The sequence below is a fragment of the Telmatherina bonti genome (assembly GCF_933228915.1).
Source record: "Telmatherina bonti genome assembly, chromosome: 14".
NCBI classification, from domain to species: domain Eukaryota; kingdom Metazoa; phylum Chordata; class Actinopteri; order Atheriniformes; family Telmatherinidae; genus Telmatherina; species Telmatherina bonti.
The window spans coordinates 9,863,746-9,935,834 of record NC_136612.1 but is presented as its reverse complement, the minus strand read 5'-3'; the positions used below and the strand labels follow the sequence as shown (position 1 = coordinate 9,935,834).

The window sequence follows — 72,089 nt, the reverse complement described above, 5'->3', positions numbered from 1 at the left end:
ACTTAATGACAACTTCATCAATACTAAGATCTCAGTTTTATTGACTGTCAATTAGAGTTCAGTTATCAGCTGTTTGTGAGCTACATCCAAAATAATCATCATCTGGCTGGATCACAAATATTTACACATATATACAGAATAGTATATCTTACTGTGTACAGTCTGTATTAAAAGTATTTTCTGAGAAATTTTTATGTTACCTGAACAGATGACACCAGCATCCTCATCATGTCCACAGAAGTGAATCCCAAATCCTCTGTGTGGACAGTTAAATAGTGATATTTCACTTCCTGAACAGGACACATAATCAAGCCAGATGGGACCAGTTCCTTCACCAAAAAAGGCTGATGAAGTGGCATTAAGAGCTTTTCCACAGGATAACTGTCTGCAGACCACCTCTGCTTCAGTTAGACCCCAGCTGTCATCACAGACCGTTCTCCATTCACCGTCGATGTAGATTTCAACTCTTCCAGAACAGCTGGTCGACCCAGACCCGACTAATCTGATTTCTGCTAGTCAGAGAACACATAGACTACTGTTGGTTAAGAGAAAAGTTAGAAAACAGCAAAAACATTGTAAAAACTATCCATGAGACAAAATTATTGATACATTAAATGTTTTACACAGCAGGGTCTAAATGAAGTCCAAACTGATAGGTTGTAGAGCCATGTGACAGTAACAAAAGTGGAAATTTTTCTTTATTTTTTTATCTTTCTTGCGTCGCGTCCAAGCGGCAACCTCCGGCGGTTAAAAGTGAAGCCTATGTGGAAGTGCATACAACTGCCGTTCCCCATTCATCCACTAGGGGCTGAAAAACAGAGCAAAATCCATTTTAGGTTTACAGGTTCAGGTTTACCTTCATGACAACTGTGGGGGGAGTGATTATGTTTTTAACTCATCCATTTTAAAGTAATTTAATCTCGAAGTTCTGCATATTTAGGGGCGTGTCCTTTTGATTCACAGGTACCAATCTCTGGCTTCAAGTCAGAAGAACGTAGAACAACCGCGGTTTTTAGCCGGTTAAAAATGTAACTTAGCTTTACCCCGCTTACCTCCGTTAGCTTGTTAGCTCCTGTTATCTCCGGGTTAGCTCGGTTAGCTCTTAGCTACAGGCAGCTCGGAGTTCGCTCGATGTCAATCATCCGCCATGACGCTCACAGCCCCCCTCTCAGCTCCGCCTCTTTGCCCATATTTGTATTTTCCGGGCGAGATGACGCACATGGCGCTGCCAACATGGCGACGGTAGGAACCGCCCACCGAGCTTCAATTCAGCTCATCAGAAACCTACGGGTGACGTCACGGAGGCTCCATCCATCTCTTTATATACAGTCTATGGTCGCATCACAAGCTGCCGTTTGCACATCTAGGTGTACGAGGGAGAATTTTCACATGCATGAATGTTGCCTGCTGCTTGGCAGAGGGGCAGTGCTTTTCTCTCCATTGGGCAAGTTCCACAGGAAATTAGCAGAAAAGCTATGTCAGCCCTTGTATGTTGAACCTTTTACACACCCACCTTAAAATTTCATCAGATAACTGCAGTAAGTCTCTGTTGCTTCAGTCCTCCTACTACGACCTACAAACTGAATCATATAACTCCAGTCCTCAGATCTTTGCACTGACTCTATTAAAGAATTGACTTTAAAATCCTGCAGTGAAGTTTATGAAGCACTGAATGGTTTCGGACCAAAATACGTTCAGATCATCAGATTCAAGTTTAGTTGCTGATTCCAGAATCAGAATGAAACATGGAGAAATAGTGTTAAGTTTTCATGCTCCTCACGTGTGGAACAAACTCCCAAGAAAACTGCAGGTCTACTGAAACTCTCAATCTCAATCAAGGTTAAAAACATTTGCTGAATTTTACCAAATTAACTGTTAATTCCTTATACTGTGACTTTTATTTCACACAACATTTCTGCTTTATTTTTGTTTAATTTTCTTTTTAAAGTTTGTTTTTATGTGTCCTACACCCTTCTGTAAGGCTTTTCATGATTTTATTGAAGGATCACATTTTTTAGTGTTGTAGTAAAATGAAAGTTATTCAGTTTGGGTCATTTGAAGTCAGATGGCAGAAAACGGTCTAAGATGAACTCCTGAAAGTGCTCAGAGACCAGATGAAACTGGCTCAGAGTGGAAATAGCAGGCTCTAAGACGAACACATTCCAGTGTCGTGAGATGTTTATGGGAAGGTCCCGGCGCGAAAAGTGTGTACTCTCAGTGTTACATTTGAATGTGTGTTGTCAGAAATTGGAAAAGAGGGTTTTTTTGAACTGTCAAAAAGGCAGAGGCAGGAGGAGTCGGGGCTTTTTAGCCCGGCTCTCTGCATTTCTGTCCCTCTGCTTTTGTAACCTTGTTGTATATATGTAAATAAAATTCCTCATATTATCAGATCGAACTCTCCGCGTCGTTCCAGAGTTTTCATGAGTGAATGTGACGGGATCCACCTGCTTATGAGGTTTGTTCATGGAACAGAGTCTGCCTCCGGACCTTTCCACTCTTCGCACCTTATGACAAAAAGGAAATATGAAATTCTTTGACAGTGTTTTCATTCTTTTTTAGTATTTCATCTTGAGCCTTTTTAATAATTAAAGAATCATTTGCAAAAGGGGTGTGGATTGAACCCAAATGCAGTACACTCTGAAGCAGGAACGGTTGGTAATGACCTTTTTTTACACTGCAGCAAACTGAGCTCCAACGAGCAGAGATCAGAAGTTGGAGACAGGCAGAGGGTCGAAGCCAGATAACCAGACCATGGTAGCTGAAGCACCAATGGGTGCAGACAGGAGAATAACCAAGGCCAGATTAGTTGTTATCAGCAGAGCAGTGAGACACCAGAGACACTGTCGAGCACAAGGTCGGGGACAGAAGGTAGGTCGGTTTACCAAGAGACAGGCAAGAGGAGCAGGACAGGAACAGATGGGGTCGGCACCAGGTAATCAAGCAGAAGAATGCTGGAAAGTCTCAAATGCTGCAGAGGAACAGTCTGGCAAGTATTGAGAGTGCTGAAGAAGGGATATGCAGGGCTGATTAGGATAAGCTGCTCATGTGTAAGAAAATGAGCGGAGTTGGGCTGATGAGGTGGGAGTGACTGGCAGGTAGAGGGAGCAGAGGGAGGGAGAGAGGAAAAAGACTGCAGCTAACAGTGTGTTCACACCAGACGTGTTTTGAGCGTCAAAAACAGTCAAAACGCTGAACCCTCGCCACTGGTCACTATACTGTCTCTTTTATGTCCAACGCCCAAAATGCGTTTGCCGTTTGTCAGAAGTGAGTGGCAAACGTGGCGTAAAAGAGGGGGGGGGAAGACCGGCTTTATTTGATAAATAAAGCTAGAGAACGTCGTCGTAGGGCGCCTGTCTGTCAGCGGTTAGTGCATTCTTCAATAACCTGCCGCACATCAAAAAAGAAAAATGAGCCATGACGTATATTTCTCTGACTGGTTGACGCCCCACGTCAAGTGGCAAAAGTTCGGATTTTCCATCTCTGGCATTTGAGGTAAAGCACGTTAACCTTATGAAACTTTTTAAATTTGTCACGCCGCCACAGCAAATGCTGAAAACGCGCCGCAGGAAAGCTTGACGACTCCTCAACACACCTTCACATAGACTTTACATTTAAATCTGACACTTTTGATGCTCAAAACACATCTTGTGTAAACACACCGTAAGCGATAGGAGGGGACAACCGGCAGAGATTGTGACAGTTTGTTTTACTGTTTCATTTTTATTGTCATTTTAGTTGTTTTCTCATTGGTTTGTTATCCGTAATTTCAGTGCAAAATCATGTTTGATTTGTGTGAGTGGATTTTGTTATTAATGTTTTGATTTTGTGTGGACCTAACTGATTACATTTCCCATTAAAAACATTAAATATTACTTTAGCTTAAATTTTTGTGAATTTTCTTTGTCCTCACCTGAGCAGATGACACCAGCGTCCTTGTTGTGTCCACAGTTGTGTTTCCCAAATCCTCCATGCTGACAGTTAAATAGAGAACTTTCATTCCCTGAACAGGACACATCATCAAGCCAGATTTGACCAGTTCCTTCACCAAAAGCGACTGATGAGGTAGCATGAACTGCCGTCCCACATGATAACTGTCTGCAGACCACATTAGCGTCATTAATGTCCCAATCATCATCACAGACCGTTCCCCAGGTACCGTTGTGGTAGACTTCAACTCTTCCAGAACATCTGGTCGATCCAGACCCGACTAACCTGCTTTTATCTGGTTACAGAACACAGAGACTACTGTTGGTTACAATGAAAGTTAGATCACAGAACATAAACTGTAGAAACTATCCATGAGACAAAATTATTGATACATAGAACATTTTACACAGTAGATCACCAACTTAATAACAACTTCATCAATATTAAGATCTCAGTCTTTGTACAATCTCAAATCAATGTACTTTCTCTAAAGTATTTCCTCACCTGAACAGACGACACCAGCATCTTAATTGTGTCCACAGTTGTGTTTCCCAAATCCTCTGTGTGGACAGTTTAATAGAGAGCTTTCATTTCCTGAACAGGACACATCATCAAGCCAGATGGGACCAGTTCCTTCACCAAAAAAGGCTGATGAAGTGGCATTAAGTGCCTTTCCACAGGATAACTGTCTGCAGACCACATGAGCCTCATGTAGATCCCAATCATCATCACAGACCGTTCCCCATTCACTGTTGTGGTAGATTTCAACTCAGACCTGACTAATCTGATTTCATCTAGTTGCAAAACACAGAGACTACTGTTGGTTATGATCAAATTTAGATTTTTTAACGCATTCTTTTTATAGACTTGTGAACACTAGATGGGATATGTGTTAATTACCAATCCTTCATATGTTACATGGTTTTTTTTTTTTTATGTATGGCAGTAAGGTCAAATAAAAATAAAAAAATATCACCAAAAAAAAAAAAAAAATTCCCTATACATATAGGAAAATGACAACAGCAAAAAATAAGCAGAAGTTATATATCTGGCAGATTGACCCCTTAAAGATGGGATTGGTAATGTGGGGAATCTAGCAAGATTTGAAAGTGGCACCCAATCTTGGATAGGGCTGCATGATTATGACCAAAATAAAAATCATGATTATTTTGATCAATATTGTAATCACGATTATTAATCACGATCATTCATTGTGTCTGGAAAAACATGTATTTTTTTTGCAACATTTGTAAACAACCTACCTGGCCACTCTACACATGTTCACACACACACACATGCACACACACAAACAACAAAATGAAACATCAACAACAAAAGAAGGCCAGCTATACTGCCAAGAATGCTTTTAAACTCCAGAGAAGTACAAGTGACTCTAATGACTGCTGTTGTTTGCCACTTTGTAATGCTTGGTATAACAGCAAACTGGGCTTCCACTTCTTTCTAAAGACACCAGACATTGGGCCAGATCTACTAAGATCCAAATTTGTGACTAGAAATTTCCCTGTGTAATGTAGAATTTTGCATGTGGGGTTGAACCACAGCCGGAGGGTGAGTTACTAAGAATGATTGCTTAAATGAGCGGTAGATGAAAACTTTTTGAGACTGCCTATTTAAATTTGGGCTTTGTACATGATGTGGTTTACGGCATTGTGAGTTTGGAGATAAAGCATGACCTCCAGCAAAGAAATCTGACTGCCACACAAATAAACAGTGTATGGGAGCATATTTATAAAAGGGTTATTGTTATATGTAAAACAATGCCAATAAGGGACGAAGTAAAAAGATGGTATAAAACATTTAAAAGTAAGCAAAGAATAATTGGCATATAATAAAACAGGTGGGACTATAGGGTGTATGTACTTTACCTTAAAAAAAAAGAAAAAACATAAATGAATATGACAGAGTCTTGTTTGTAATATAGGCCTGACTTAGTTTTACTAAAGATTTAATAAAATGACCTACCCAAAAGCCAGCCGTGTAAACACTTGCCAGCTCGCAACTTGGAGAACAGAAGACTGTTTTTTCAAAAATAAAATAATCATGCACTGACCTAAGATATTTTGCACATGGGCCACAATCATTTGGTCTTGGTACTTAAAAAAAAAAAAAACTTGTTTGGTTTGAGGCTGCAAAGTGCATTGGAACTTAACAACTGTGACCATCCTTGAGCTGTTCAAATAAACTTGCCAAAAACATTCCTGATTTCAAGCAATGTCGGTAAAAAATGCTCCTGGAAAACATCTTCTAATCTACAGTTTAATAGGTCATGTTAGGGGATGTCCTGTGGTATTTGTGTATTGTTATAGCCTATATTCCTACAACCAGTTTGGAAAGATGGGGACACTGGGATCTCCCTGTGTACTTTTACTACAGGAAATTCTGAGGAGTTATCCTGGTTTGTATAACCTGTAGAATGATAATAAAAAATTTGAATCCAGTCTATAAATACTTTTTCAGAGTCAAATGTATTCAATGTCTCATACAGGTGTGGCCACTGGATCTGATCAGCTGATATTGTACAGTCTGTATTCAAAGTAATATTTTCTCACCTGAACAGACGACACCAGCGTCTTCACCATGTTCACAGTTGTGTGTCCCAAATCCTCCATGTCCACATGATGTTAGAGAACTCTCTGTACCTGAACACATCACATCATCCAGCCAGATGTGACCAGTTCCTTCACCAAAGTGGGCAGAATTGGGAGTACTGGTTGCTGTCCCACAGTCCAACTGTCTACAAACCACGTTTGCATCATTTGTATCCCAGCTATCATCACAGACCGTTCCCCATTTACCGTTGTGGTAGATTTCAACTCTTCCAGAACATCCGGTCGACCCAGACCCGACTAATCTGATCTGACCTTTAGACACAAACAATCTGTGTTCATATTTCAGTAAAACTGGCAGAAGTTTTAATGTGTGTTGTTAGAGAAGAGAATAAACTGACCTGCAGCAGGTGGAGATGAGATAAAGAGAGAAGTGACTGTAAGAAAGGAAAACATGGTTCATTAAAAGGTGAAAATAAACATTATGGATATTTCTTCTGAACACAAAGTAAAGAAAAATGCACATTTTGATTGATAACTATGTTCTAGATAATATGTCTTACCTTGGATCAAAAAGAGAAAATTTGTCTTTTGTCGTCTCCACATGGCTGAAAAAGTTGCACTATGCAGTTTAATAGAAGGAAGAACAGAAACTAAAGATGTAGCTGGTTTACAGAAACACTCTTCTGTAAAACTGTGTGTTTAAGTACAGACGGTATACTTCCTCTTTTTATTTTTAATAAACAGCTAATCACACTTTTATTAAACACGAAACATTTTTTAGCCGTCAAATACATATAAAACATATATTTCTTTTTAAACTGTACTTTGTAATGAAAAGGAGTAAAAACTCACCATTATTTGCAAGTTTTTCTATGTTTGAACAGTCAGCTCTGAGAATTGTGTGATCATTTACAGAAACAGTGTGAAAAATAACAGAAAGCCTCAACATCCGATCGGTAACAAAGAAATGCACTGCAGTCATTTAACCCCTTTAACCCCCAAAATGCCAAATGCGCCTGAAAAAGACATACCCAAATTAAAATAGCTGCTGTTCTTGAACCCTTTGGAGTATATATTCAAAAGCATGGTCTCTTTTTAAAGAAAACACTAAAGTTTTACCCTGAGCCTCTCTTCTACTTTGTCAACATGCTGCTCATGGAGAGATGGAGATATGGGCTGTGTCTCACTAACACGACTTCGCGCACTATGTTTCAGTGCGTAGTGCGTTTACACTGACTTTTGCGCAAAAAAGTCAGTGCACTGAAAGTACCCGGATGCTGCCCTAAACCCGCCCATAAATGCAGTGTGGAACGATGGACACTTCGCGCACTAAATCGACGCCATTTTGCTGACGTAGCGGAAGAGGATGGACTTTCCATCAGTTTACCAGGTAAATAATGGCGGAGTTTAACGCCGGTCCAGACGGGGATTGATTTGTATAAATGTCAGTATTAAATTATTCCGTTATGATTGTGATGTACACTGCAACCTGCTAATCTATCCCTGACGACAGTTATGGATCTGACCATTTGTCAGATTCGGTAGTTAGCACCGTAGGTTAGAACACTGTTAGCAGTTTTTATCCGCTGTAGTGGACGTATACAGGTTATATGTGTTATAAATGATGAATGTTATAGGTTCTGTATGTTCATTCATCCTTGTTGAACGCCCAGATGAAGCATTTTGGTGTTTATAACGCAAACTATCAATACCGATATAGCGCCAGTTTTTAGAGAGCGGTCCGTTACCATGGTTACCACTGATGCCATAAATCTGCATCGTATCGTCAGATCTGAACTGCTGAGACTGAACGAGAAAATATAGATATAAAATAAACATAGTAGTGAATTTAGTTGGTATGATTATTAGAGTGCAAAGTGTGTGGTGTGTAACTTTCTTCTACATGGCTGCACCTCGTCTGTCCCTGATTGAAAATCGATCGAGTGTGTGTGTGTGTGTGTGTGTGTGTTTAGTTTACGTTGTAGTTGGTATCATGTAATATTTACTGAATGTTTCGTGTGTTTTGTGTATGGTAATAAATTAATCATTACAAAATATTTAATTATATTAAAAAAATGTAAAGAGAAGTTCATTGTAGATCTTCATTACATAGAGACACACAATTTGTTTCCCATTCACCAAATTATTTATTGTTTAGATATAAATGCAGTCATGATCTGGGGAGTAACACATCATTACCATCCTCTGCCTCTCATCAGCCTCACAGACGGTTCCTGGAGATGCTGCTGGTTCTCCTGCTGGTTGTTTCCCAGCTGCCCTCCTGACATCTTCATCATCATCTGGCTCCAGAAGGTCACCGCTGCTCATGCAGATGTTGTGGAGGACGGTGGATGTTCTTCACCTCCTTCCAGAGCCTTTAAGAAGACGGACCTCCACCTGGTCTTTAGGATCCTGAAAGACGGACCTCCACCTGGTCTCTAGGATCCTGAAAGACCTCTCCACTCACCTGGCTTCTGACAGGCAGCATATGAAGCGAGCTTGCAGGTGGATTCAGACAGGCTGCCTGAGGAGCATCATGAGGAAGATGGACTGCTACAAGCAGGGGGAGATTCAATAAAGGATTCAGTAAAATGTTTCAAAAACAACTTTGCTGCGTCCCTGTGTCTGAACATCTTCTTTACAGCATTACATTCCCTACATTATCATTTATAATTTGTTTCCTGTTGCTAAATGTGCACAGTATCAGAGTAAACACCAGTTAAAACACATGTGCTTAATGTAAAGGACATTTTTTCCACTGAAAATATCTTTGCATATTTAAAAGCTGTTTTATTAGTGTTTTGATTATCACTTTATTATACTAAAAAGCCTGAGGGAGACATGCAGAGACACATGACAGTCTGATGTTGCTTTGTACAGTTAACAACTGAGATAGATCACTATAGTGTAGGCCATAATATATGATGATATGATACATGAAGTTATGTTTGCTGGATTTGTTCATTTATTTTTTAGAAATTCCGAAAAAGAATTTAGTGGGACGAACCGTCTCTGAAACGATAAGCCAACAATGATGCGAGGCTGGCAACAGGTACACACTCTGGGCACGTATGCAGGCAGGTCATACACGTTACAAGTAAATACATATACGTACCAGTTTAGCCAATCGGAGGAGGATCCTTCGTCACCTTTAATGCGATGTAGTTTCATGAGAGAAGCAAATTCATTCTCGTAATTTAACACTTTGTTTTACTTTTGGTGGCAGAAGAATTGTAGTCAAATGTGAGTTTGTCACTACCGGTTAGTGCACTACGTCCATGTTCCATTTGGGACAACACTTACCCATCGTAGTGCGCACTACAGAGAAAAGTGCGTAGTGCACACTATGAACTATACACTATGCACTAACGAATTGAGACACAGCCATGGACTGGAAAATCAGGTGGAGCTGTAGTATGAAGCCTTTGCTATGACCAGTTAAAATTTGGTGACAATAGCAGCCACAATTATTATTCTATGAGGGCTTTACTGTAAGTATGTTCATCCGCTCCCCAAAGTGGCCATTTGGAGTCTCCAAATAACTTCAATAAGTAACCAGATAACTTCAATAAGCTGTAACTCCAAAACACTTCAACATACAGTCATCAATAAGACTCTAATGAAAGGTGGTATCAAGAGGAATCTTGTTGTATATTCATATTTACTACAAGTATTATTGAAATTCACCAGGTGATGGATAAACACCCTAAAAGCTTATTTTTTCTAATGTGCATTATAATAAAAGAGTCAGAATAAGTTTTACGGTCATCATTTTTATATATGTAAACAACATAATGCCATATTATGTAATGTAAACAAAATGTAATAATAAAAACACCATAACATATTACAATTTACATATTTACATTAGATTTGATCTATTGTCTGATAAAGAGTGTTTGTAAAAGTAAAGAAAAAAAAGCAGGAGAGCAGAATATGTAGCTGTTATGATGAGCAGGGGTCCTGGTGGTCTGAAGGGCAGGAATGTAGTCTTCCTCTGGAAGGAGCTGGTCCTTATTCATCTGAAGAGCTGCTGGGTTTCCACTCTGAATCAGACTAATAAAGACAAACAAGAAGAAGTTTTTATCTCACATTAGTACTGCAACTGTAATAAGTGTATGTTCTAACAGACGCGCATCGCTGCACGCATGCGCACACAGAGTATGGAAGCGGTCCACACACGCAGATAAATCAGCATCAGCTTACTATTTTTTAGTTTACATAGTACTCCTGGACCTGACTGGAGAAGAAGACAGAAAAAGGACAGAATGAGAACATAAAGGAAAAGGAAAATAAACAGAAGACAAACAGGAGAGAGAAATACACAACATAGGAAACCCTGCAATACAATCACAGATTCTACACCATCTTCGACACCTGTACAGAAGCATAAAGGACATCTCACATCCTCCTGCAGGAAGATAAAGTCATCAGTTGGAAGGAGCACCAGAAATTAACAAAATCAGAAACACACCCAAAAATGAATTATCGGAAAATGTGTGTTACTGAGTAAACCTACAGGATGACTCGGTGACTGTGTCATCATGCAGAAAACACAGAGTGAAATGTCTTTGCAGAAGAGTGATCATGTCAATGTTACCCCACCAATACAAAGGTCAGAGGTCGGTAAGGAGGACCCAGAGACCCGGACCAATGGTAGCCACCACAGACCCCAGCCACCCCACTCCAAAATCAGCAGCGTCCAGCCACGAAGTGGCAGAGGGAGGCCCTGGCCAGAGCTCCCCACAGTCAGTGGGCCCAAGACCAGCAAATGCTGACCCTGACGGGCACAGACTACCCAGGGCGGACAGGACACAGCCCCTAGGGCACCTTAAAGCAACCTCCGCACATCACCGCCACAGGCCCTGCGGAAGGTCCACGGGGGACCAGGACCCCCAGAAAACCACCAGACTGGGAACCAGCCCACACCGTGAGACGCCAGATGTGCACCCTGGGAACAAGGACCCCCTTCCTACACACAAAATCCAACACACACACAACCCTAGCACCCACACACGCAAAAAACCCTAACCCCTCATACACTTGGACACGTACACCTCGAAAGTTTGTTCATCTGTTGTGAGTGTTTTTGTCTTTTCATGAATAAGTCTAATTAAAACTGGAAAGTGAGCTGCTGCCGAGTGCAGCAACAAAACTATATATATATATATATATATATATATATATATATATATATATATATATATATATATATATATATATATATTATACATATAAATATACCTCTCCCTGAGCCGTCACCTTATCGTGGTGGAGGGGTTTGTGCGTCCCGAAGATCCTAGCAGCTATGTTGTCGGGGGCTTTATGCCCCTGGTAGGGTCACCCATGGCAAACAGGTGTCTAGGGGAGGGACCAGACCAAGCACGGCTCATAGACCCCTATGACGATGACAAACCTGGGCATAAATGTTCCCTTGCCCGGACGCGGGTTACCGGGACCCCCCTCTGGAGCCAGGCCTGGAGGCGGGGTACGAGAGCGAGCGTCTGGTGGCCGGGCCTTCGCCCATGGGGCCCGGTCGGGCTCAGCCCGAAAGGGTTACATGGGCCCCACCTCCCGTGGGCTCACCATCTGCGGGAGGAGCCGTAGGGGTCGGGTGCAATGTGAGCTGGGCGGCAGCAAGGGGCGGGGCCCCTGGCGGTCAGATCCCCGGCTGCAGAAGCTGGCTCTAGGGACGTGGAACGTCACCTCTCTGGTGGGGAAGGAGCCTGAGCTTGTGCGCGAGGTTGAGCGGTTCCGACTAGATATAGTTGGACTCACCTCGACGCATGGCTTGGGCTCTGGAACCAGTACCCTCGAGAGGGGCTGGACCTTCTTCCACTCTGGAGTTGCTCATGGTGAGAGGCGCCGAGCAGGTGTGGGCATTCTCATCAGCCCCCAGCTTGGTGCCTGCACGTTGGGGTTTACCCCGGTGGATGAAAGGGTAGTTTCCCTCCGCCTCCGGGTGGGGGGACGGGTCCTGACTGTTGTCTGTGCTTATGCGCCGAACAGCAGTTCAGAGTACCCACCCTTTCTGGGGTCCTTGGAGGGAGTGCTGGAGGGTGCTCCTTCTGGGGACTCCATTGTTCTGCTGGGGGACTTCAATGCTCACGTGGGCAATGACAGTGAGACCTGGAGGGGAGTGATTGGGAGGCATGGTCCCCCCCCTCTGAACCCAAATGGTGTTTTGTTATTGGACTTCTGTGCTCGTCATGGATTGTCTATAACGAACACCATGTTCCAGCATAAGAGTGTCCATATGTACACCTGGCATCAGGATTCCCTGGGCCGCAGTTCAATGATCGACTTTGTAGTCGTATCGTCGGACCTGCGGCCACATGCCTTGGACACTCGGGTGAAGAGGGGGGCGGAGCTGTCAACTGATCACCACCTGGTGGTGAGTTGGCTCAGATGGTGGGGGAGGAAGCCGGTCAGAGCTGGCAGGCCCAAACGTGTTGTGAGGGTCTGCTGGGAACGTCTGGCTGAGTCCCCTGTCAGAGCGAGCTTCAACTCCCACCTTCAGCAGAGCTTCAACCATGTCCCGAGTGAGGCGGGGGACATTGAGTCCGAATGGGCTGTGTTCCGTGCCTCTATTGCTGAGGCGGCCAGCCGGAGCTGTGGCTGCAAGGTCGTTGGTGCCTGTCGTGGCGGTAATCCCAGGACTCGTTGGTGGACACCAACAGTGAGGGATGCTGTCAAGCTGAAGAAGGAGTCCTATCGGGCCTTCTTGGCCTGTGGGACTCTGGAGGCAGCTGATGGGTCCCGACAGGCTAAGCGGCATGCGGCTTCGGCCGTTGCCGAGGCAAAAACTCGGGCATGGGAGGAGTTCGGCGAGGCCATGGAGAAAGACTTCCGGACGGCTTCGAGGAGATTCTGGTCCACCATCCGGCGGCTCAGGGGGGGGAAGTAGTGCTCCATCAATACTGTGTACAGTGGAGATGGGGATCTGCTGACCTCAACTCGGGACGTTGTGGGTCGGTGGAGGGAATACTTCGAAGACCTCCTCAATCCTACCAACACGGCTTCCCATGAGGGAGCAGAGCTGGTGGACTCAGGGGTGGACTCTCCTATCTCTGGGGCTGAAGTCACTGAGGTGGTCAAAAAGCTCCTTGGCGGCAAGGCCCCGGGGGTGGATGAGATCCGCCCGGAGTTCCTTAAGGCTCTGGATGCTGTGGGGCTGTCCTGGCTGACACGCCTCTGCAGCATCGCGTGGACATCGGGGGCAGTACCGCTGGATTGGCAGACTGGGGTAGTGGTCCCCCTTTTTAAGAAGGGGGACCGGAGGGTGTGTTCCAATTACAGGGGAATCACACTCCTCAGCCTCCCTGGTAAGGTCTATTCAGGGGTCCTGGAGAGGAGGGTCTGCCGGATAGTCGAATCCCGGATTGAGGAGGAGCAGTGTGGTTTTCGTCCTGGTCGCGGAACAGTGGACCAGCTCTATACCCTCTCTGGGGTCCTGGAGGGGGCATGGGAGTTTGCCCAACCAGTCTACATGTGCTTTGTGGACCTGGAGAAGGCATTCGACCATGTCCCCCGGGGGCTCCTGTGGGGGGTACTCCGGGAGTATGGGGTACCGGACCCCCTTGTACGAGCTGTCCGGTCCCTGTACAACAGGTGTCAGAGCTTGGTCCGCATTGCCGGTAGTAAGTCGGATTCGTTTCCGGTGAGGGTTGGACTCCGCCAAGGCTGCCCTTTATCACCGATTCTGTTCATAACTTATATGGACAGAATTTCTAGGCGCAGCCGAGGGGTTGAGGGGATCCGACTTGGTGGCCTCAGGATTGGGTCCCTGCTTTTTGCGGTTGACGTGGTCCTGTTGGCTTCGTCTGGTCGTGATCTCCAGCTCTCGCTTGAGCGATTCGCGGCCGAGTGTGAAGCGGCTGGGATGAGAATCAGCACCTCCAAATCTGAGACCATGGTCCTCAGCCGGAATAGGGTGGATTGCCCTCTCCGGGTCGGGAGTCAGGTCCTGCCTCAAGTGGAGGAGTTTAAATATCTCGGGGTCTTGTTCACGAGTGAGGGAAGGATGGAGCGTGAGATCGACAGACGGATCGGTGCGGCGTCTGCAGTAATGCGGGCTCTGCGCCGGTCTGTCGTGGTGAAGAAGGAGCTGAGCCAGAAGGCGAAGCTCTCGATTTATCAGTCGATATACGTTCCTACCCTCACCTATGGTCATGAGCTGTGGGTCGTGACCGAAAGAAGGAGATCTCGTATACAGGCGGCTGAAATGAGTTTCCTCCGCAGGGTGGCCGGGCTCTCCCTTAGAGATAGGGTGAGGAGCTCAGTCATCCGGGAGGGGCTCATAGTAGAGCCGCTGCTCCTCCGCATCGAGAGGAGCCAGTTAAGGTGACTCGGGCATCTGGTCAGGATGCCTCCTGGATGCCTTCCTGGTGAGGTGTTCCAGGCCCGTCCCTCTGGGAGGAGACCCTGGGGAAGACCCAGGACACGCTGGAGGGATTATATCTCTCGGCTGGCCTGGGAACGCCTCGGGATCCCCCCCGCAGAGTTGGCAAATGTGGCTGGGGAGAGGGAAGTCTGGGCTTCCCTGCTTAGGCTGCTGCCCCCGCGACCCGACCCCGGATAAGCGGCAGAAGATGGATGGATGGATGGATGGACATATAAATATATATATTATACATTATATATATATATATATATATATATATATATATACATTTTATATATATATATATATATATATATATATATGTGTGTGTGTGTGTGTGTGTGTGTGTGTGTGTGTGTTTGTAACTGAATGAATGTGTGCCAGTTATACTTAAAAATGCTGACTTTGTATGACCTTGTAGCATCACCTGTTGAGATAAGCCAAAAGAGTCAAGAGCAGGGAAGTGAAAGAAGCCTTGATTGGGGAAGTGAAAGCGGCCTAAAGGGCAGATGTCTAGAGATAGATGAAAGTGTAAAACTAGATCAAGGTTAAGGTTGACATATGATTGTTGCCAAGGAGATGAGAGCTGAAAACTACAAATGTCCATGAAAGAGGATGTAAATGAAATGTGTAACCAGGTATGATAAAAGTACTAATCTGTGATTTTAGGTTCTTCCTTTAGGCTTCTGCCAGGAGAAAGCACCTCTATGGCACTACAGCCATGAGAAGGAAGAAGAGGGACTTCTCAAAGGAATTCAATCATCGCATTACACTTTGTTGCATCAATGCAGAGCCATCTTAGGAATAACCATTTTTCCAAATAGCTGCTAACATACAATTGGGTTTTCTGAGTTAATTGACTCTCTCATGCCAAGGATGAGTACAAGGACTTGTGAATCTAGATGAATCTGATGAAAGGATTAGAATAGAGAGCCAGCCCAGGGCTGAGGGAGTGACCCAAGTGGGTCACTCCTCCACACACACACACCATGTGTTGCACATGCATAGCAATCCCAGCAAGGATTAAACACTGGTAAGGTCTCAGGAGTCCTGGAGAGGAGAGTCTGTCGGAAAGTCGAATCCCGGATTGAGGAGGAGCAGTGTTGTTTTCATCCTGGTCATGGAACAGTGGACCAGACTATACCCTCTAGAAGGGTCCTAGAAGGGACATAGGAGGTTGCCCATCCAGTCTACATGTTCTTTGTGGACTTGGAGAAGGCGTTCAATTGTGTCATCCAGGGACTCCTGTGGGGTTACACGAGAAATATGGGGTACCGGACTCCCCTGTACGACCATTGTCAGAGGTTGGTCTGCATTGCTGGCAGACCAAAGTGGGATACTTTTCATGTATTCCACTGAGGCCACCAAACCTCAAGGTGTTGAGGGGATCCAGTTTGGTGGCCTCAGGATGGGGTCTCTGCTCTTTGCAGATGATGTTGTTCTGTTGTCTTCATCAGGTTATGAACTCCGGGTCTTGCTTGAGCGATTTGCAGCCAAGTGTGGATCTACTGGATCTACAGCAGACAAGAGCTGATGGTTGCGGTCCGGTCCACCAGGAGGTGACATCTCTTGTGTGTTGTCTTCTGCACCTTGCGGTTGGGGTGGCACTGCGTGTTTGTGCGTGATGGTGAGTTGTCTGTGTGTTGTGGGGTGATTTTAGTTTGAGAGGCTACATCAGATGAAGATGACAGCCCTGCTTGTAGCAAGAGATACAAGGCTGAAATGGATGAACCCACAGAGGTCCGTGGGCTGATGGCATTCATTGCTGTTTTTTATGAATGCAAAAAAGTTTGTTGCCCCTTTCTGCAATACATTGCATCCAAGCCTGATAAATTTAGAATTAAGTTTTGGATTGCAGTAGATCTGGATACCAAATTCATGTGCAATGCTATCCCCTACTTGGGTAAAGATCCTTCACGTCCAACAGGAGACAGGCTGTCAGAGAATGCTGTTGTGAAATTGATGGAGCCGTTTATGGAAAAGGGAAGGACTGTAACTATGGACAATTTCTTCACGTCTCTGACTACCAGGCTTATTCAGTGAAATACAACTCTGCTTAGCACAATTAGCAAAATTTGTCAGGAGGTACCTGCAACAGCAAAAGAAACTGCAAGACAGCAGGTGTACTCTACACAAGCGTTCACATCTGGAAGTGCCTAGCTAACAGTGTATGGAAGCAAAATAAAGAAGTCTGTTTGTTTGCTGAGTGCCATGAATCAAAAAGTGGAGATTGAGGACACATCACATTTCAAGTGATTACAACCACTTGAAATGTGGTGTGGACATTATGGACCAGAAACTACATGCTCAGTGCGTGCAGGCACATGGAGATGGTCTGTGGCTGTCTTTTACAACCTGCTTGACATGGCAGCCACAAATACACACATGCTGTACAAGTCACGCACAGGGTCCACAGAAAGCCGGCGACTGTTCATACTGTGACTTGCAAATGAACTTAGAAACAGGTTTATGCAGGAGAAGGAACAGCAGGAAGAAAACTTGAGGAAGCATCATATGGCAACAAGACTTTCTCGAGAAAAAACAACGCAGTGCCAGGTGTGCAAGCTCTGCAACAGAAACTATAGCATTGAGCACTGTGTGCATTGCAGAAAGTTTACCTGTCGTAAATGTAGGAAGGACTCACTTTGGGTTTGTGGAAACTGCTAAACAGGACAATGTGGGCTAACATAGTTTGCTGTTCATATTGTAGCCTATACGTATGAGCACACATAATGCAGACAATGTATATTTATGTAACATCTCTGGGCTTCATATTTTGTTTTTCTCAGTGTGAAATAAATGTTATGCCTTTATTCAAGTCATATTGTTTGTCATTTTGTAAGCTTAAATGACTGAAATGCAGTTGACTTAGCCACCAAGTTGTTGGTCCTTTCACATTGTGTGCTGTGCACTGAAGTTTTACTGACAAAGTTACTGACTCTGGAAAAATGGCCATTGCTCTGCCTTGCCTAGTAAGGAAAGCATGGTATGGACATTTTTTAGGGGGAGAAACTAAATCCAGTTGGACATCTGCTTGTTCTACAGGATTTTTGGATGACAACAGTGACATTTAACAAGGTGAGAGTGACTACACAAACTGGTAGAGGGGAGGAAGACTTGCAGGAAAACCTGATTCTTGGGCCTTGCAGTGTTAAGAGCAGGAAGTTTTCTGCTGAGAACAGGCAGCCATTTTGTCTCTGATTCTCTCACAAATATTCACTGAGTTGATTTTGAACTAAAACCTTTATTGACTCAAACAAAACATAATGAACTTGATGAAGACACAATGAAGGCTGGAAACTTAAAAGTGAAAATACCTTTTTCAGAACTTGATGGAAAGAGAATATCACTTTCAGGTTTCACATTTCCATCAGATTCATGATCTCTGAAGCTGCTGTGTCTCCGACAGAATCCGACTAAAAGATTTTCATTTCCTCTCATTTTTTCATTTCAATCAAAGTTAGATGGAAGCAGCTCTATTTTGATTAAAAGTCTGTTTTCAAAAGCAGAAAATGAAGCAATGAAAAAAACATAGAAGCCAAAAATTGATTTAAAATCCTATGTTACAGCATGAAGTGATCACACCTCCATTTATAGATCATTTTAATTCCTAATTTTCTAAAACTTAATATTAGCTTTAATAAATCACAAGATAAAATAGTTGATAAAAATATATGCAAACAGTAAATACATCATCATTATCATCATGTCAGTGAAGTGGCAGCTGCTTCAGACCCTGTGCATCATCAGAATGAAGCTTCTCCTCTTAGAATAAATACAGTCCTGTTCAGTTAGGTTGCCTCCATCTGTGTAGAGAAAAATGAAGAACAGATGAGATTAAGGAGTGTTTCTCCTCCATCAGTATAAAGAGCAGCAGGACTTCAGCCCTGTTTAGATCAGCTGTTCAGCATCTCCAGCTTCCTTTCAGCTTTCATGTTAACATGTTGCAGTGAACACACTGGGATGAAACTCCCACACCTGCAAAAACTTTCAGCATCATATTCTGCAGATTCAAACAGTGGAAATAAACTGCTAAGTCATGAAAACTTCATGACTGCAGCAACACTGTAGTGATGGATTTACTGCTGTTTCATATGAGGTACTGCTCCATTTGAACAAAGAGTCTAAGTCTTGATGAACATCTGATCTGTTACTGAAACATCAGCTGACACACGGACATGGAGGCTGTCCCTAAACACTGGGAGGGACCCAATGACAGGATAGATGTGATGGACTTCAGCAGAGCTTCTGGTCTCTATAAAGACCATGTGGTTCCTAAAAGTAAAGCAGCTTCTCATGAAATGAGTGAATGCAGTCAGACTGCACTCAGAGCAGAGAAGATTAAGCTGATCAGCTGTTTAGTGTTGAAATGAGACAACAAACAGTCTGAGGTCAGATTGGATGGATTTAGTCTGATGTTGGATCAGCATTAAAAATCCAAAATCATTCTCCTCTCACGGCTTCACTTAGGGTAGCAGCGGCTGAAAAGGAAACACCAGTTCTTTGCTCTGATGAATGAAATGAAATTAATTCATGAAAAATACTTTTTTAATCCCCAAAGGGAAATTCAATAATGTAGTACAATTAACTTGAGGAAGGTCTTGTTCCGGAGGCTGATGGCTGCTGGCAGGAATGATCTTCTGTATCTTTTAGTCTTACATCGGACCTGTAGAAGCCTCTCACTGAACACACTTTGTAGTTTCTTCACTGTGTTGTGGAGAGGGTGTGAAGAATCCTCCATCATCTTCATCAGCTTGTGCAGCATTCTTCTTTGGACAATCAGCTCCAGCAGCTCCAGAGTTACTCCAAGCACAGAAGCAGCTTTCTTGATCAGTTTGTTGATTCTCTTCAAGTCTCTGGTTCTGATGCTACTACCCCAGCAGATACTGCAAAGCTGACTGCACTCTTCACAACAGACTTATAAAAGACATGCAACATCTTGGTGCATCTTGGTGTTGCATTTCCAGTCCAGTTTGTTGTCCAAGATACTTGTATACCTCTACCACCTGCATCTCCTCTCCCAGGATGGAAACAGTGCTTTGTTTATTCTTATTCCTCCTGAAGTCAACAATCATCTCTTTTGTTTTGCTGGTATTTAATGAGATGATTGTCACCACAGCATTTAAAAAACTGACTGACCAGTTCTCTGTACTCTGCTTCTTGTCCATCATTGATACACCCCACTACTGCAGAGTCATCAGAGTATTTCTGCAGATGACAGGACTCAGAGTTGTACTGGAAGTCTGAGGTGTACAGAGTGAAGAGGAATGGCGAGAGTACAGTTCCTTGTGGTGCACCAGTGCTGCTGACCTCAATCTCAGACACACAACCTTTCAGTCTCACAACCTGGGGTCTGTTTGGGGAGGTTGTCATAGATCCAGGTGGTTGTGGAGGTATCCGCCTGGAATTTATGGAGCTTCTCACATAACAAAGCAGGCTGAATGGTATTAAAAGCAATTGAGAAATGAAAGAACATGACCCACAGAGTGCTGCTTGAATGGTCCAGATGAGAATGTGCTCTCTGGAGCAGGTATATGATGGCATCTTCAACCCCAAGTCCATTAAGATATGCGAACTGTAATGGGTCCTGAAAGGTGTTTAATTGCTTGTTGAGGTGAGCCAGTTAGAGTGTCTCCAGGACTTTCATGATATGAGATGTCAGGGCAACTGGTCTGTAGTCACTTGGTTCAGCTGGTTGTGTTTTTTTTAGGCACTGGAACAAGGCAGGAGGTTTGCCACAGCACTGGGACTCTATTTTGTCTCAGACTGGTGTTGAAAAGGTGCTGGAGAATCGGACATAGTTGTTTTGAGCAGGTCTTGAGAACTCTGGGACTGACACCATCTGGACCTGCAGCCTTATTCTGGTTCAGTTTCTCAAGTTGCTTCTTAGCCTGATTGCAGGAGACATGTCTCATGTCATCTCCATGAGATTCACAGAGGATGTTCCGGTCGTTAGCCTCAAAGCCTCCTTTAGGAGCATCTTCAGCTTCAGCAGACCAAATTTTGATAGTCTTTGTGATGACTGGTTGCTGCTGAACGAACGGCTTGTAGGTGGAGGTGAGAAGAACCAGATTATGGTCAGATGTTCCTAAAGGAGGCAGGGCAGAACAACTGTATCCATTATTTGCATAAAATAAGTCCAGCATCTTATTTTATCTGGTGGAGCAGGTGACAAACTGTTGGAATGTTGGTAGAGTTGCAGTGAGGGAGATGTTGAAGTCTCCGGAGATCGCCATAAAAGAGTTTGGATGCTATGTTTTTAGCCGAGCTACGACAAAGCTGATGACGTCACAGGCTGTGTCTGGTGTGGCACCAGGTATTATATAAACTGCTACTAGAATAACACAAATAAACTCTCTGGGTAAATATTATGGACAGAAGTTCGTGGCTAACAGTTTGATGTCCCTTGTGCATATCTTCTCCTTGACAGTAATATGTCCAGGATGACACCAGTGCTGGTTTACCAGCACTGCAATTCCACCACCCATTAGCTTTCCGCTGTGTTGTCCACCGTAGTTTGCATGGACCATTTTGAAGCCTGGTCAGGGATGTGTTCATACAGCCATGACTCAGTGAAGCACATAATACTGCTCTCTGTATTCATTCTGAGACCTTGTTAGCATCTCGAGCTTGTCCGTTTTGTTAGCTAGCGATCTCACATTACCCATTAGGACGGTTGGGAGAAATGGTTTAAATCTCCATCACTTTGTCCTATGGCTCCCTCCAGCTCTGCATCCTCTACTCTTTCTTTTCAACTCCATCAGGATTTGATGGATAATCCTGATTTGGGACAGTTTAATTGTAAACAAGTCTTTCGTTGCCATGGAGACTCATCATAACAAGTCTTGAAAGAGCCAAAAATATGCAGAAAAATCTTTCTTGCAGCACACCCTTCGAACCGGCATGAAATCCTCAGAAAAAAAGACTTAATTTGAAAATATATCTATGTGAGAAGAGTTTGTACTAAAAAAAAAAAAAATCAAGCTAGCAAGTCAGAGCTACAGCAATTTGCTGCCATCAGACAGCGCAATCTAGAATGGAATGAAAATACCAGCTGTGTTCAGTATGATACGGCTGAGAGCCGTATGGACCTCTATCCCTCTACTGACCTCAGAGTCTCCAGTTTGTTCTGTGGATTCTTCACAAGATCAAGCAGCTGCTGAACATCTGATGCCTGTAGGTTGTTCCACTGCAGGTCCAGTTCAGTCAGATGTGAGGGGTTGGACTTCAGCGCTGAGGCCAGACAATCACAGCTGAGTTTTGACAACCTGCAGGCCTGCAATCTGAATAAAAAATTAAATCCGTGGGCTGAAGCCAACAAGATACAAGTTAATACAAACAGAAGCAGAGAAGAAGAGTTCTCATCCATATTAATGACAGACTGCAGCTCCACCAGAATCTCCACTAAATGCTCCATCCATAACTAACTCATATTGTGCAGCCAAATTAAGTTTTTGAAAGAAAACCCATATAGATTAATTTAAAAGGAATAGGTGAAAATTCATGGAAATGCAGGAGTAAATAAAATGGAAATAAAATGTATTTATTAATGTTAAAGGCAAAAAAGCTGATGTCAAATATTTCTTCTACTAATTGAAACAAACTTAAGAATTGACAGAAGCAGATCATCTGATGAGCAGACAAAATGAATGATGTCCACACTCCATCCTTTTGTGCTGCATGTTTCTGTGCAGGCTTGGACCACATGGGGGTTACATGACATAATGAAGTTTCAGGGAACACGTAAAAAATGGTGGCAGCTAAACAGAACATTACTGTGTCAGGTATGTTTTTGTTGGAAACTGGAAGAGTTCAGGATCATTGAGCATTTCAATGGTCAGAAGGTTCAATATGATATTTGAATTTCCCCTCAGGGATGAATAAATTATCTTTAATTCAATTTGATTGATAAAAAGAAAATTTTCGGGCAAACAGTTTCTGCGCATAACAAGCGTTACAACTGATTGATTCACTTTACAGAGCTTCTATGTAAACATGTCAGCTGGAATCTCTCATCAGATTGACTTCAATCAAATTAAACATTAGTCCACGTAAATGCAGCTATTGTGAGGGTACTTTGTGAAAATACTCTGGTACTTATTTACTGTTTGCTTTTGAAAGATCTTTGTGTCGTTAAAATGTGCGAGGAGGGAAAAGAAAACCTGTTTATGGAAATATTGTGATGAGTGTTGCTGGAGGTAGGCTGGAGGGCAGTGTGTGTAAAGACTATGACCATAAACACCAGTAGGTTGATTTTTATAAAACCAAATATCTTCCCCCCTCTGGCCAATAAAAAAAGTCCAAACCCCCTCAAATCTATCCACACTGAGCGCCCCTAATCCTATCCAATCAGAATAACCCTCTGTCTCACAACATCAGTTCCACAAAACAAAACGTGCCTAAAACATGATATGGTTAGGTGGTGGAAAATAACTGTCCTTCATCTTGTACTTCGCATATGTTCGTCTGTGCGCCTGCACAAAAGATAACACCAACAAAAATTTGAGGATATTCATGCTGATAAAAACAAAAGTCACACAGATGACATCATCGTATTTTTTTATTTGCAGACAGTGAAGTTTCAAAACCTAAAAAGCTGGTTTTATATGTCCACATTGAGATGTGCAAATGGAGTATTTGCAAATCCCCTTGAGGACAGTCAGGTGATAACTGATTGTTGTTCTGAATAAAACAACGTAAAGTGTACCTATCTTCCTCAACTTTTTTCTGCTTCATTTCATTCAGTGATGGTGGGGAGTTGCTTCATATCAGCTGATTCATTAGTATATGATTGTTATTTCAGCTATAGATATTCACTAATGCTCAAAGTCTAAAGGCATCAATCAATGGTTATTTTCTGTCTGACAGAATCAAAGTCTTCTGCTTTTAATCCATCACTTTAGGAACTAAATCCCAGATGAAGAAAACAGGCTTCACATTGTATTTATCTCATGAAACAAATCAAATATGGTGCCTCACCTCAGAGTCTCCAGTCTGCAGTGTGAACCCGTCAGAAATCCACAAAGATCTTTAACATCAGCCACGATGTTGAACCTGTACAGATCGAGTTCTCTCAGGTGGGGTGAGTTGAACTTCAGAGCTGAGGTCAGTGAAGCACAGCTAATCTCTGACAAACTGCAGTTCCACAATCTGAATAAAGATTAAATGCTGTGAGCTGAAGCCAATAGGATGCAGGTTAAAACAGTCCAACAGAAAAATTGAATGACAACATGTTGCTGCTGCAATAAAGACACAGTGGCTTCAATCAGTGAGTTCTCTCATGAACAGACATGACTGATTCTACCAGCTGAACTTGATGAAAAAAGTCTTGAGAGTCTGATAATGGTTGCAGGACACACACTGAAGCACGTTTCCAACACTGCAGCTCTGAGAGACAGCAGATTGTGCTTACTGTGAACTGACTAAATTAAAGGAAACACTGGAAATAAAAAAAAAGGATGCCAGGAGAAACAACTTCACTAATTGGGATAATTAAGACTTTACTCAGCATTTTAGTCAGGTGAGAGAAACATGCATCCCTGGAGATCAGCTGTGTCTTTCATCAAGCAGCTGTCAAACATGTTTAACTTTCGATGGCTATCTGAAAATGTCTGTTACTGAGTAAACCTGCAAGACGACTCAGTGGCTGTGTCAGCATGCATAATACACGGAGAGAAACATGTTCGCATAAGAGTGATCATGTCAATGTGTCCCTGCCTACACTAAGGTCAGAGGTCAGCCAGGAAGACACCAAAACCTCAACAAAAGACAGCCACTCCCAAGAATAGACCCCAGCCACCCAATCCTGAAGTCAGCCCGGCAACTGGCCACAAGGAGGCAGAGGGAGGCCCCAGCCAGAACCCCCAACAGTCAGTGAGCACAAGCCTCAGGAGGCTAAGACCAGCAAATGCCGACCCTGCCCGGTACCGGCTACCCAGGAAAGACAGGACACAGGCCCCAGGGAGCACCAAGAGACTGAGAATCTGCATGCACAACCATGTTAAGGATGGTGAAGGGGTGACATCCTACAACCTAAACACCTCAAAAGGAGTGGGTGTAAAATGAGTCAATTCCTGTTGCCAAGTCAAAATATTATTATATGGTTATGGAAAAATATTGTCTGACTTGTGTGTTTTACTGCTTAAAATGTTGATTATAGCTGAAAGAGTCAGTTTTGTTAGTATTCCAATGAAACTTTTTGGTGAGCTAAACAAAATGTATTAAGCCCCTGAAGAAGAAATTATATTTATTATATAACGTCAGCTTTACGTCCACAATTTAGTTTCAATACAGCTTCTCAGATTATATTAATAGAAATACACAAGTGAAATGTGTCTGACCTCAGAGTCTCCAGTCTGCAGTTTGGACTCTCCATGAAAACACACAGCTGCTTCACATCCGAATCCTTCAGATTTTTGTCACTCAGGTCCACTTTTATCAGATCAGTAGGGTCTTTCTTTAGAGCTGAGGCCAGAGAACAACAGCTGATCTCTGACAAACTGAGGCTCTCAAATCTAAATAAACAAATTGACAATATACAAATAAGGAAAGTAAATGTGAATGAAATGTAATCACGTTTTTTTCTGCCATAAAAATGTGTAAAAGACTAAAGTTGTTTAATGTGTTTGTTGTGATCCCATTCCCTGGTGGGTGTGGCTGGCATCCTGGCACCTGGATCAGCACCTGATCTTCATTACAGCAATCAGCAACAGCAGTACTTAAGACCAGCTCAGCCTGCTGTTCATCGGCAGATTGTTGAATGCGAGATTCTGCTTGTTTGCCAGCCAGCCAGCCAGCCAGCCAGCCAGCCAGCCAGCCAGCCAGCCAGCCAGCCAGCCAGCCAGCCAGCCAGCCAGCCAGGTCCACCATGGAGCCAGCCAGCCTGCTCGCTTCCCAGCCAGTCGGTTCGCCTCATTGCTTGTCTGCCCGCCTGCCTGCTAACCTGTCTTCCGCATTCGTCTCGGAGATCATCTGGACCCAGAGAGGGAGAATAAAATCTTGTTTCAAACTCTGAGCAGAGTCCGCATCTGAATTCTACTTACCTGACGTCAGCATAACAGAACAATCTGGCCACTAATGGATTCAGTGGACTCAAACCCGGAAGTCGCCCCTGACTGACTCCAACAAACCCTTTCAGGTCAGAACGCTCGTCTCGCTCGGCATGAGCAAATGATGTTGACATTGGATCAGTATTACCACACTATACTCTCACAGCTTGCCCAACTGACCACACGTCGCTGGATTGGCCCATCCTGCACCTCCCCAGCAGCCGATCCCTGACGCATCTGCACTTCAACCCGATCAAGCAGTCACAGTAAGAGAGACACACATCCCGGATCCCAAGCCTTACACTGGGGATTTGGGTAAATGTAGAGGATTCCTCCTCCAATGCTCCATTGTGTTTGACGAGAAGCCGCTTACTTATGCCAACAATAGATCCAAGGTTTCACATATTATTGGACTCCTGGAGGGAAAGGCACTGGCTTGGGCTGAGGCGGCATTTGACCTGCAGGGTTTCAAACACTTGTCTTATTCCTCCTTTGTCGAGGAGATGAAGAAGGTCTTTGATCATCCAATAAGAGGCCGAGAATCAGTTAAGCATCTCCTTAATCTCCTTAATCCACCATTCTAGGGATAAGTTTGGAATCTCTTTCTTCCCCTGTGTCTGCACAGGCTTTGATTGGCAGCCTTCTTTACTCCATAACCCAACAGTCCATCCCCGTAAGACTGATAGTCTCTGGTAACCACCAAACGTCATTCCTTTCTTCACTGTTGACTCACCCAAGTCTCTGCTGGTCTTGGGTCACCCCTGGCTGTCTTTACACAACCCGCACCTTGACTGGCGAACCGGGAGAATTATTAATTGGAGCACTTTTTGTCATGCCACCTGTCTTCACTCAGCTATTCCCTTAACCTCATCCTTTTCTGGTCATCGACCTGCTTCCCCAGACCTGTCTGCAGTCCCCACAGTGTATCACGACCTGATGGAGGTTTTCAGCAAGGATAAAGCTGTAGCACTGCCACCTCACCTTATGATTGCGTCATTGATTTGCTCCCAGGTGCCCCGCTACCTACCAGCCGACTTTATAATATATCCCATCCTGAGACGGAGGCCATGGATAAGTACATCTCAGATTCTCTTGCTGCTGGATTGATCAGGCCTTCATCTTCACCCCTAGGAGCTGGTTTCTTCTTTCCATCCAAGAAGGATGGCTCACTTAGGCCCTGCATTAACTACCAGGGATTAAATGCAATCAGTTAAGAACAAGTATCCTTTGCCCTTACTAGAGTCAGTTTTCAATTCCCTACATGGCGCCACAATCTTCACTAAGCTTGAACTTCGCAATGCATACCACTTAGTCAGAATAAAGGAGGGAGATGAATGGAACACAGCGTTTAGGACTCCCCTTGGCCATTTTGAGTACCAGGTTATGCCGTTCGGCTTGTGTAATGCTCCTGCAGTGTTTCAGGCTCTGGTAAATGACGTGTTGAGAGATCTCCTTAACCGCTTTGTCTTTGTCTACCTAGACGACATCCTCATTTTCTCCAAAGACCAGTCTGAGCATATTCAACACGTCCGACTTGTCCTACAGAGACTTTTGGAAAACCGCTTTTTCGTCAAAGCCGAGAAGTGTGACTTTCATAAGAATACCGTCTCATTCCTTGGAAACATCTTTGAAACTGGGCAGGTCAGAGCAGACCCAGAGAAGGTCAAGGCGGTTGCAGATTGGCCCACTCCCACCTCTGTGAAACAACTGCAACGCTTCCTGGGATTTGCTAACTTCTACCGCCCTTTCATACGAAACTATAGTCACACTGCAACCCCTCTCACTTGTCTTACCTCTCCATCAATTCCCTTTACCTGGTCTGAATCTGCAGAGCAGGCTTTCCTTAAGCTGAGAGAATTATTCACCACAGCCCCTGTTCTCCTCCACCCGGATCTCAGTTGTCAATTTGTGGTAGAAGTAGATGCCTCAGACATAGGAGGCACTCATCCTGTCTGGCTTGCCACCCTGGATCCACACGCACACTCTCTCTCATTAAGCGTAGGTTTTGGTGGCCCACGATGGAAAGGGATGCTCAGGAGTTTGTAGCAGCCTGCACCACTTGTGCACGGAGTAAGGCTTTACATAGACCACCAACCGGACTTCTACGCCCCTTACCTGTTCCTAGTCAGCCTTGGTCCCACATTGCTTTGGACTTTGTTACTGGCCTTCCTGTCTCCAGAGGTAACGATACGATATTGACCGTGGTTGACCGCTTTTCTAAACCCGTGCATTTTGTTGCCCTCCCTAAACTCCCCTCAGCTAAGAAGACAGCTGACTTACTGGTTCATCAAGTTTTTCGGCTCCATGGACTTCCCGCAGACATTGTATCTGACAGAGGACCCCAGTTCACATCACAGGTATGGCAAGCTTTTTGTCAGTCTATTGGAGCCACACGGAATCTGTCATCAGGATTTCACCCTCAAACCAATGGTCAGGCGGAAAGGACCAACCAGGACTTGGAGACTGCCCTTCAGTGTGTGGCTGAATCAAACCCATCATCTTGGAGCGAACATCTGGACTGGGTTGAGTATGCACACAATTCTCTCACCTCCTCTGCCTCTGGATTGTCCCCTTTTGAGTGCTCCCTAGGGTAACAGCCACCACTGTTCCCCCCCCACCCCCCAGGAGACTGAGGTTTCTGTGCCATCTGTCCAGCTTCATATCCGCCGCTGTCGACGGGTTTGGCGGAACGCTCGGGCAGCGCTTCTCCGAACAAGGGAACGGAACGGGCGCCAAGCGGATCGTCATCGGACTCCTGCACCCAGTTATTTCCCTGGTCAGAAGGTTTGGCTTTCGTCCAGGAACATTCCTTTGAGGACCAATGCCAGGAAGCTGACTCCTCGTTACTTGGGCCCCTTCGAAATCCAACGTGTCATCAACCCTACAGTGGTTCAACTAAAGCTCCCCAGTTCCATGCAGGTCAATCCCTCCTTCCATGTCTCCCAACTTAAACATGTTTCGTCCAGTCCCCTGGTCCCTCCTTCCAGGCCCCCTCCTCCTGCCCGGCTTGTGGCTGGTCGCCCGGCCTACACGGTCCGATGTCTCCTGGATGTGCGTCGTCGTCGGGGTTTCCAGTTCCTGGTTGACTGGGAGGGGTATGGTCCTGAGGAGCGTGCCTGGGTCCCTCGCTCTTTTATTCTAGATGCTTCCCTGGTCCGGGACTTTCGCCAGGCTCATCCTGACCAGTTTCCGTCGCCTGGTGGCTCCCGTTGAGGGGGGGGGGGGGGGGGGGGGTACTGTTGTGATCCCATTCCATGGTGGGCGTGGCTGGCATCCTGGCACCTGGATCAGCACCTGATCTTCATTTCAGCAACAGCAGTACTTAAGACCAGCTCAGCCTGCTGTTCATCGGCAGATTGTTGAATGCCCTGCGAGATTCTGCTTGTTTGCCTGCCTGCCTGCAAGCCAGCCAGCCCGCCAGCCAGCCAGCCAGCCAGCCAGCCAGCCAGCCAGGTCCACCATGGAGCCAGCCAGCCGGCTCGCTTCCCAGCCAGTCGGTTAGCTTCCTCGCTTGTCTGCCCGCCTGCTAACCTGTCTTCCGCATTTGTCTCGGAGATCATCTGAACCCAGAGAGGGAGAATAAAATCTTGTTTCAAACTCTGAGCAGAGTTTGCATCTGAATTCTACTTACCTGACGTCAGCATAACAGTGTTTGTATTTTATTTCAATGTAATCAACAAAATAATAAAAAAATGGATGATGATAAATTTGGCCTAATTATTAACAAACTAAAATGTCAGATATAGAACAGCTCCAATCACTAAAAATTACCTTAAAATCTTCAGTTTATTGTTTGGACTCTCTACAAGCTCAAACAACTCCTTCACATCAGCTTCCTGCAAGTTGTTATATCTCAAGTCCAGCTCTGTAAGATGGGATGGGTTGGACTTCAGAGCCGACACCAGAGAATCACAGCTGATCTTTGACAACCTGCACCACTCGAGTCTGAGAAAACAGAAAAACTGAGCTGAAACCAACAGGATGCAGGTTGAAACAGTCAAACAAACCTAATGAAAAATACAAAGCGCAGCAGTCTTTCTTTGAGGTTTGTAAACAAATAAGGAAAATGCTTTATTAAGGATTTGGATTGGGAAGCAACTTTTTCTACTCCTTACACATATGGAAACCCCAACAGTTACAACAGGGTGCAATTTGTGAACTATAGCTCTGCCTTTGGTTCTAATAATTCAATACAGCTGGTCAGGAAACTCCAGTCACTGGGCGAATGACTCCTATGTTTCTGGAATAAAGACATTATGAGTAATAGATCTCAACATGTCAGGAACCAGAGTTCCTCCACCACCGCTCTCAGGGCTGGGGTCCCCGAAGGTTGTGTTCTTAGTCCAGCTCTTTATCCATGACTGCATTGCCTCCCATAACTCCAACACAGTCATCAAATTTGTAGGTGGCACGACTATTGTGGGTTGAATAACAAGTAACACAGAAACAGCCCACAGAGAATAGGTCCAATCTCTGAGTACCAGCTGCAAAACAGCCTCCTTCTAAATATCAAGACAGAAGAAATGATAACTGACTTTAAGAAAAGCAAAGGAATACACCATGACAGTCTATGTATCAATGGTAGAAAGTAGAAAAAATCTCAAGTTTTAAGTTCCTGGGCATACAAACTGCTGAGCTACACACCATCTGCATTATTTGAGCCAACAAACACTTTTTCACTGAAAGAAGCTAAAAAGTTGTCAGCTTCCCCAGAAGTTCCTTATCAGACTTCATCAGTTGTGGAACAAATTAAGTGACAGTATGAAATTAAGTCCAACTCTTATCAAATTTAAAATTATTTTAAAAAATCACACAATACAAACGTACAGGACAGAAATATTTTGAATGATGTATGATGTACATGCATGTATGTGTAGAAATTTATGTACATGTAAATGTGAGTATGTATACAATTATATGCATGTGCAATTTAAATTTGTTGAATTATAACAAATCTGAGAAATCTATGAAATGACTGACTTACGACATACGGTGGCTGCTATGTAGATTCCTAATTAATTTATATACTGTATGTATATTTTCTTTCTCTACATTAATTCATGTGCTATTTTTTATATAACAGGGGTAGATAATATAAGAATTTTTCTTTTTCCTGCTCCTTTTCGAGTATGGTGGTGCATTGTGTTATGTACTGTTTTGTTTTGTACTGTATAGTCTTGTTTGCTTTTGTATGACCATGTGAGAAATAAAAAAAAAAATAAACTAAACTAAAACCGTGTACAACAGAGAGCATACTAACTAATTAACTGTTGGACTGTGTGGCTGCAGAAAAAAAGGGAACCTGTGACAGGTTGGGAGGACAGCTGAGCAGATTGTTGACGCTTCCTTATTGGATCTGGGCAACATCCATAATGGCCGGTTGCTCACATCCTGTGAAACACCACACACCCTAGGAATTCCCTCTTGAACACACTTCCTTCAAGCAGACTCAGAACCCCCAAAACACAAATGGGTATAGAAAAGCCACAATGGCTCAAGTGAACTGACCTCAGAGTCTCCAGTTGGCAGTTTGGACTCTCCAGTCCATCACACAGCTTCTTAACACCCGAATCTTCCAGCCAGATGTTAGTGAGGTGTAACTCTGTCAGATGGGATGGATTGGACCACAAAGCTGAGGCAATAACTTCACAGTCAGCCTCAGAGAATGTACAAAATTCAAGTCTGTAATCAGAGAAAATTGAGTCAGTTTTAATAAAGGAGAATCTGAATTATAAATAGACTGACTAAAAGTGATGACAAAAACATTTTGTGAAAATGTTTTTATCTGTGATTCATCTCATCCCATCTCTGTTTGAAATTACACAAATTTTTCCAGTTTCTCTCAGACCTGCAGACATTTAACATAATCATTGTTTCTTAATTGGCAGATGAAGGAGGGAAAATAAAAGTTACATTACATATTCAATTCAACTTTATTTGTATTGGGCCAATTCACAATGTCATGTCAGGTCACTCCACAGACAAATCACTAGATCCAATCCAATTAGTATTCACAAAAGCTGATTAATGATAAATAAGAACCTCGCAAAGGGAACTAATTATATTGAAGCTTGATATTGATTTAATTCCAATCCTGAGCTGCACAGAGAAATGGGCTACAGTGGAAGGAAAGAACTCCTTCTTGTTAACAAGAAGGAAAACCTTCAGCAGAACCAGGTCTGGGAGGGCAGCCATCTGTCGTAACCATGTTGCCTTTGATTTTTCCATAAGTTTCTGATGTTGCTTTAAAAAAAAAAAAAAAAAAAAAAAAAAAAAGTTTTTTGTGCTAAATAATTTCTTCAATTAAATTACATAAAGAAAATATCTAAATGACTGGGTGATTCATTCTGTTTCCTTCAGAGTGGTGGACAGCAGCATTGTTTGTTTGTTGTGTGTCATGAGCAGCCAAACAAAGAAGATCTCTGTTTGGCTCTCCGAGAGATAACTTCATTTACTGCAGTTTATGAAGACATTTTGGAAAGAACTTGAAGCATTCATGATGAGGAAACAGATTTGCCAGGTCTGAGCCTCTGAGAACCCCAGCGCAATTTAAATGAAATTATGATAATAAGATGTGGAATCAGCAGGCAAAGATCTTCTCGTCATGACATGAAACAATATCACTTTCCTGAACTGCTGTCAATAGCAAATCCGGGCTGCAACTGGGTTCAATATCACAATTTAAGAATCCACATCTGGCCAAGAGCCAGTTTCGTTGTGGCCAAGATCTGAAAAAAACGGATCCAGACCAGTATTGGCCCGTTATGCTAAAGGGCACTGGCCCGGATCTATAATACGGATCTTGGCCAGATCTTTAGTGAACATCAGGCTGGATCTAGGCCAAAAGATTTTTGCTATCTGGGATATGACCAGAATGAATCCATTGATGGGTGTAGAGACTTTTGTTGTATGATAGTCAAGTGATGAGTAGGCCGAGAAAAATGATCGCTCTGCCTCCTCATCCAGCAGAGGGAGGTTTTTGAGTGAATTCTGCATTGACAGGAAGGGTAGCTGTGGAGTAGCTTTTTGGATGGATCCAGGTCTCAGTAAGAGTTAGGACCTGAATATTTGAGAGACTCATCAATAAACTGATAAATTCTTTATTTACTGTGGACTGACAGTTCCAGAGATTGAAGGTTAAAGCAGATGAGGCAGGTGTAAATGACATTGGATGGAACAAGTTTTTGCGGGTTGTGTTGTCAATGGGAGACATGTCTCAGTCTGTACCCACATTTGACCAGGATGGGTTTGTGGCACATCATGTATTATTAGCTTAGTTGTCTTATGCTCATCTGTGCTTAGTGGACTGACACATGTGGACTTGCAGTTGTTTATCCTTTGTTGTCTTAACCCAAAGTTGGCTGATACGATGGTTGATGCTTCAGCGCAACTCTGCCACTTAAGTACCTGCAGTTGACACAGCTCATTTCACTTTGATTGATTGCAATTGGCTGAAAATGCCTCTTTCAACTTGCCCCAAGCAGTAAACAAGAAGCGTGACCCATGTAAGGGCTTGTTCTACTTGTTCAATGCTTTTTCAGTGCTTCTGATAATTATTTCAGCCATAGATATTCACTAATGCTCAATGTCTGTCAGTATCTTCAGTGATAATATATTAGTTTCTGTTTGACAGAATCAGTCTACTGGTTATATTTCATAAACCACCATTTCATGAACTACAGTAAACACCAGAAGAGGAAAATAGAGCAGTGCAACTTTTACGTTGTATTGATCTCATTAAACATTTAAAACAAGGTGTCTGACCTCAGAGTCTCCAGTCTGCTGTGTGGACTCTTCAGAAATCCACCAAGATCTTTATAACCAGCAACCGTCACGTTCTTGTTCCAGTTCAGATCGAGTTCTTTCAGATGGGATGTGTTGGACATCATAGCTGAGGTCAGTGAAGCACAGCCGATCTCTGACAAGCTGCTGCTCTTCAGTCTGAATAAAGAATAAAAGCTGTGAGCTGAGGTCAACAGGATGCCGGTTAGAATAGTCAAACAGAACCAGAGAAGAAGAATTTTCATTATTAATGACAACATGCTGCTGCTTCAATAACAATATAGTGACTTTAATCACACTGACTTCTCAGTGACTGACATGAGTGATTCTTCTGGCGGAACTAGATGAAAAAAGATGCAAGAGTGATAATGGTGAAAAGACACACACACACTTAAACACGTTTCCAATGCAGATGTGAATGCGGCAGATTCTCAGCTTGGGGTAAATGGCCTGTTATTGAAAGCAAACACTGGACTAATTAGCATATCAGTCCAGATGTTGCTCATCAAAGCTGTTTCTGGATGGAGCTGAACTGGCTCGCAATGTTTCTTTACATAGGAACTCCAAGTAAAAGTGAAGTTTGTGTCTTTGGGAAATCAGAGTTGAAAATCTGGAAAAAATTAAAATTAAAATTTTCTGCTTTTAACTGCACATTGTTATTTTCACTTTAAACCATTTGTCTCTGATCAGAGCTTAATGATGTTGGCTGTTTCTCAATTCAGGGTCTGCACACTTCCAAGTGCACAGATCACATAGGCTACAAAGTGTTCTACGTAGTCTGCACATTTCAAAGTGTGCTCACTGCCGCTGAGACAGCCTATCTAGTGTATGAGAATTACCCAGAGTGCTCCAGTCCTCCGCAGCCTAGCAACTACACATGCCAAGTTGATCTAATTACTGATCCCATTGTTCCACAAAAACACAAAAATATTTTTAAAATGCCACAAATTTTAATTTTTTAAATTTGAATTTTCCTTCGTGATTAAATGACAAATGTGGAGGAGGCAGGCGGACTTGAAGAGCTCTCCTCTGGCTGACAGCTCATCCTGTCAAGATGACAATAACTTCAGTGAAAAAATAACCCTTGTTAGATAAATATATTGATTGAATTGATTGATTGAAAAAGTTTATATAGAAAATAATGAAATATAAAAACAAAAACAAGAAAAAAATAGAAATAAAAGATGAAAAAAACATTCAAAGGGAGTGGATAGAAGCATAAGCTTATATGTAATCCCACCCCAGTGATGAGCAATACAATATCAATAACAACAATATTAACCCATAGCAATACAACAGTAGCAACCCATTATATTAGTAATACCTGTATAATAATAATGATAATAATCATAATAATAATAATATCCTTTATGTCATAATCTATATGAATACAATAAGCAGTTATAGTAATAGAGCAATACAGTAATACTACCAACAATGATAATAATAATAATAATAATAATAATAAACATTACAATAACAATAGGGCCCTGCCATACGTAGTATGGCTCGGACCCTAATAATATAATTAAAAACAATAACAACATTTATATCAATAATAATAGAACTACTCAGTGTCTGTAATATGTCTTCCTTCCATAATATTTCTGTACTGCTCAATTATGTCTTTGTATATTAACTTTTTTTTTTTTTTTAAACATTTGAACACTGCCTGCGATTTTCTTCCAGCTTATTCCAGAGTTTGACCCCACAGACAGACACACAAAAACTTTTCCTGGTGCTTCTCACCAAGGGCATTTTGAATATGATGTTCCCTCACAATCTATACCCCCCACCTCTCGGACTAAAAACGTTTTTGTACATGGTGTGGTAATAAGTTCCTTCTAGTCTTAAAAATAAGTTGTGTTGTATGACAATTAACCAGATCCGGGAGTTTTAGTAACTTATGGCCCTTTTCCATTAGTATCAGCTTGTCTCAACTCAACTCGGCTCAGTTTGTAGGGTTTTCCACTAGGCCTTTGTACCAGTTAACCGTTACAGTTTTTGTAACTCCTCAGCCCAGGTTCCAAGCGAGCTGAGTCGGGTTGTGCGTGACGTCGCCAGACTGCATGCCGCCATTGATCAGGGGTGCAGCCAATCAGAGGTCAGGGTCAGGGAGCGACATCACTGGAAGAGCGACTCCAACTCGCAAGTTGTTTTTCAGTACAACATGATAAGCAATGGCGCAACAAAAGTCTGTTCTGTGGTCCAACGCTGAGGCGGAGACGTTTCTTTCTTTGGTTGCTGAAGAACGGATACAAAGGGAACTCGATGGAGCGATACGAAATGAAAAAATATTTCAAGAGCTGTCGGATTCCATGGCTACACACGGATACGAAAGGAGTTTCCAGCAGTGCCGAGAGAAGCTGAAAAAGCTCAAAAGCGACTATCGGCAGGTCAAGGACCACAACAGTCCACAATTGGATCGAATAGAAGAGACTGGAAGTGGTTCCAACAAATGGATGTGAGTTATGGTCAGCGACTGGCAAGCAATGGAAGGATGGTTGGTGTCGATTCTGCCACTGCTGCGTTGGAGAGTATATTGGTGGATGGTGAGTGGGTTTCCATTGTTTACATTAGTTATTATTTGGTGTAGAGGAGATCATACATAAATTGAAGTAATAATAACAGTAATAACAGCTAGTTAGGAATGGATGGTGGCGTTATACTCTTTAGCATTTTGTGTGACTGTTAATATCGGCTTATACCAGTTAATATCAGTTGGAGCTAAATTAGCTTTAGTGTGCTAGATAAAGCGAAAGCTAGCTAAGATGAAAACACCAGCCAAGCTAAAAGCTACAATTGGCAAGCCAACACTAGCTAAAAGCTATTGTTTCTGAATTGGTTTTATATACATTTATTATTTGTCATTTGGGTTTGTGTTTGTATCTGTTTAAGGCTGCCTTTCCCAAAACGAGGACAGTTCAACAACAAGTGTCCTCCTCGCAGACTCCCAAAACACCCTGGCACCGGCAGCTTCCTCAACACCGACACGCACCCAAACGCCAGATACGTTGAGCGGCGAGTCGCAACGTGTTATCTCTGGTAAGGAAGAACAGATTTTACGGTTTAGTCTGTAACTCTAAAGTGGATAGAGATTAACATCAGATACAGTGCTTTAAGTGGGCCGGTACGTAGTACCGGCACTTTTAAATTTAATCCCTTTGCGTACCGTTACTTTTTTTTTTTTTTTTTTTTACAGCGTAGTGTGTACCGTTACTACTTTTTACAACGTATAGTGCATACCGGGACTCGCTTCTGTGTTTACATTGAAGTGGAGTGCTTTATATGAGAGAAAAGGCAGAGGAAAAAAAACTATTGCGGCTGTAATGTTACAAACTAGAGCAGAGTTGAGTGATGGCAGTAGTACTACTTAACAGTCATTTACTACAGCAGTACTACTTAACAGTAATTTATTACACCAGAAAATGAAGGTCAGATGCTGCAAACTTAAGTGTATGGCTGGTCAGTATTTTGAGTTTTAGAAGATTATTTCTGGATTAAAGATAAGATAATATTGCATGGACCAGGCGTAATGCTTGGAAAAACATTTCACAGAGGAAAAGTGTAATAATAATAATACACTGTTAAATTAGTGTGGTAATGTGCTAAATAACTCTAGATGTAAAACTTTTGTTTTTAACCCTTTCATGCATAGTGACCCTGTAGTGGGAACCTATTTACAAGTTTTTCTCTTACAAGGGTTTTTTTTTTTTTAAAAAACCACTTCATTTTTCTTTTACAAAAATGTGAAAAATGTTGCATTGTTTTATTAATTCATGCACGAAAGGATTAATGAACTTTAAATTTATGTATTTACTTTTCAGTGTTATTTTTAATGTCCATGCAATGAATATAAATTAATTCATTAGCTTCATTTTTATTAAAATCCTTTCTTGCTGTGTGACCAGGAAAGAGGAAAAGGGCCAACTCTTCATCGGACCTTGTTGCTGTCCTCAAGGAGATGAAGAATGAAGATGAGCTGAACCGGGCCCAGCGGGATCATCACATGCAGATGCTCCTCAGTGATGCTCGTGAGGCGAGGGAGCAGGAAGCTGCTTTACGGCGTGAGGAGATGCAGCAAAATGCACAGGTTAATCAGGCATTTCTTGGAGTGTTAGGCCAGCTTGCCCAGTCACTGAGTGGTCGACGTACGTGACACCTATTTATTGTAAATATATCTTTTTTGGTGTTTGGCTTTTGGAAATATTTCTGGTTAATTTGAATTAAAAACCTCTTTTGAAGTGACTGTGCCATTATTCTATGTTGCCTGTTCAGATACAGATGAACCCAGTGAAGAGTGTGCACCAAGCATTCATTACTGACATTTTGATTAAATGCAGCAAGCGGACAAATGCAGCAGTATTATACTAATAATTTAACATACGTCTCTCATTTAAACAATTATATGGTCCAAGTTCTACCAATACAATGTAGTTTATAAAACGCTTTACTTTAACAACTTCAAGCTCCATCCCTCCAGGACCACCGTTCTACATTTTCCAAGCTCCAACACACATGTCTAATTCAGGATCAAATCGTTACTGCAAAATGACCTGTTTGTATCAAGTGTGAAAGAGCAGAGAAACATCCCAGTACAGTGGCTTTGTCAGTTCTTCAGTTTTTATTATTCTTTTCAAATTGGGTCTAAAAACAAAAAAAAAAGTTTCATAAAGTAAAACATTTTATTGAATATTATCACTCAAAACTGGATGTAAAGACAACCTCAAATGAACAAACTATTAACTATGAATGAAACTATGAACATGGCATTGGCTGTTAAGTAAAATCTTTAAGTACTGGCCAACAAGTAATGCATGAGAGCATCTCTTACATCCCTCCCCTGCTCCTCTATACCCGGTGCTCCTGCTACCCCAGGTGGAGCTGGTTCAGTTGCAGGTACGTTCCAGGAATTTTCATATGTCTCCCCATGATCTTCACACAGGTTGTGCAGAGCACAGCATGTCAGCACCATACTTTTCACCAGTTGTACATCACAGTCATTCCTTTTAAGGAGGCAACGCCACCTTCCCTTCAGCCTGCCAAAAGCATTTTCAACAATGACCCGTGCCCGGCTGAATCTTCTATTAAACATTTGCTGGTCCACTGTCAGGCATCCGGTGTCTTGGAATGGTTTAATGAGCCATTTCTGCAAGAGATATGCAGAGTCTCCGAGGATGTAGTAACCAAACCGCACCCCACCAATGTTTCTGTAGTTGGCTGGGAAGAGGTTTTCTCGGCTGGCTAGTTGCCACAAGCTTGACAGTCTCAGGACCCTCGCATCATGCAAGCTCCCTGGCAGTCCGGTGAATACGTTCCAGAACATCCCTTTTCCATCTACAACACCTTGAAGAATAATGGAGTGCCAGCCTTTCCTGTTAAAATAATCAGAATGGTAGTCCTGTGGTGCTATTATGGGTATGTGGGAGCCATCAACTGCACCCACACAATGCGGCATCCTCCATTTATTCTCAGTATAGGTGGCCATTTCTCTTAACCTCCTCTCATCAGGAAACCAGATTAGCTCTGGTAACAGCAACGTCTCGACAGCAGCACAAAAATCCTGCACACACCTGCACACAGTTGTGATGCTGATGCCAAAAAGGTGTCCGACGCTCCTGTACTCTGAGCCGGTGGCGAGCTTCCAGAGTTTCCAGAGTGCAACGGCCACTCTCTTCTTTAAGGGCACACACTCACGGAAAGTCGCGTCCTTCCGTTCCATAGCTGGACGTACTTTGTTGCATAGAAAATCAAATGTTTCCTCGGACATCCTGAAGTTCTGTACCCACTGCTGACTCGTAAAGCCAGGAACAATGGCATCCCACCATTGTGAGGTTCGTTTGACCACCCAGACTGACGGTTTGCGGCGACGAAACTGCTCCAAAACTGCCACCTGAAACACAGAATGAATACGTTATATCTTTTCAGAAATCAGTTATTTAATCATTTATTTGGTTTAGGTATGCAAATAGGGTACTAATAAACGTGGTATTGCATTATATTATAAAACACCGAGTAAGACTTACCCTCCTTCGAAGTCTGCGATTGTCTTCCACTTGGTAAAACTGCAGGGCTTCTAAAACTCTCCTGTGCTTCTCCAAAGTATTTTGTCTTGCCGCTTGCAGCCGCCGCTCGCTCTCATTTTTTATTTTGTTTCTGAAAACTAGCCACAGACTAAGTAGCAGATGTACCACTGCCTCTAGGTCCTCCATTTTGTGTTTGTCGCGTATGTTGTTGGTCGCGCACAACACTGACGTCACAGCAATTTCACACAAAGCACGCCCATTTCAGACCTGGTGCCAAATTGCAATGGAAAAGAAACAAGGCCGAGACTAGTTGAGTCGAGTTGAGTTGAGACAAGCTGATACTAATGGAAAAATACCATTAGACTGTAAAAACAAAGAATTAGTATTATCTGAATAACCAGCTTTATGTATAACACAAACTGCCCTTTTTTGTAGGATTAATAGTGAGTTAAGTGTGGTTTTATATTTGTTGCCCCAGACCTCTACACAGTACTGTAAGTAAGGTAATAACAGTGAATAATCAAGAATGTAGAGTGACTGGTAATCCAGAAACAGCTTCATTTTATTTATGATTGAAATATTCTTTGCCACTTTTGTATGTGTGATTTCCAACTAATTTTATCATCCAATATCACCCCCAGGAATTTTCCTTTTTACATATTCAATCCATATTATCTATATGTATGTGTATATCATCTTTATTTTTATAATTACCAAAGACTATTACCTTTGTTTTTCTTATATTCAATGACCATTTATTATCATCCACCCATTTTTTTTTTTTTTTTTTTTACATTTTTCTAATTCATTATTTATAGTAATAACTAGCTCTTTATAATTGTTTCTGGAGTAGAAAATATTTGTATCATCAGCAAATAAATTATATATTTCAAGTCTCTAAACTGTTAAAATTAATTATGTATATATTAAACAATTTTGGGCTCAGTAGTTTGTAAACTGATGTTTTTTCCCTAGCTTGATTAATGGTATTACTTAGCAATTTTCATTTTCTATGGAAATGAACCAGTTTGAAACGATAAATTACAAATATTAGTTAGTGGCTTTAAAATGCAATTAATACCTCCTTTTACCTATGTCATCACAATCAGTAGACTGTTTTTACAGGTCATAACAGATTTTACCTCCAACTCATCCACCGCTGAAAGAAAAATTGAATGAAGATTATTTCCTATTAATGCTTCACTAACTGTATCTTTTCCATGGTCTGGAATCTTTGCTGCCAGCTCTGGTCCAACATTAATAAAGAAATTATTCATTCCATTTACTGCTTCTTTCATGGCATATCTATCCCCGCTGTTATTAGTAAAACTCTGGATATGCTGTTCTTTGTCCCACTCCCTCTTAGTTTATTTAATATTCCCCAGATACCTTTTATATAATTCTTAGTTTCATAGAGCTTTTTCTGTAATACAATTTCTTACTAGTTCTTATAACATTAATTAACTTGTTTTTATATATTTTATATTTCTTTTCAGATTCTTCAGTTCTTAATCTAATACATTTTCTATAAAGATTGTTTTTCTTTTTGCAAGCATCTTTAGTCCTTTGGTTATCTATGGGCAATATTTGTATCTATAGCTTTTCTTTTAGTGATTTTAAAGGGCCAATTTTGTTTTTTATTATATAATGGTTTAAATATAGAAATATGTATTCATACCCTCCCATTAAAGGAGGGAAAAAAACAGCTGCCTGGGAAATAAACTGAAATTGATCAAAGTAATAAAAAAAAGTTTTATGAAAATCATTACATTATTTTGTAATTCTGGTTCAATAGAAAGATTTTTTAAAAAGCTAACAAACATGTTAAATAATGTGTTACATCACTTATAAACTAAATATTTTTCTTTAACTGAATTAAATTACAAAACAGTTTCTTATTTCACTGAATTAAAATTTACCACATTTTTAATTATTGTTCCTAATTTCAGTCTCCAAGTAATTTAGTGATGCATATTTCCACTACAACAATAAAATAGTTATTCCAGCTTCTCTGTATTGTCTGCACTGTGCCTCTTACTAAAAGGGGTAGTTAATGCTAAAATATATTTATTAAAAAACAGTTTAGTTTGGTTCTGTGTCCATGTATTCAACCCAAAAATCAAAAGCTACTGCTTGCACATTACAAAACCCCAAACAATTACATCAGGATGCTCTTCATGAACTATAGCTCTGCCCTTCTATTAATTTCCATTCTAATTATTTACATCCCATACTGCCAGTCAGGAAACTCACTAGGATTAGGACCCTATTATTATGTTCTGATTATGTTATGTCACCAAATTAAGGACTTGATTAACTCATTGGCTGCTAACTTTTATTATAGCATATGTCTTTGGCAGCCAGTGTGTTAATAGACCAATTGGACACCTGACCTCTACCATCACTGTCTGTACTGGGTCCTCCACTTTAATGAAGAGAAAGTTTTTCTACAAAAGTGTAACTAATGTTTATTAAATTAGATCTGAAACAACAGAAAAACATGTTAGGTACATAAAATAGGTACAGAAAAGATCTGGTCTAGTGAACTGACCTCAGAGTCTCCAGTTGGCAGTTTGGACTCTCCAGTCCACTACACAGCTTCCTAACACCTGGATCTTCCAGCCTGATGTTAGTGAGGTGTAACTCTGACAGATGGGAGGGGTTGGACTTCAGAGCTGAGGCAATAACTTCACAGTCAGCCTCAGAGAGTTGAATATCAGCAAGTCTACAAAATAAGAGCATGGAATCAGTTTTAATAAAGGAGAAACTGAATTATAAACAGACTGAATGATAACACAAACAAATGTTTTATTTCTGTAATTCATCTAATCTAGTCTCTTTTTGACATAACTCTATAAATCTGTTCAGACCTACAGACTTAACACAATCTTTGTTTCTTAATCTGCAGATGGAGGGAACATTGAGTTACATTAATACACATACGTATGCAACCGAAATTATGAGCCTTGTTTGTTACTGTCGACTGACTGTCAGTATCTCCCGAGCTTCTCTCCAACTGAACCTTGAAAAAAGTTTGATTCTTTCTTTACTAACATTTAGAAAGTTAGGCAGTCAGTGCTTTCAGCCCAGAAGCAGGATACATGCCACCACTATGTTCACTCAGAGGAGATATAAACACCATGACACACTTTTCTCCACTCAGCCCTAAAGAACAGTATAATAGTTCATTCATTTACTTATTTTCTACACTGTTTAGTCCAATTCCAGGTTGCTGGAAAGTAGGAGTCCCAGCTATTAACAGACAAGAGGCAGGTACACCCTGGTCAAGTCGCCAGTCCATTGCAGGGCCAACAATTCAATTCAATTCAACTTTATTTATATAGTGTCAAATCACGGCAATGCCATCTCAAGACGCTTTACAGACAGAGAAGAAAACATAATGAAAGACAATTCATAACAGCCTAAATAAAGAAACCAACAGATTGAGTTGAGAGAGACCAACAATCATTCATGAGTAACCAGTTAACCTAACATGCTTTTGGATGGTGGGAAGAAGCTGAAGTACCCAGAAAGACCCCCCCCCACACACACACACACACACACACACACACACACACACACACACACACACACACACACGGAGAACATCCACACTCCACACAGTAAGACCACTGTTCAACCCCCCCAAGCTGAAGCTTGAACCAGCAACCTTCTTGCTGTGAGTGTTTGTGTGTGCTGTGTAGATGTGAGTGTGATTATGTGTGCGTGAAAGAGAATGACCAGCAGTGTGTTACTGGTCTGGTGTGTCACTGTTTCATATTTGAGTGTGTAAAAAGTTTCATATATATTCAAAATGTGTTTTTACCATGTAAAGCACTTTGAGCTACATTTGTATGAAAAGTGCTTTATAAAAAAAAAAAAAAAGCATGCGGAAAGAATGTGGAACCAGTGTCACACATTGAATTTAGAAGACTGAGCAGCATCATGTTGTCAAATCCTGAAGGATTCTTGTGTTTATATATTTCAATTTCAGCCTACATCAGTTATCAATTGACAGTTGTGGTTTAGTGGTGATCACTGAACTTCAGAGCTATAAACTGGAGGTTGAAGCCCAAAAGCACCTAACCTTTCTTTAATTGGTAAGTGTTTTAAAAAAGAAAGAAAATATTTTAAGTTTTGTGCAAAAGAAGGAATTTTCTTTTTCAATAAATTCTGCTTCGTTCCAGGTAAAGAAGTTCTCTTTATGTTAAGTCTGTTGTGCTGTGAGCATTTCAGAACTTCTGACAAATGACTGATGAAGTGAGAAAAACTCCTGATCTACTATGACTGATAAAGTTCATGAAGACATTAACTCACTGAAACTTCCTGCAGTTCCTCACAGCTGGGATCAGTCTCTGTCTTCCTCCCACTGTTGTGTTGTATTTCATCAGGTCCAACTCATCCAGAACCTCCTCCGACATCTGCAGCATGTAGGCCAGAGCTGAGCAGTGAATCTCTGAGAGTTTATTTGATCCTTTTTTTGATTTTAGGAACGTTTGGATCTTCTTATAAACTGAGTGGTCGTTCATCTCCATCAGACAGTGGAATATGGTGATGCTTCTGTCAGGGTAGATGTCATCAGCGTTCATCTCCTTCAGGTTTTCAGTGACTCTCTTTATAGTTTCTGAACTGTTCTCTGTCTGACCCAACAGACCTGCCAAAAGTCTCTGGTTGGACTGCAGAAAGAGGCCATGAAGGAAGCGAGTAAACAGATCCAGATGGCCATTTTTACTTTTAAAGGATGCTTTCAAGACCTTGTCCGAGAACATGTGTGGAGGTGAGTACCAGTAGCATTCACCCAGGAAGTTCTTCAGCACCTCTGTGTTGCTGTGGATGTAACAGTGCATCATGTAGACTGCTGCCAGAAACTCCTGGACAGACAGATGAATGAAGCAGTAAACTGGTTTCTGGAAGATCACACACTCTCTTCTGAAGATCTCAGTACAAACTCCTGAAAACACCAAGGTTTCTGTGACATCAAGACCACACTGCTCCAGGTCTTCTTGGTAGAACATGATGTTTCCTTTCTCCAGCTGTTCAAATGCCAGCCTCCCCAGCTTCAGAAGAACTTCCCTCTCAGCCTCCGTCAGCTCCTGTGGACTCGTCTCATGTTCCTCATGGTACTTGTTCTTTTTCCTCTTTGTCTGGACCATCAGGAAGTGTGAGTACATGTCTGTCATGGTCTGTGGCAGCTCTCTTCTTTGTTTTGTGGTCAACATGTGCGCCAGAACTGTAGCAGTGATCCAGCAGAAGACTGGGATTCCACACATAATTTTGAGGCTCCTGGAATTCTTCATGTGGGAGATGATTCTGCTGGACATCTCTTCAACACTGAATCTCCTCCTGAAGTACTCCTCCTTCTGGACATCAGTGAAGCCTCGTACCTCTGTTACCCTGTCAACACATGTAGGAGGGATCTGATTGGCTGCTGCAGGTCTGGAAGTGATCCAGATGAGAGCCGAGGGCAGCAGATTCCCCTTGATGAGGTTTGTCAGCAGCACGTTGACTGAAGACTTCTGTGTGACATCAGAAACAAGCTCAGTGTTGTTAAAGTCCAGTGAAAGTCTGCTTTCATCCAGACCATCAAAGATGAAGAGAAGTTTCCAGACAGCCAGCTGCTCTGCTGGGATCTTCTGTAATGTTGGATGGAAAACATGGAGCAGCTGGAGAAGACTGTACTGATCCTCTCTGATCAAGTTCAGCTCCCTGAATGAAAGCAGAACCACCACACTGACATCTTGGTTCTCCAAGCCCTCTGCCCAGTCCAGAGTGAACCTCTGGACTGAGAAGCTTTTTCCAACACCAGCAACACCGTTGGTCAAAACCACTCTAATTGGTTCATGTTGGTCAGGTAAGGCTTTAAAGATGTCCTGGCATCTGATTGGAGTGTCATGGAGGGTGTTGATCTTTGACGCTGTCTCCAGCTGCCTCACCTCATGTTGGGTATTAACCTCTTCACTCTGTCCCTCTGTGATGAAGAGATCTGTGTAGATTCTGGTGAGGATTTTACTTCCTGTTTCATCAGTTCCTTCAGTCACATATTCACATCTCCTCTTCAGACTGATCTTATGTTCATCTAAAATCTCCTGCAGACCAACATCTGCTTGAAAATAGAACAAAGAGACAAAAAGAAGAAATCAGTCATCAGAATTTATTTTTTTTTGTTGTTATTTTAGCATGACAGTAAATTCTTCAGTAAACAGGAAAACAGCAAAGAAACTGAAGTCAAACTTCACAAATTAAGTTAAACAACACAGAACTCCTGAGAACTGAACACAGGCTGACTTATTGAGCATCCAGTATTTCAGTCAGCATCAATGTCATATGTTGCTTATCTGTGGTCAATTTTATTTTGTCTCAGTTTTGACCATTGTTAACATACGTAATTCTGACTAATCTTGTTTCCCTTTCAGTGATGAACTGGATCAGATGATACAGAAACCTGCAGCAGGTCCATCAGAACCGCAATGTCTTTATTCCCTCTCTTAACCGTATCCTTAATCCAGCAGGTAATTCATGGGCCTAATTAAAACTCCTGCAATCAGACCAGTGTGCTCTCTATTTGTTGATAAATGTGCCATTATAATTAATGAATACACTCCATTGTATTTGGCAGAGATGTAATGGCATAAAAAGAAACACAAATAAAACTGTGCATACACACACAGATCTGTGTTTAGTAATAGTCTCAGACAAATGTAAAAGATTTGATGTCACAGCAGGATCTGGAAAAACTAGTCCAGGCTTCCATCTTTAAAGTGGAACTATTATGTGCATTTCAGGCTAATTTATTTTCATTTCTGAGCCCAGAAGGGCTGGGATTGATCGAGTTATTGTCACAAATTGCTTTATTTACTTCAGACCGACCCTCTCCGTAGGCTGTCAGATCAGTATGCGGGCAAAACGAGTGGATTGAGACTCTTCCACATTAAGCCCCGCCTCCCGCCACTGCACTACATCGGGAGCGCGCACCGCAACTGCTTTTGCCGTCATTGTAACATCTCATAAACAGAAGGATTAGGCTAATATGAACTCAATAAAAAAATTAAAAAAATTAAAATACAATGTCAACACATAGCATACAGTCCTACATGTTGGAACCTGAATCAGTGGAAGTGGAAACCAGCAACCCACAGCAACGAATGCAACAGGATGTCTCTCTTTGGTAAACTCACCAGCCAACGTTGGAAATAACTTTATCCCACGTTTTCCACCCGCCTGATGTATTTGTACATGCCCTTGTTAACCAGTAGAAGATAACCAATCACCGAGCCTTATCCCCCGGGACGTCACAAGGATTTCCAAGTAGAAAAAAAAACCCTCTAAAATGACGTGTTTTTCGTCGCCTTGGAAACCGAACGGAGAGAGTGATGGAACTCAAACTCAAACATGCGATTAGGTGATAAAAAACAGTGCCGCTCACATGTCTGATGAGGATGTACACTGTAGAAAGCTCAGAAAACTCCAAATACCATAATAACACCCCTTTAATTTGCTTGATTCCTGTAACAGGGTCTTTACAGATCCACCTAAAAACTCTATTAAGCCTGCCGCACACGAGGACTACCTGCTGAGCAAAAAGTAATTCGAAACTGTTTCTCAGCAGAGAGCTCGCAGTGTACGCCTCAATTTCGCCAACCTTTCTGGCTCGCAAGGCCTTGGGGGGAAAATCAAACTTGTTTGATATTTTTTGCCTCGCAAGACAAAAAAAACTTACCGTGTGCGTACTACCAAAGTTACGTGCTGAGGGCAGAAATTCAAGTGACCAATCAAGATGTGTCCTCCGCTCACGGGATTCACCCACACAATTCAAAGATGGCGACCCTTGAGTCAGAATGATTCAAATGATTGAAATAAAGACAGAGGAATGGATATAGAGGAAAAAATTGCTACTCCTTTTACTGAGGTGCCGCCGTCGGTGGCGTTCTGAAGTTAGGAGAACATGGGTGAGGGCTTGGCTCCAAGAGATGCACCTCAAAGATCCAGAATCCTTCCAACAATACCACTGCCTTGACAAAGAGTCCTTTGAGAAGGTGTTGGAAATGGTGGGCCCATCGATCCACAAGGTTGATACCACAATGCGAAAGAGTATCAGTCCTGGAGAGAGGCTTGCCATCACACTAAGATTCCTGGCTACAGGTAAATGTAAATTACATTGCATGCACAATGGCTGGCCTAAGTTTACACTGTTTACATGTAGCTAGCTCAAACAGATTTATGTAAATTTTGTTTGAAAAAGCAAGGCCATCACAACTATATTAGGCATCCCTCTGAATGACAATTCCGGTGTTTATTGTAAAAGGTGATACATTATAGTTAAAGGTTAGCTTTTTAATCATTTGTCTTTTTTAAAGCTCATAACATAATGTTTCAATATTTTAAGGTGAAACATTTCTGGCCTTTCAATTCAGGATTTGAGAAAGGACAGTCTCAAATATTGTTGATGAGACATGCCAGGCATTGTACAGCACAATGACGGAGCAGTATATGAAGGTAAAGATTTGCATTTTATTCAAATACAACTTAAGTATGCAATACAGATCCAACAAGTAAGTAGATAATGCTGTTTAACTATTCAACATTAACACTCTGCTGCAGTTTTCAAATCTCAAAAACTGTACACTGTACTTTTGCACACTTGGTCGTTGTCAACGTAGCCAAAACACACAGCCAATCAGCCTAAGTGTTCCCATTTGTGCCTGAAATAAATTAATAAGAAATTGGGCCAAGTTTCTAGTATATGGATCAAAATCAGACAATGTTTGTGTGACATAGTGACCAAATGCACACACTGCATTATCTTCCAATGAATTATTTTTTTGTGCCTTGTTTCTCTGAGAAATTGACTCAGCTAAACCTTTTAACTGATATTCTTCAGCCTCTCTGCCGTTTCAGATGGTTTGCTCGTATGATGGGTTTTGTGCATTTGGGGGTAGATGTTCTGTTACTGCCTTCTACTTCATCAGCTTCACTTTCAATGACAGAAAATGTATCACCAGGGTCTTTGCTGTGACCATCATCTCCTGTGTCAATTGTGTCCTCACTGCCAGTTGTATTAGATGGTGATGGCTGAAATGAATAAATTAGAAGCAAACATTACACATGTTTGTTTTTCAGGTCCCAACAACGACTGGTGAATGGATGGAAATTGCCAAAGAATTCAAGGAGAGGTGGAACTATCATTGTTGGGTTGGAGCAATTGATGGCAAACACATTGCCATTCAACAGCCAGAGAACAGTGGTTTTTCCCATACATATGCATGTATGCAAAGTCAAGTCAAATCAGTTATAAAATATCGTGTACAGTTGTTTCAAGCTCCCGGCTAATACGGCTAACCCTAGCTGGTACCCGTGACATTACACAATTCATACCTGTCTGGTCAAACTTTGCTGCCATCTCCTTCAATGCCTGGTCGCGCATGTCCCTGTTTTTGAAGTCAGATGAGTTTGCATCATATAAACATGGACAGTCTGGCCATATTTCGACCAATTTATCTTCCAAGATATAATCATTAGCGACTTCGCAATAGGTCACCATCTTGGAATTGTGTGAGTGAATCACGTGAGTGGAGGACGCGTCTTGATTGACCACTTGAATTTCTGCCCTCAGCCCGTAACTTTGGTAGTACGCAAACGATGAGTTTTTTGTCTCGCGAGCCAGAAAGGTTGGCGAAATTGAGGCGCACATGGCGAGCTCTCTGCTGAGAAACACAGTCTCGAATGACTTTTTGCTCAGCAGATAGTCCTCGTGTACGGCAGGCTTTAGACACCTGCCGCTAATTCCGAACTCTGCTGCTCCAGTCCTCACTAAAACCAGGACAGTGGACCACACTAGTCCAGTTTTGAGGTCTTTACACTGGCTGTTCACCAGAGGATGGACTTTTAAGATCTGTTGCTGATCTATAAAGCTCTGAATGGGTCAGGACATCAGACAACTCTTGTTACTGTATGAACCTACCAGACCCTTCAGGTCATCTGGATCTGGTCTTTTATCAGTTCCTAGAGTCAGGAACAGACCTGGGGAAGCTGCATGCAGCTTCTATGCTCAACATCTCTGAAACAAACTCTCCTAAAGCCTCATATCAGCTGGAACATCCAGATTGAGGACCCTCCTGTTGTCTGCAGCAGTTCACTAGTTTTTATTGAAAAGTCCAGCTCTACATTTGTTCCTTTTAGACTTGAATTTTTTTCCTTTTATTTAAACATGTTTAATAGTTTATCTGTTGTACTTTTTACCTATTCGTCTTGTTTATTTCAAATTCTGCTCATTATTTATTGTTTTAATGTTTCCACTGCACGTTGAATCATTCTGTTAAATTGCACTGTTCAAATAAACTTGCCTTGCTGCAGACATTTTTCACTTTAACCATATACACATACAGACTCCATGGAAATGTGATCATCCGAATCAGCCTCAGATCCCACCCTGAACATCCCTGAACTCAAACCCTGCTGTCAATGATCGATGCACAGGTGAGTCTTCCAGAAAAAAGACTCACTGAAATGATCTTAATGAAGATCTGAAACATTCATCTACATGTCTGAGCTCTCACACACCTGAACAGAATATCTGACCTGCTACAGTTCTGCTCTGACCAGATGTCTGCAGTCCAGGTCTGGTTGTTTCTCCACACTGTGGACAGGAGGAGTCTCCAGTGGAAGCAGACTGGTAGACTGGTAGACTGGCAGAGACTGGATCCTTCAGGATGTCCCGACACAGAGAGCAGGACAGCTGCTCCTCCTCACAGACGTCCCTCCTCTTCCTTCTGTAGAGACATTTCTTCATCACTACAAGATTGTTGGTGAAGATATCAGGATGTGTCTATGCTGTCCAGAAGCTGTGACGTCTCAGAGGGCAGTAAAAGAGTTTCTGTTTCCGTTTGGATCCAACATTCAGTCTGTGATGAAACTGATGGATTCTTTGATTTCAGTTGTTCCAGAAACACAAACAAGCATGTTTTTGTTTTCTTCAGATTGAATAAACACTGAGTCATCTGTCTGCAGGCTGATGTTAAACTCAAAACCTCCTGCAGCAACATCTGACGAGTTTCCTCTGACAAGATTAGGCTCATATAGAGACATCACTGCAGCAAGATGTCAGCATATTTCACATAAAACAACATTTTAATTCTTTTTTATACTTTTAGTCTCAAAAACTATTTGGTCTTGACAACAAAATGTTGGACTGAAGTAGGACAGGATCAATAAACTGCTGATATTCTGAGCGTGACATGATGAGAAAAGAGCAGCTTAACTAAAACCAGACAGAAAATACAACATTACTGACACATTAAGATGGACGAAGATTGGAGCTGCTGTGCTTCAAAACAAGACATGACAAACATTTTGAAAACAACTTTTTTTAGATTTAAGACAAAATGAAAAAAGAAAATTCCATAGAGACAAATATTTCTCAGGTGTCGGTGAAATAAATATTTTCATCTGTTTTGCAGAATTTCTGAAAACAAGAAATAAAACAGAAAATAAATAAAAGTGTAAAAAGAAACATTTTCAAATGAACTGAAGTTTCTTCTGAAAAGAAAATTTACTTTGACATAAAATCTTCTGTCAAACATCAACTGACATGGAGTCACTGAAGATCCTGAAAACTTGGTTTCATTTCTCTTACTGTGACTCTGAAGGTTCTGGTCCATCACTGAGGTATAGAGGAAGGTCTTTGGACCGGTCACTCTTCATCGACACACAGTCAAGTTCTGGAGTTTCTGTTCTCCATCTGTAGTTCTGGATTCTGCTAACCAAGACATGTTATCAATAATTTCCCATCAATCAGTGAGAATTTGATGAAAACTAATGAAAAAGCTCTGAACACACAAACTGCTGCAGACAATCGAAGGTTTCATGACATGGATCAGTCCTTAGATCAAATTCCAGCTTTTCTAGCTGACTGACGACAAAGGATATGTTTCCTCTGCAGCAACTTTCCACACAGACCAGGAACTCTGGAGGGTTCTACTTCAGAGCCCCTGAGTTTCTCTGGATAGAACTGTTGGGTGGTTCAGATTGGACCTGATCAGGACGCTACTCTGAGATGAAACTGATCACAGCGGATGATTTTAACTGATGCAGACCCAGACTTAGTGGCTCCATTTGCTGCACTGGGCAGTGGCTCACTTCCCAGTTTTAACTACAGTTATTCATGAATACACTGATAATACATGATCATTTGGGGAGTGGGCCATGCAGTGTATTGTGGGTGGGGCTGCATAGGAGGTCCCGCCTCTAACGTGTGGTCACTCCTCCCTGATTGTAATTGCAAACGCACACTTCACAATCATTCACGAGTGGGGAGGGTTGGGGCAATGGGGTCCTTTTGCTTTCAAGCGTTTGGGGCCCGCATGCTGTCTGCCCTGGGCGGCCAGGCGATGGCGGGCTTGGATTTTGCCGCTCTAGGCCCCCTGGGGCTTGAGCCCACTGACACTGGGGGCCTACCTCTGCCACTTCATGGCCAGGTGCCAGGCTGACTTGATGATGGGGTGGCTGGGATCTTTGCTCGGGGGTGGTTACCATTGTCCTGTGTCTTTGCATCTTCCTGGCCGACCTCTGACCTTTGTGTAGGCAGGGTCACATTGACAATCATTTTTCTGCAAACACATTTCACTCTGAATTGTGCATGTTGATACAGTCACCGAGTTCTCCTGCAGGTCTACTCACTAACACACAGTTTCCGTTAATTCATTTTTGTGTGTGTTTTTGATTTTGTTCATCTCTGGTGCTCTTTCTCCAGTCAGGTCCAGCATGTAAACAAAAACATTTATGCAGAAAAGACAAATGAATGAAATTTAAAGCATGAAAAGTAATATGAAAAAATAAAATGAGCCAGGGGATGTTGATATTTAAACATTGCCTCTTGAAAAAGTAAATTTGCTCAGCCAACACAGCAACAAGACCATCATTCTTCTTCTTCTTGTTTTAATACTGGACAGGACAAGTAAAAACAAACAAGATCTTTAAACTTGGTTTCATTTCTCTTACTGTGAATCTGAAGGTCCTGGTCCAGCACTGAGGTATAGAGGAAGGTCTTTGGACCAGTCACTCTTCATCGACACACAGTCGAGTTCTGGAGTCTCTGTTCTCCATCTGTGGTTTGGACTTCTGCAAATATAGACATGTTGTTATTCATTTCACATCAATCAGTGAGAAAGTGTGATGAAACCCACTGAAGAAGCTCTGAACCCACAAACTGCTGCAGACAATCAGAAGGTTTCATGTTTGGATCAGATTCCAGCTTTTCTAGCTGACTCACATCAGAGGACTTGCTTCCTATGCAGGAACTTTCCACACAAACCAGGAACTCTGGAGGTTTCTGTTTTGGACCTTCTGAGTTCCTCTGGGTAGAACTGCTTGGTGGTCCTGATTGGACATGATCAGGGGGTCTCATTTGTAAAACTGCGTGTAGCAACGATGACTAGAGATGACGTACGTACGGAAAACAGGAAATGTCACAAAAAAAAAAAAAAAAAAAAAAAAGTCCCATGCCTTTCTTTCAAATTGATAAGGTTGTAAAATGTAAAATTATTTCATTTGGTGGAGACGGGATGGACATCACCATTGCCAGAAAGGCAGAGGAGCGTCAGCAGGTGTCAGATTCTGTCAATGTGTCTCATTGGACAACCAGACACTTCCAGAAAGTAAAAATAAAGTGGTCAGACAATAAAATGAAGGGGGAAAAACATTGCCATCCACAGGAGGAGTATGTTCACCAGGGAGGAAGGGGAGGCTGCTGCCCACTCCCACAGATTAGAAGCTGGTAGGGAAAATGAATGAGTCCACAGATATGCTGGAAGCAAATGCACCAGAGACCACCAGGTGGTTTATTCCTTTGTTTCACATCATAAAACAAACAGACACAAATGAGGCATCTCTGACTCCAGTTTATTTACTGTTAAAATTCTGCAGTTTCTATGTATCCCAACTGAGTTTGCAGAGCTGCAGATGTGGTGGCCAGTTGTTCCACCTTGTGCCCCCCAGCAACCGTATCCATAGAGGACATAATGATTGCCATCAAGGAGGAGGTGCAGGAGTTGGGGAGAGATAAAAACTGTCCTGACAGAAATTACACTAAGAGAAAAACTTGTAAATAAATCAGAATTCTCCACCTCATGTTGCATCACTTTTGGACGCTGCATAGCAGCAGCGTTTGGTTCCAACATGAGAGAATGAGTTTGACATCAGGGACAACAGCGCTTGTCCCAGCTGAACGAGACAGTCCTATTTAGTGCCATGTGATGTATTGCCTCCACTTAACTGCAAACATTTTCAGCTGTAAAAAGGTTTCCTCCTGTGCATTGAGACACCTCCACTTCATCGGCTCAATGTACCACTACACCTCAGCATGTCTGGGTGTGGTGCACACAGTTCTGTTACTCTACTCTCTTGGGAAAAGAGTGAGCTGCCCTGACCTGTTGGTCATTCCCTTTGGAAGGTGCCAGGCTCCAAAGAGTCTCAATGCGCCATGTCCCCCGGCAGGCAAAGATAAGCCACTTCGCATCTTTACGCTTTGGGGAAATATATATTATGTCCAACCATGACTTCATGTTTTGTATGTGCAGGTGGGGAAAACACCATGATCATAGCCTAATGATAGGCGATCACGTCATTTTAATTGCATAACTGTATTTGTATGGCAGCTATTGTACGACTTATTCGTTGTGTGATTAGGCTTTTGTAACATGTAGAACAAGTTCATTTCAGAGCCTATTTTAGTTGCTGAAATTACTTAACATCTCATGTAAATCTAGATTTATTGGTGGTGGAAGATCAATATATTAGTTTTAGGACCCAGTACAACATTTTTTTTATTTATTTATTTTTTTTTAAAACCTTAAACTGTTTGGCTCCGTTGTATCTGGCAGAGTTGTTACATCTACATGCTCCAGCCAGGACTCTTAGGTCCTCTTCTCAACTTTTACTTAAGGTCCCATTGGCCAGATTAAAATCCAGGGGTGATCAAGCCTTTTCTGTTGTTGGTCCTGATATATGGAACAGCCTTCCCCTTCACATCAGAGCTGCTCAATCTGTCTCTGATTTTAAGTCTGTCCTTAAAACCAACTTCTTTGAGCTGGCATTTGGTCATACCTGAGCTTTTTCTCGTGTTTTTTTATTTTTACTTTTATTTTAGATTTGTTTTGTGTCCAGATTTGATTTATTTTTTAATGTGCAGTGTTTCATTTTAAGTTGTGCAGTGTATGGATTCAGAACCATGAATGTTCCTGATGGATTCATTCCAATCTGATCCAATACTGAGACCTGCAGAACATTTACTTGACATCTCTGAAAGCCTGGAGTCTGTAATCTAAGAGACTTCATCCAGTCTGGATTCAGATCTTCTGGTCTTGTGTGAAACTTTGCTGAATAAAGACTCTAACATGTTCCTTTGCTGCTGCCTCTGTTACATCAACGAAAACATGTTTTACAACTTGGACAACTGAGCAGGTTTCAATACCTTCATTTCCGGCTCCAGCATTCAGTTGCCACGGCAACAGACTCAGCTGAGACATTGACCCCCTTCATAATCGGTCCACTTACTTTGTATGAGATGGTTCTGGTCCAGTCCTGCAGTCTGGAGGTCTGGATGAGTCCTCCATCTCCGCCAGATATCGGTGCCCTGCAGACTCTGCTCCGTCCTCGTCTTTGTCTTCTTCGTACGCCTCGTCTTCCTGAGCGGTATAGCAGAAACACTCAGAACTACAAAAAACACTGTTCAGGTCTGAGACCCAAACAGAACCAGTTTCTGACCTCCTGCTTTTCCTTCTGGCTTCCTGTCAGATATGAGACATTTCTTTCCTCAAAGCATCAGATTGAGTTTGTGATGACAGAAATATCTGGATCAGCTGATGGTTTTCAGCAGAGTTGCTGCTGCAGTGAAATCCTCCAACATGAACAAAGTCGGGATGAAAAAAGCCAAATAGTCATTTAACACAACTTGAAGCTGGAATCAAAGGATCCCCAGGTGTGTTGGAGAAAGGAAGCAGGGTAACAGATCTCGAGGACCAGACTTTGGCAGCCCTGGTCTCAACACAGAGGTAGTACGACAGTGTTTCCATTACGTACATTTGAGGTCACACTACATCTCCCACAATGCATTGCACACTCCCACATAACTTTCCATGACAACTCTGCTGCAGACTCAGCACACACCTCATCTGCTGATGTTAACAGAATACTAAATACTGCCTGAAATTAAAACTGTGAATCCAACATTTCTGTTCAAGTTACATGCACTTAAAACAAAAAAAAAACAAAACATTCAGAACCTCTCAGCTTCAAATCAGAAAAGACACCATGTGAGACAATGTTTGGGCCATTTATAGTTTCTCTAAACTTTGTAGGGTTTTTCTTTCAGGGAAGAGATTGACAAAAGTATCTGACAAACAAATGTGCTGCTATGGTGAACAAGCGTCTGTTTGTTCCACATGCATATCCATTCTGGCTGATGGAAGATAATCTTGTGTAAAACTTTTTATTGCAAAACAATAAAATGTCTCTGTCTCAAGTTCAGTCTTTCATTCTCACTTTGGATCTAAATTACTTCAGTTGACTGAAATTTGAACAAGTTCAGAAACTGAAAAGGTGAACTCTAAAAGGTCAACTATTAATTTCAACCTTGTGAGAACTTTGAACAAGTTCATGAGAAACTGGATAATACGGAGAGGTATTTTATGCAAACAGGATGACTGAGGAGAGAAGCAGCTGCTGAGTCAGCGTGGAAGTCGGAACCCACTGGTCCACTGACTGAATATTCAACTGGAACACGCGGGTTGAAATATTGGTGGATAGAATTTTAGTTTTATGTAGTTTCAATTCCACTGCGGGAAAACACATTCAGTCAACTGCAGATACAGTATAGACTTCTTTTAGAAAGGTAATGTAGACTTGTTGTACAACACCATGATTTGCCATTTTACACTCGATGCAAAAATGTTCAGAGGCTGTTTTTACATGCAGTAACTGAAACCCGACAAATGTTTTAAATCAGAGTCCATGTCACCTGATATCCCAGATAGAAAGAAAACTACCAATCATGTTACTGGAATTATGATTTAAGGACTTTCTGATGAGTCGACACATCAGTGTCTTTCTAAAATGTTCTGTGTTGCCAACATTATATGGAAAGGTTCTCTTTACAAAAGAAAATGTAACACATGACCCTATCATGTGACAAAGTACAAATCTGGCTGTGCCATCATCATGTGACTGGTACTGTTGTGGTTCCTGCTCTGGCGTGTGCTGCAGTGGGTGTGTCTGTTTACCCGATAACGCGGTTCGGACCGGTTTCTGATCTGCCATTAAGCAGCAGCAAGATAAAAGCCCAGCTCAGTCATCAAGTCATCGCCTGATTGTTGTTTCAACAGTGGTAACAGCTCTCGGTCATGCTCAGTATTTCTGCCAAATTAATCCCTTGCCCAATTTAACCGTTTTTTTAACCAATGCCAGATTCCTGCCTGTCCCCCTGCCATTCTGCCCAGGAAAACAATAAAGCCCTTACATGCATCAAAAATCCTATCTGCGCTTGGGTCCTTGAATCTCCTACACCACAACAGATACATGTAAAGGCTAATGTTGGAGAATCTTTGACAGCAAAATGTCAACACTTATACATTAGCTGCGTTTCCATTACATTTTTTCACAGAGATAAAATCCTGGAGGTAGTTTAATTTCATTTTAGGTCAGGGGAAAGATGAGGTTGTGCTTTTGGGATGCACGTGTATGTGCGTAAGTGTGAAATTGTTTTTATGTTGTTAAGTACTTTGAAATGCATCTGCATGAAAAGTGCTTTATAAATAAAGGTTGATTTAATTGAAATAATTAATTTTAAAATTTTGATCTATTGCACTGCACCAAATTAAAACAAACGAGTCTTTGGTTCAGGTCAGCAATAATATGTGTGAGGATATGGTTGTACTATAGTAGGAAATGGTCATCAATTCTAAACCCAGTCCCACTAAACACAAAATTTCTTCATGCCAGTATATTTTGATTACTCTTAGCATACATGCTGTAAAGGAGGTATGGGGAAATGAAGCCACAAAAGGACTAAAGTAAGTCTGAAAAAGACGAAACAAACTAGAAAAAAGCTGAAAAAGGAGAATATCAGAAAAATAGTTCAAGCTCAGTTGCATTGGAACAAAGAAACTACTGCACCATCAAAGTTTAAGCTGTAATTTAATGAATAAACCTGATATTACTTTGACTTAACTGGATTCAGCTCAAACAGAGCAGACTTTCCCAGCTTAATAAGAAATTAAACAGATTACACTTTGGAATCAATTGGAAACCACGACACAGAATTTCTTTAGTTGGATCACATTCAAGATACACATGTCAGAGGGAGGAAACGTTTGCCGATAAAATCAAAAGGCTACCCATTGTCGTGCAGAATGCAACCCAACCTGCCACTGGTTTCCTCCTTTATCAGAGAAGTGCAATTCAGTTAAAAATAGACATAATGGTGATGGTGCTCCATGTTAGAGCCATGGTATATAAAGAACACTTTCCATCAAAATATGGCTTAAAAAAATAAACATTGAATGTATAGAAGATGAGCTGAAGCACTTGAATAACATTTGTGTTAATGACATGCTGGTGCATGTCAATGTAGCCCTTGGCCAAGTATCTGGTGACAATTCTGGCATGCATGGACTTTTTGGCTTTGCTGAAAGCTTTTCAGCCAACCATCCATGTAGGTATTGCATCATAGACAAAGAGTCTATGCAAACCACATATATTGAAAAGAAAAAACTGGCTGCTGACCCAGATCTCCAAAGAAAGGGTCATCTAAACTATAGAAGCTGGAGTACTTTCATGTTCCTGAAAATTACACCACTGATGCCATGCATGACTTCCTTGAAGGAATATGCCCAGATGAACTGAAGCATATCTCAAAAGACAGTTTCTTCCTGTCTCCTTCAGGAGGGAGGAGACAATGTCTGTAGCCTGAACACTGAAGTTTTATCCACCAGAAAGCACATAAGCAGCCCAAACTGTCTTTCCTTTACTTCCCAAAGAAAATCAGTTATGTTGAAGTTTTACTGTGAAATGAAAATTTTCTGCTGCGTTACAACTTAGAAACAGATAGTTGCGCAGACAAACCGGTCATAGAAACTGTTTGTATTGAAGGAGAATAAAAGTTTAACTATTCTTCCTGTTTAGTACAGAGATGAAACCCACTCACACTCTTGAGGGGGGAAAAGAAAAAAAAGTTGTTCACGCACACTCACCTTTAAGCAGAACTCAGGTGTTCTCCAGCTGCTGTCGTCTCAAGACTGAGCTGAACTGTTTCACTATGTCTGTTATATAAGCTAAACTGGTTTGACAGGAAACAGTTGAACTCCCCTATTTTTAATTCTTTTACACACACAGTTTGATATAAATCTACCTCTAAAGGATCATCAGTGAACAAAGAACTGAAGCTTCATGCTTTAAGTTTGACTTTTGCATTTTGATATTTAAGTTTTATATAAAACATCTATATAAAACAAAAAAGGACCCAGTGTAGAGAATCCCAGGAATTTAATTAAAAAGCCTTTTTAAATAAATCTCCTTTTGAATAGGATCATTTAGATCTTTAAATACGTATACCACTAATAATACAATACATGCTTATACAACAAAATAAAAATGTAAAAAATAATCAGCATGTTTAAAATAGGTATATGATTAAACAAGGAAAACATGGGTTAAAAAAAAAAAAAAAAAAGTAAAACATAAAATAAAGAGTAAATGACTGCATGAAATGAATTTTACAGAAAACACATCAAATTCAAAGGCTGGGTTTAAAAACACAAAAAGTTTCAAATGCCCTCAGGTCCTGTGGCAGACCACAAATGTGGAGCATAAAAGCTAAAAGAAGACTCACCTTGAATCTGTTATGGTGGCAGTGGAGATGTGGACCCAAACACAGAGATGAGGAAAACAGGGATAATGATTCCAGAAGGTTTATTCCAACACTCAAGGGACTAACTACAAGGTCGCACAACAAAATGATCCAGTAACCAAACAATGAAACTGAGAGGTATAAATACACAGAAAGCCAAACAAGAAACAGGTGAACGGAATGAACTGAAACAAGACCAGGTGAACTCAATGAACAGGAAATCAATAAAGCTAAACAACAAACAAGGGAACCAAACAGGAACTACTACAAAATAAAACAGGAAACCTGAACCAAGGAAAAAACACAAACCACCACATCATAACAGAATCTTTATAAAAAAAAAGGTTTAGTGTTTGTAAAAGATGCGTATCAGAGAACCTGAGGACTCTGGAGAGCTCACCGTATTTAAAAATGTCTATCGGTGTGTTCAGACCAAACGCGTTTTGAGCGTCGAAAATGCTCAAACCGCTGAACGCTCTACGCTGGTCACTAAACTGCCACTTTTGTGTCCGACGCCCAAAACGCTCCCAACGCTCCTGCCATGTCTGACGTTTGTCTGGAGCGAGCGGCAAAGAGAGGAGGGAGGCGGCGCTTTTCTTCCTGTCAGTCTGAATGATGGCGGATTCAGTAGAGATATGGCATGGTTTTATTTAATGAATAAAGCTAGAGGACGTTGTCGTGGGGCAGTGATAGTCAGTGTTAATGCAACAAGAGGCGCACTCAGCAGAGAGCCGCCACCGCCACTTTATTTATTGTCCCTGTCAGCAGACGTGCCGCAGAGATCAGCAGCAGCTGCAGCAGTGCTGAAGTTTTCATTGGGACAACAGAAAGAAGAGCGTTGCAATGATCCATCCTGCAGGTGATGAAATAATGGATCAGAGTCTGCATCTGCTTGAAAGAGAAACACAACCTCGGGTTGTGTTTTTCAGGCACTAGAAAGAAGTCTAAGCAACATTTATGATGTGGGTGTGAAACCTGAGATCAGGTTAAACCTGTTCTCTTGGCTCTGATGCAGAGCTGGAAGTTTGTTGTTTAGTTTCTCTCTCCGTTACAGTGCCAATAACTAAAAGCTCGGTCTTGTCCTGGTTGAACTGGAGGAAGTTTGCTTCCATCCATGATTAGATTTCTAGGTTGCAGTTAGAAAGGCCATCAGCTGGAGATGCGGTACCATAAAGCTATGTGTCATCAGCGTCCCAGCAGGCATTTTAATGCTGAGTCAGCGATGAATCAGCGTCAGGTTCCAGTGTTGGAGAACTGTTGGATCCTATTCAGATTTTCTGATCACATCAACGTTGAAATAGCGACGTCATTTTTAAGTCACGTTTCCCAACTAAGTAAATCAATACTATAAATAAATGACAAATATTTAAATATGTTGATGTTTACATATAAACTTTGATAGTTTTACATAAACTTTACAGAAAACTTTACAGACATTTTTTATGTTTTACATAAATCTTATTTAGAGCATCACATTAACTTTATTAAACAAATTGGGTAACTTTTTTTAGCCGTGTTTTATTAATTCTATGTTCATTCTTTTCAGTTGTAATTGAATCACATAAGTTTTGTTTTCTGGTTTAGGTTACAGAAATTCAATTGGTTGGAAGTTTCTGAGGAAGAAACAAGATCTTTTCTTCCTGCAATGATCTTATCTGTTTTTTTCTTTTTAAAGTCCTGTCAGGACTTTCTAGCAGGAGAGAAGTTTGTCAGCATCACTGACCTTTAACTTGTTCAGTGTGGAAAGAGAAAATCCAGTCTATGTTGGTTTAACAAGGCAGAAAACACACTTTAAGCTTGTATCATAAAACACTCCATAAAAAATCCAAGTTAAATTCTTCAAAAGAAAGACATGACCCACACTGACCTTTTACATGGACACACACATTAAATCTGTGCAGAAACAGGGAATCAGGAGCATAAACAGTGTTCTGATGGATGATGTTAAAACATTTTACAGCCACAGTGAAACAGTATTTATATGTCCGGGAATGTCACGACCATGTTCCTGTTAAACCTGCGACTCCATTGCAGAAAAATTCATCCCAGTTTTAGGAGAAAAAAATCATCAGCTTTGACATCTTCCCAATCCTTGATTGTTGGAGTTAAAAATAACTATTTACCAGTAAGAAGAGGACAAATATTTTAGTATGATCCAACACATTTTGCCAGATTTTTTAAAAAACCATGTTAAAGTTTCTTTTTCTTTATATTGTGATATTAAGTGTAATAATACAGGAAATGGGACAAACACATCTAAGGAGAGAGGAAGAGACAGAGAGGGAAGAATTAAGAAAAAGACTATGAACAAAAACAAGAAGGAGGAGGTCCATGTTTGGCCAGGAAATTAACATTATATGTGGGTATAAGTCATTTTGAGTTGGCTGGACTGGAGAGGGAGAAAGAGAAACCATATCCAGGATCAATGCTTTTATACACACATACATATATAATGAGGCTAAAAATGACTAATAGTGATACTGATAATGATGACCAATAATCTAAGAAGAAATATACAAGAAAACATCCCAGAACAAGAGAAAAGAAAGAGATGAATAGATGAAATGAAATAATAAAGAATAAAGAAAAAAGATTCAAGCAGCTGAGGGCCGTTGGAGGCTTGAGTGGGAAGTTGGGATGAAGCAGCCGGGCCGCCTCATTCAGATGTGATAATATGGTTAAACACCTTAAACTTTATGAATAGAAATGTGACCTTCTATGATGATGGAGGATGATGATGATGATGATGATGGTGATGGTGAGGCCTTAAAAATCAAGGATTTGTTGCCATCAGGAGTATTCAACAATCAGTATCTGATATTTCAGTATCTGTTTTCCATCGTGTGGCAAGATAACAGGCTCCGGATGGCACGAGGTAAAACTCCAGAGATGGAACATGATCAGGTTGATCATGATTGCATGTTAGCTTTACTTATTTCCTACACAAGCTGCTAAAATCAGCTCAACAGCAATTATTCTAGAAGACGTGAACAATATTGTTCAAGTTGGTTTTGCTTCTGAAACAAAAAAGAAAAGAAAGTTTAGAAATAATGAAAATTTGTTTTTCTCAGAAACATGCTGCAGGAGGATCCTATGTGGCAGTTTTTCCCTGCTGTGCCAGAAACACAAACACTTCCCAGGTAAGAGTCCACAATCCAGCTTTTCTCAGTGAATGATGCTGAGTTTTGGGATGGCAGAGCTCCTTCTAAAATCACTATTTCTTTTGTTTTTGTTCTTTTGTGTTTGCTGTGACCCTTCTGCGTCCCACCAACCAATCTCACCAGGCTGGTGTCATCAGAGACTTTATATGATGCCCAGCAGCTGCTGCTGTGTCATGAACCAAATTAAATGTCAAATACAGCTGAAACACCAATAAAACTGCAGAAATACTCATTTAGTTTTTGTACTGCTGTGATTAAAGACAAAGCAGAATCATCTTATTAATGATAAGACATACTAAAACTTTTGCTTTAATGTTTAAATTTAATGATTACTTGCAGTAACGAGTCAATATTTTCTTAAATCTAGATGGCATTTACATGTGTCGTCCTTCTCCTTTTCTGTAGAAGTCTGAGAAGAGACAAGAACATCTCCTGTCCTTCCACACAGAAGTTTAAGTAGCAGGGTCAATGTCAGGTATACTCTGCAGCTAGAATCATGCTAAGAAGTTAGTGATAACATATTAAGAGTGTATTAAAATCTGTGGACTGACTGTTAAGACTATGCTTCTCCGTCGTCTCTGCTGTGTCCTGCAGCCACTGCAGACATCAAGTTTGAAGGGTTTCCGTGTGAATTATCCTTCTGGATGACAAGTTGACCTGCTACGTTTTTATGGATGCAGCCCATGAAAATCCAGCAACTTTTCTTTGATAAGCTTCTGAATTTATAAGTTTATTTCATTGTTTACAAATTTAGTGTCCGTTCATCCAGCTGCTGTCAGTCTTTAAATGGGATTTTACTTTGACTGGATTCTAATAAATTACTTTCATTTTTACTCTGTAGGTTGTGGCCGTGATGATGGCATCAACACTGCTGGCTGTAAAACAAACAGCGCCACCAGGTCCTCCTAGTTATCTGAACACTGACTGCAGTATAACTCATGGTGAAGGCAGGTCTGACACAGAGGAGATTCCTGTAAATTAGGGATGTTCAATATTGACTTGTTTGACTATTATCCAATATACCAATTTTGTTCAACTCCTAATTTTTTAGACGAAATCAATACAGATGTTTTTAGAGTGAATTGTGCGTATGTATGTGTATATGTGTATACATCTGTAGGCTGTTTTTTTCTTTTTGTTTTTGGGTTATTTTTTAGGGGTTTTTTTCTCTCCCTTTATCTCTTTCACTTTTCTTGTGAGGTGTTTTTTCTCCTTTCTCTTTCTGTCTTTCGTCTGTCCTCTCCGGTCCAGCAGTACAAACTCTACAATTCAAACAATAATACAAAATAAATATAGAAATAAAATAAAAATTCAGAAAGTCAAGGGGATCATTATATCTATAAAGCTTCCCTTGGCAGAGAAAATTTGCTCAGCAGAACATCCAGACCATCATTCTGCTTGCCTAAATGCTGGACAAGACAAACAAAAAGAAAAAAAAAAGAGTTGTGCCAGACAAACATATATATATATATATATATATAAAGACTATACATGACATCATATTTGGTCATTTTAGTTAAAGGAGATGTAGCTGAAGAGTTTGATACATAATATGTGCATGTTTTTTTTTTTTTACTTTATTCATTATAAACAAAATCTGATAACACTAATTTTCGATATTGCATTTTATGCCAATATTAGCCAATAAATTAAATTCACTTTATGCATTAGAATCTTCATTCACAAAGTGCTCCAGACACAATAAAGCATTATAACATATATACATAACACATCCATTTCATATAGTTAAACTGTAGTTTCGGAAAAAAAGAAAGGGCACTGTTGACATTTTGTGTAGATGTGTTCAGTTGAAATAATGGAACCAAGATTTTTGTATGAATGAACTTTTTCAATGATTCAATTGTTGACTGTGAGTGAAGGTGCAAGGAGGTGGCCATGATGGAAATAAATGACTAATTCTTTGGTCTTGGATGCATTTAAATCCAAACAGTTATCCCTCCACAATAGAGCAAATGAGTCCAGTGCTGTCTGCAATTGTCCAACTGCGTTTGAAGTGTCCATGATTAACATATTATCTGAGTACTTCATAGTGGAAATTTGGCACATAGCATATACTTAATGTGTTACTCCTTTATTAAAGGGGTCATATTATGGTATTTTCGAGTTTTCTGAGCTTTCTACAGTTTCACAGTGTTGAATCCTCATCAGACATGTGAACGGCACTGTGTTTTATCACCTAAACGCATGTTTGAGTTTGAGTTTTGAGTTCCAGCACTCTCTCCATTTGGTTTCCATGGTGAGAGTTTTTTCTACTTGGAGATTCTAGTGGGACGAGACTCAGTGATTGGTCATCTTCTCCAGGTTGTGCACGTTCACGAGAAGAAAGCCCACCTGCACTTCACACTAGACGATCAATATGAATCACAATGAACTGCTCAAAGAATAAATGTCAAAGCAGAACAAAAGAAAATCTATTGATCTTTCTTTTTTTTTATCATTATTTGTTGAATAAATATGCAAAAAAAAAAAAAAAAAAGAAATACAAGATAGGAAAATAATGTATTTTCACAGGAGTTTAGATTGAATTTGGTTGCCGTGGTGAAAGACGGTAGTCATGTGATCTGCGGCAAGAATAAAATAGCTTCGTGTCTGAATTGCCACCAGAACGAGTTCACTAAATAGTCTGGTATTTCATTAAAATACTTGGAAGCGAGATACAACCTGAAATTACATAATATTCACACTAATCTAAATGAAATATAATGCTCATCCGAAGACTATATACTAAATAATCACAATAATTACAATCATTTAAATAAATTGTAAGTGAGAGGCAGGCATCTGCTTTTGAAAATAAATCAATTGACAGTTCAGTTTACCTGCATTGCATTCCCTTGTAAGAAAAAACAACATTTTGGGGGGCAAACTGCAAAATGACACTGTGGAATCTCTCAATGGCTGATGTTTCATGCCTTGGGCTAAGTTTTGCCACGTCTTTTACGAGGTATTTGTTTTGCATTAAACAATTGATGCTGCAATTAAAATATAAGAAATGTTCATTCTTGGAGATTCTTTTTCTAAACAGATATTTCATATTACTGTTAAGAAAGTTGTGTTAGTACAAACATTTTGAAAAGTGAATCTAGATTTATTTCATTTGAAGCTGACAACATAGTACCATTACAGGACTGTCACGGTCAGAGACCGGGGTGGAGGGGTGGACCCAAAAGCAGAACGTACAGATGAAGAGGTAAATGAAGTATTTATTTAGTACTCAGATCCTGTTGGTCTGGTCCAGGGAAGAACTTCTCAGATAATTGGAATTCTGATGATAGTGGAAGTTGCTGGGGGGGGAGGGGGTCTCTGGTTGTGGTGGTTGGCCTTGGTTTGAGGCAGAACAAGCAGGCAGGCATAAGCAGTTGGTGAAGTTGGCTGAGGAAAAGGATCCTGATCCAGGAAGACGTCTGTAATGGTCTTGACGTGCTGAGGAGGCAAAGAAAAACAAAATGAAATCTCTAGCGTTGAGCCACAAGGTAAGCACTGGAACTGGCCTGATTACCACGCAGTAAAGAGAGACAATATGGCGAAGACTGGAGCTCCAGCTTGTCCTTAAATAGCAGGATAAATCAGGAAGATGAGCTCCAGGTGGTTGTAATTGAAGCTCCAGACTCCGCCTCGAGTCCCCATGGCAACCTGCACAGACTCAAACAGCAAACCATGACAAGGACGTGGTGTTGAAATTACATGCCTGATTTCAAATACTTTTTGGGGCGACTTCCTTCTAGAGGAGGGTGCTGGGAAGAGGGCATTGTCATGTCTGTGGATGTTCTGAACATACACCAACTGTTCATCAATAATCTTTCCTGACCTAAACACCTAAATGTGTTTCGGTCCATTACTGAGGAAGACCTGTATTTAGCATTGTGTCCTGGGCTGTCAGCTGTCATGTCACCTCTGAGTTCAGCAGCCTCCATCCTGCTCTTTGTCTGCTGGATAAGTTCTGCCTGGGTCCCCTTCCACACATGGATCCATAAACGTTGAGGCATGGATGAAATATGTGCTCTCTGCAATGATCTGGACTTTCAGTGCAGATAATAGATTTCAAATGGAAGATTTGATATTACATACATACTTCAGTTAACAATATATATTTGTATATTGTACTATTGCTTACTTTTCTGATCTGTCTAAATGACGTGCCAGTAAAGTTTACTGCAGCCGATGATTGGCTGACTATTCCACTGTCTGTAGTAATCACAGAAAGGACATTTCTGTTTGATCAACAGAAATGTTCCACGGACATGCTTCTGCAGCTCACAGGTCTGCAGACAGATGGGGCAGCCATGGAACAGAGCGAGTACGCAGTCTTCATATACAAGATATTGTACAATATCTTGTATTGGTGTCGTAGGCTGTGGGGAGGGGTTATTATATCACTTTAGTTTATCTCTCATGTCATGAAACAGAACATAACAAGTAGAGTTAAAAAAAAACCCATTAATTTCAAATATAAATTAACAAAATATCATGGAATAAATTAATATTAAGAAAAATACTGATGGTGCAGGAACTATGTATTGTAAAATGCTAAATTGTTTACATAAACCTTAAAATCTTTAGAATATATGATGCCTATATTGACACATTTTAGGTTGCAGGATTAGTCAATTGTACAGATTATTGTACCATCTGTCAAGTATTATACTGTATTACTAAAACAAAAATAGGTTTTGAATAATTTTTATCTAACTGGCGATGACAGATAACCTGACAATGGGCGAGTCACTCAAAGCAGACATGCTGGGCTGGTATGTTGACTGAGAACTTGGAAGTGGTGTTTCCTCAGCATCACTCAGATCTGCTGTGTCATCCAGGACCATCTCAATACGTCTCCTTTTCAGAGGTGGAGGCCTTGTTTTGTAAGGTGTTGAGGTAAAGTCGCCAGTCACTGTCATCTCAGTCCTGGTTCCCATGGAAATGGTGTGTGGTTTGACTTGTGCGGCTGTTGTAAAAGTGACATTTACATATTTATTCTGCCAGTGCAGACAAATCATCACCTACATTAAATATAACGAGATTACAGCTAGTAATGTTAGTTAATGGGCAACATGCCTAATTTATTACATTACATTATTACACATGACGATAAATGATTTTACAATGAATCAGAATTTAAAGCTTTATCCTTCATTTTCTGCTTTTATTTATATTCCTGCTCCTTGAAAAGTTGATGAGAATACAGTTTTGCATCACAGCAACACAGCAAGAACTGCGTCAAAGAGCGCACGTTTATAATTTGTTATAAACATTGCTTCAGTTCTGATGGGTAAGTTGGTGCGGGCAAGATCATTATATACAGATAGACCGCCGAAAAAAATCCCCAAAATGCTACCCGCACATTACTACTATTTGAGCACTATGTTTTTAAATATATTGTTAACAAACGCTAAGAGGCATGCTCGGATGGATTATGCATCTTACAGAAAAACAAACTTACCGACAAAGACACAGGATCTCCACATGATGGTGTCTTGATAGAAGGCACAGCATTTGGCTTTAATATGGACTTGGTGGCAAAGTCTGCTTTTTTCTGCTGCCAGTTGATGAAGCAGTCTTCAGTAAGGCTTTTTTCTTAATTTGCAACCCACTACCACACATGCAAGCCGATCTGCCATCTCTTCGTCCTCAGACTGTGACCGAGCGGGGGGGGGGGGGCCTTGTGGGTTTGTAAGTATGACCGAGGTTCTGTCTGAGCTCGCCTTTTGTGGCCTGCCATTGGTTCACAATGATTTTAACACGGAAATACTCAGAAAATCCAATCTAATCCTATTTTTTTTTACAAAATATGTCCTTTAGAGTCAGAAAAATGCTACATAGACACGTGAACAAAACAAAAACATGATTTTCACTGAAGGTGGTCCAAAAGCTGTTTGAGTCTGGAGTAATAACCACAGCCTAACTGCTCACCTTGTGCAGTCTTATTTGCAAAGGTGGCAGGGTACTTAGACACAATAGCTCTAGCTACTTCCGCAAAAGCAGCTTTATTAGGTTTAGGGCAGTTTTACCGCATTTTTTCCACAACAATCCTAATCATTAATATCCTGTATTCTCGGTAAGCCATTCCACCAGTTGCCATGGCCTGTGACACTCTTGTCGGCATCTTCTCCTGAGGAACTGAAAAACTGCTTATCCAGGAAGTGTTGCTTGCATTTAGTTGTGTGGTAGGGATTGGACCTGATGCTTGTGCAAAATCGAATGAATAACCCTGTAGTGACACTGTTGATGGGCAGTTGGTTTCAGATGTCTTTGGGTGATCTGAAGGATCTGATTCTACTAGGTCATCTGTATACACACACATACACATGAACACAACAGAATAATAATTCTAAAGTTAGCTATGTACAGATGGAATTTTTATTGATAACAAGCTCTGAAGTTTATATGAGAAACAAATTCAACTGTTTGGAGAAATAATTCCCATGGATTTGGAAGGCAGTGTCAAGATTTTTTTTTCTTTTATGAACTATGAGTTTATATATATGTGTATGAAGTAAAATTTCAAGATAACTCATTTCCAACTATTTTCAAGAGGTCTTCCAACATTTATGACACTAGTTCTCATTCTCACCTTTTCTTAAAACTTTAATGAGTCTTCAACTTTGTATTGGCGTTCGGAAAGACTTGATGTCGTCTGGCTCAACAAACGAAATATTCTTTGTTTCTGACACCAATAATGTCTCTCAGGTGCTCAATTAGTGACCTTGCTGTCTCTTCATGTAGGTCAGGTAATGCCAGCTTGATGTCATGCAGTAGGCTGCCATTATCTATATCTGAAATGATTTAAGAAGATGATATTGAATGATGCAAAGATACAACGGTCAAGCCTGAAGTATGATACACTGGCAGAGGGTAGTAATCACACAAACTGTCTGCTTGAACACATATTAGTCTTTTTTTTCAGAATTGTTCAGGTAGTGATCCATCAGTAACACAGACTGAAGGATGTCCAAAACGAAGTGTACTTTAGACCTCTTCAAATTTGACCTTTTTCATCAAACACATGCAAACTGATGTTTGTCCCATTCTCCAAGGTCTAAATTAACTAAATATACCAGTTACTTTGATCTTGGACCTTGGTTATGCCTGCCTCAAGAGCCATGTAGTTTTATTGTTGACATTTTTCAACAATAATGCAAAATTCGGGATATTATGTCCTTGTTTTCATTGTAGCTTCCCAGAGGTTGATGCTATAGCGTGAAAAGTTGTACCAAATGAAAGCTAATAAAATGTTCTTGCATGTGGTTGTAAACACATTAACACCTGTGCAAATTTGAACTAATTTTAATGCACAAACAATTGGAACACTGCAAAAAATCAACGTGGTAGTATGATAGCACTGCACTGACACATATATTGCTTAAAAAACTGTCACACAGGATGTCATTAATACATGTAGTGTCACTTGTTTAATGTGGCTTTCTTAAAACTGTCAAATTTTTTCCTGTGGTACTCCACGACTTGTAGTAAGCAGCTTCTCTGCTCTGGGTCAGTTGTGATCCGAGTCGCAAAGTCACTCATCAGTTTCACACCTCTCTCAGGAACATCATTGGTCACTTTCACTGACCTCACAAATTTCTGTGCATTCCTGTAGCTGTCATTGTCTTCCCAGGTGTCAGCCGGAGTAGTGAGCCAGTCACATTTCACTCCAAGAGCATCAAACAAAAAGTGAGACTCTGGCCCTACCAGGTCTGTGAGAACATAGCGGCATTGATGACAGGAAACACTGGCTTGCCTTTCCTGTAACTCTCAGGTTTCTCTGTTTCTGACAGCTTGACTACGAGCTTCTCCTTTGCAGACTTGGTCATGCTGTAATATGAACTGAACAAGGTGAATGGCACCAGTTCCTGAATCAGATACCAGCGGTGGTTGTTCATTTTCTTGAGAACAGAGGTAGCCAGTTCATAGTCATGCTGCTTGTATTGCAGCATGTTCTTCATAAACTGGAGGTCATGGATAGGTGCGTCAGCAGCAGATGTGGTGGTCACCCAGTGGCTGGTGTAGAACAAGGCCAGGAACTTGTTCATTCTCTCCAATTTGAATATAGTGTCCTTGTTGTATTTTAGTTCCTTGGAAAACATGAACATCTTCATACAGTAAATGTTCCTGGCCATCCAGCGGGCCTGGTGAATGGCACCTGGGTTGGCCCAGTGGATACCCCGAGGAGGTTCCTCACCAAGGAGGATCAGGCACAGTTCTGCCACCTCTTTGTAATCTTCCCTCGGACTTGCTTCTTCAAGGAAATTGCTTACGACTACAATTGTGCTCGTCTTTTTCTGTTTCAAGTCTTGTTCAACTAGGCCCAGAACTCTTGGGCGGTCCTTATCCAACTTGTCCCACTTCTCTTTCACATAGCTGAACATTGGGTTGTCAGGACTCTTGATCCTGCTGAACACAGCTTCCCATGCACCTCCAATTATTACCTCTGATATGTGATGGCGACAAGATAAGTAGAACACCTTTTTGTCTAGTTTTTCTTCAATCAGCTTTGCTGCACCATTGTTGATGCCACTGTTGCTTGCTGTGGTATCAAACACCAAGCCTACAATGTTGTCTGTGAGACCCCATGTTTCTATTAGCTGCAATGTAGCATTGCACTGCTGGATTCTTGTGGAATTTTATATGAAGGGCACACCAAGCAGCTTCCCTTCTTCGTATTGTGGAGCACCAGAGACGAGCACCGCAAAACTTTCCACTGGGTATGTTTCACCAAGAACATCCCTGAGAAGTTTTCCATCCCAGTGTAGTGTGCAGTAATCTGGCAGACTTTCCTTGAAGTCATTCATGTACCTTTGGCACAGGTTTTGGCGAGTGTTTTTCCTATGTTATCTTGTTGTGGAAGCTAATATAACAAAGTCATCAAGATCCGCGCCTCCTACCTTCAACACTGCAGACACCGTGGCTGTAGTCTGGTTGTCAGAGAGTGACAACCGATCTGCAGTGCTACAAATCTCTTCACTGGTCATAACTGTCCGTGGAAAGTGTTATTTGTTATTGTACTTGGTTTTGATGAACACCCTGGTGTTGTCTCCATGTGTATTCTGAACCCTCACTAGTATATGTTCCTTGACTGCTTTCTGGGTCTTTATTACTGTAAATTTCCCCAACTTCTGATGCTGCAGCAGTCACTGATGATAACATTCTTTCTTCTCGGAAGCTTTTCTCTCTAGACTTCTTTTCAAACACCTTGTCATGACCTGACGTGTGCCAGGCGAGTGGTCTGTTGGTTCAAGTAGAAACTGATGTCCTCTTCCTTGGCCTCCTTTGTGAGCAGCCTGTT

The 72,089-nt window shown here is 41.4% G+C and overlaps 1 protein-coding gene across 1 annotated transcript; it reads right to left on the bottom strand.

Moving 5' to 3' along the window:
• Positions 1 to 21,973: 21,973 nt before the first annotated feature.
• LOC306765259 (protein NLRC3-like) lies at positions 21,974 to 50,522 on the bottom strand (the record flags this gene model as incomplete). Its single annotated transcript, XM_079252663.1, has 7 exons — positions 21,974 to 22,163; positions 23,860 to 24,030; positions 25,221 to 25,394; positions 33,693 to 33,869; positions 42,288 to 42,461; positions 44,054 to 45,839; positions 50,312 to 50,522. The coding sequence occupies 7 exons, from the start codon at positions 50,520 to 50,522 to the stop codon at positions 21,974 to 21,976; spliced, it is 2,883 nt and encodes a 960-aa protein (XP_079108789.1).
• Between the last annotated feature and the right edge of the window lie 21,567 nt (positions 50,523 to 72,089).